Source organism: Scyliorhinus canicula, chromosome 7 (assembly GCF_902713615.1).
Source record: "Scyliorhinus canicula chromosome 7, sScyCan1.1, whole genome shotgun sequence".
NCBI lineage: Eukaryota > Metazoa > Chordata > Chondrichthyes > Carcharhiniformes > Scyliorhinidae > Scyliorhinus > Scyliorhinus canicula.
The window spans coordinates 194773536-194845624 of NC_052152.1; positions in this window are offsets into that span (position 1 = coordinate 194773536).

Sequence of the window (72089 nt, forward strand, 5' to 3'; positions counted from 1 at the left end):
GGGGAGGTTGGTGTCATTGAATATATTCCTGAGTTACACAGATTTTTTATTGACAAAGGAGTTAAGGGTCAGGGGCGGGGGGAGTGGGGAGTGTTGCACAGACAGGAAAGCAAAGTTGAGACCACAACTGATCAGCCATGTTCTTATAGAATGGCGGAGAGGGCTTGAGGTGCCCCCTCCTGCTCCTTATTCTTATGGTCTTGCAGAAGGCAGGGAATGCGAACAGTGATTTCAGCATGAGCTGGACTCCAGGCTCTCTCTGAAATAATCCTACACTGAATCCCAGGAGGCACAGTGGTTAGCATTGTTGCTTCACAGTGCCAGGGACCTGGCTTCAATTACTGGCTTGGGTCATTGTCTGTGCAGAGTCTGCACATTCTCCCCATGTCTGCTTGGGTTTCCTCCGGGTGCTCCGGTTTCTTCCCACAAGTCCCGAAAGACGTGATTGTTAGGTGAATTGGACATTCTGAATTCTCCCTCCGTGTACCCAAACAGTGTGGCAACTAGGGGATTTTCACAGCAACTTCATTGCAGTGTGAATGTAAGCCTACTTGTAACACTAATAAAGATTGTTATTATAATGTCAGGTCAGATAGGTGGGAGCTCACACAGGAGAGAGAAGGCCAAGGCTGGGTAGGCCCAAGGGCCTACATGCAGATCCTGCTGGAGAACATTCTTGCTCTTCCTGGCCCACAAGATTTCTTCACAAAACTTTCCTGGCTTCTTCTGGTCAGTTCGCTAGCTTTTTACATCATGCATGCCTCCCGCTCTTGTTAAACTCAACTCGCGGCACTAATGATCAGGCCATGACGAGCGAATTTAAAGTAGGTGTCTGCCTGCAATTGTGGGAGCTTTGGCCAACATAAGAGTAGGCAAAGCCAGGAATGGAACAAACTCAGGTTGCTAACTCCACTTGGCCTGATCTTAAACCCCTCACAAGCACCACTCTCACTGGACAAGGAAGGTTAAATGCACGGCCCAAGTTTCTGACTCAGAAATTGTAGACCTCAAAGCAATGAGTGAGAAACCCAACAATGAAAGAGGTTTGTTTTTAATTACAGCAGCATATTGATTAATTGGATCATGCTTTTCATTTCTGACGTACCTAAAAGGAAGCAGAACTGTCTTAGCATCTTGTCAAATCTCTCAGGAGCATCTCAAATCGTTTCACATACCATGAATGACATTTTGGAGCTAAATAACTGCTGTTCTGTAAACCCAGCAGCTATTGTTCACCCCCAACATCACACCAACATCTAGGAATTGATCAGTTAGTCTGCCTCTTGGCAAGGTAATAGTTAGGAGGAGTAGTGGCCACAACACCAGGAAAGCACGGCTTTAGAAAGAAGCGTTGATAAATTATTTTTCACATCCTCCGGATGCCCCCAAAGCATTTATGTAGCTAATTAATCATGGGAATGGAAATAAAGCAGCCAGTTTTCACACAGCAAGATCAAATGAACAACAATTAGATGAACAAGCATTTAATCACTTTTGGGGAAGTCGGATGGGATCTTCCATGGTTACAGAACAGCTAGTCGGGTCTCAGTAATATCTCTGCTGACTACCTCTTACAGTGTAATATCTCTTACAACTCAACACCCCTTCAGCACGTCATAGATTTGTCAATCTAATTTACGCACTCCGTTATGGGCCTCGAACGTACAACCTGCAGACTCAAAAAGGTGAGGGTTTGCAATTGGCCAAGGTGGTAAACACATAATAGGACAACAAGTGTCAACTTTTATGTGTGTTGGAATTGCAGTGAGTTGCGATATACCCTCCAAATAACTGCGTCACGTTGAATCCTAAATCTTCCATTGTACAGGATTACCTTTCCTGTAGGTCATTACATTTTCCTTTGTGAGCGTCACTCCATCTGAGGACAAACCAACACTCAGGTATGGATTCTTTTTTATGCAGGTTACTTTTATAGGCTATTACGTAAAGTTTTCACCGCCACTTCTTAGATTCACACCTAATCATTTGCATCTACTTCATCATTGAATTTTTGAGTTCTTTGATCATGTACATCACCCCACGTTCAGATGACAATCACAGAGATTTCACATTCTGCCGCAGTACTGTGTTAAAGTACTTGAATCAAAGTAAAATACACTCAAGAGATTAGCTGCAGTCATTAAACTCCTTACAACAAGCTGCCATCTGCAAGGCTTGTGAAATAAAGTAGGAAAGACAAAAGCTTCAGGAGACGCAAGAAGGTGATTCAATCATAGGTTTATTTTCTGGTCACAAAAAAAAGGCTGCAACGGGACGTAAGCACATAGGTCCCAGGCGGGAATACCGATCATGCCGGTCCCAATCCGGGCCGGCTTTTAAGGATTGATTTCACAAGTCCCAGCTGATAGGCCTTCTCTCCTCAGTGGGGGGAGCTCATATCCCACGAGCCCCGCGGGGAGAGCAATTGGGTCATCCCCGTGGGTCACCTGAGGGTGATTACAATGAGGATCATAATCAAACCGGATGAAACCATTGCCTCTTAGAAGCTAGCTACACCTACCAAACCTTTGCCAACACTGTCTGAAGGCTACATCTATTCTCAAAGGTAAACACAAAAGTCCAATATGATTTTAAGGTTCTACATTTGGACATATTACTCCAAAGTGAGAGAAGGCAGGCTCAAGTCATTCTTAGTACGAGTTCAGCTCATTGTGGTTTGATCTCCTTTGCTAACTGCAGAAATAAAATCTGTAACAAAGATTTTTAATAATAATAAGCTTTAATAATAATCTTTGTTGAAATAAAAAAGGAAAGAAGACAAAAAAAGCAAAAAAAAGTAAGGATAAAGAAAAAATAATCTTTATTGTCACAAGTAGGCTTACACTGCAGTGAAGTTACTGTGAAAAGCCCCTAGTCACCACATTCCAGCACCTGTTCACACAGGGGGAGAATTTGGAGTGTCCAAATTACTTAACAGACTTGTGGGAGGAAACCGAAGCACCAGGAGGAAACCCACACAGGCACAGAGAAAACGTGCAAATTCCGCACAGACAGTGACCCAAGTCAGGAATCGAACGTGGGACCCTGGCGCTGTGAAGCAACAGTGCTAGCCACTGTGCTACTGTGCCGCCCACCGTAGTGGTCCTGTAGCCTTATGAGTTTTATAAAAGACAACTATCTCAATACAAATACAAAGCTTGCTTCAGCTGCCACTCAGGCACTCCAGTTCAAAGATTTAGATAGATAGAGCGATAGAATTTACAGTGCAGAAGGAGGCCATTCGGCCCATCGAGTCTGCACTGGCTCTTGGAAAGAGACCCTACCCAAGCCCACACCACCCTATCCCCATAACCCAGTAACCCCACTCAACCAACACTAAGGGCAATTTTGGACACTAAGGGCAATTTAGCGTGGCCAATCCACCTAAGCTGCACATCTTTGGACAGTGGGAGGAAACCGGAGCGCCCGGAGGAACCCCACGCACACACGGGGAGAACGTGCAGACTCCGCACAGACAGTGACCCCAAGCCGGGAATCGAACCTGGGACCCTGGAGCTGTGAAGCAGTTGTGCTAACCACTATGCTACCATGCTGCCCCATATTCTGTCACCTGACTGGACACAAAAAGGTTAACACAACTATCTCTCTGCAGCAAAGCTCATAGACTGTGTGCTTTCTGTCTAAAACATGTCAAATGGGTTTGAAAGGCAACTCCAACCCAATTTTCCTATTAGGAGGTAAACACTGAATAAAGAATGATGAATTTCAGCATTGTTCTCCTACTGCCTACACAGTGTCCCAAATTCCTCTGTGTGGGATTGATTCTATTAAATGCTGTGTTCCTGTCTGATTCAAACTGAATATATTGCATTCTTAGCTGCCCACATCTCCAACTGAAGGAATTCTGTATTAGTTTATATTTATTTACATCTGCCTTGAAGTAAATCAGTTTAAGAAGACATTCTCACCAAATAGATGGAGATCTTGGATTGGATTTGTTTATTGTCACGTGTACCGAGGTACAATGAAAGTATTTTTCTGCAAGCAGCTCAACAGATCACTCAGTACATGGAAGAAAAGGGAATTAAACAAAATTCAAGAAAATACATGAGAATACATAATAGGGCAACACAAGATACACAATGTAACTACATAAGCATTGGCATCGGTTGAAGCATACAGGGTGTAGTGTTAATGAGGTCAGTCAATAAGAGGGTCATTTAGAAGTCTGGTGATCTTATTTATTGTTATTATTTTTACTATTCATTTATATATTTATTTTCTGCTTTAATTCTCCACCATCGTGTGGAAGAGCAAAACTTCGAAAAGTTGATACATTTGTCTATGATAAATATTTAGCAAAATCTAGACAGGAAGGATCAGCTGGACAGTTTTGCAATGGGCGGAGGCTGCATTTTAATATCTCGATCCTATTTAAGAATTAATTGACTCATTTATATATAGATTTGCCTGACACCTTTTTTATTACTGAATTGGATTAGAGCCCATATCCTTGAAATGACAATATTCTAACTAAATCTGTTGCTCAGTCTCACCTGTAAGGGAACCATCTATTCTCTCTGGAGACGAGTTTGGAGTGCCGGTGACATAGCAGTATCTAGCATCCTTTAACCCTTGTTCCCTTCAAGGAGACCTTCCGCCTCTTTGTCTGGACTGGATAAGCAACTACAATATTAAGATGATAGCACTCCAACTCAGAAGTTCACAACCTTTTGACTTCTGAAGACCCCCCCCCCCCCCCACTTCCTGAGTTATAAAAATTCCATGGACCCTATACTATATTGAAAATTTAATTGTGTATTTTGTCCACTTAAGGCTACCATACACATATATACCAGCAGAAGGAGTCGAGGAGGGGGAAAACAATCCATGTTCCAACAGCATGTGCAATTCTGATCCTGAACCCTTCTTGTTGAATATCTTACTGTTTCTTCCCAGGAATGTCACATACCTCCATAATGCAACTAATTTTGAGAGTGGTTCTGGTCAACTGCTAAACATCAGTAGAAAATTAGCACACAGCAAGATCACACAGCAAAATATCTGAGGGTGTCCATAAGCTCCAGGCTCTCTTTACAGTTTAAAAGAAAACAATTATCATGATTGCCGCACATCCCATGAGAGGTGCTTTCAGTCCCTGACCTTGGTCTGTGAGCCATCGGTCGCCCATGCCACATTTGACTCTGCCAGTAGCCACAACAGGCAAGCAGTAGTCAGTTAAATAAAGAGGTCAAGTCAGCCGAATGCACTGTGGTAGTATGACTAGAGGTACTACGGTACCCGGGAGTGTGAGCTGCTATTGGTGGAGAAGGCTCACTGCCCATTGGCCCAAGTGTTGTCTTCCCATTGGTCGAGATGAAGGTAGCTCTGCCCACGAGGCGGAGTATAAGAACCCATGTTTCCCAGCAGCCATCGTTCTTTCTGTACTCAAGATGCTGGGCACACTTCTTGTAGATTAAAGCCTTCGATTCGGACTACTCCTTCGTTTCTGTGTTCATTGATCGCGCATCATGCACATTGACACTCTTTGGTTAATTCTCAGCTCACTTATCCCACAATACGGACATCCAGCTACACTAACCTGTTAATCTGTGTACCAGATTTAAACGTTGTGGCAGGAGAGTGTGTGCCCCACAGCGCCAACTATCACTAAGGCATCATGGAGGAGAACGGACAGTATTTACTTTCCTCTTAACACCACTGACTTTGGCACCACTTCAGCCCGAACTTGCGTCAGTGAACCAAATCAAGTTCTTAATTTGGAGGTGGACAAATCATGTACAGATGCTATTAAAGTCACATTCTTAGCAATAAACCACTGTCGGTCATCAGTTTCGCTCTTAATTCTTGTTGACCTGGCTCACAGAAAGAGATTTTCAAAAAGATTTTATTCTTAAAAGATGCAGGTTTCTCACCCCTTCTTGAAATCTTCCCCTGGACCCCTTGGAGAGTGCAGACCCCCAATTCAGGATCTTGCCGTAAATCACTCTCATCCAGTTGTCGTTACCACCTTTGTTTTTCCTCAGCGGTTCTTCCATTTGCTTTTCAGGGCCGATTTACACGACCTTACTAGAAGTGGCCAATTAAGAGTCCCAGGGTGCAATTCGCCTAGCCCCGCGACGGACCGGAGACTCGCCGCAACTGCGCCACGCCGCCCCGACTCCGGCACACGATTCTCCGAGGTGCAGAGAATCAGCGCCATTTGTACCGGCGCGTTTGGCGCGGCGCTGGTCGCGGGCCGCTGTCCGCGGCTGGGCCGCCGATTCTCCGGCCCGAATGGGCCGAGCAGCCGCGTGGAAATGGCAGAGTCCCACTGGCGCCGTTCACCCCTGGTCGCTGCTGGCGGGAACACTGCACGAAGGGTCGGGGGCGGTCTGTTGGTGGGGTGAGGGGGGGCTCGGTCCCCGGGGGCGGCCTCCGGTGGGGTCTGACCCACGATCGGTGCCCACCGATCGGCGGGCCGGCCTCTTCCCCCCCGGGCCTACTTTGCTGCGCGGCCGGCCCCTGAACTCCCACGCCATGTTGTGTAGGGCCCGGCGCGCTGAAGAAGTGCGTGGGTTGGCGCGGCCCAACTGCGCATGCGCGGGTTGGCGTGGCGGCCATTTGGCACCGGGAAGGGAGACTGGAGCGGCGTGAACCGCTCCTGCGCCATGCTGGCCACCTAAAGGGGCCAGAATTGGTTGTCCCCGCGTCCATTTCATACCGTTATGAAACGCGACGGCGTTCATGACGGTTCGACCACTTAGTCTCCATTTTGGAGAATCGCGCCCCCATCTGGGAACCCCATCCAATAAAGGACAGCAGGCCGGCTGCAGAGGTGGGAAGGTCCATGGGAGCAGCTGAGGCTCTGGGCAGCCAGTAGATCCCACCAGGAGAGGTGGGTGCTGTTGACATAGATGGGAGACAACAAAGGTGCCTCAAGATGGAGGCAGCCTCTGAAGACTGCAAAATATGCTCGAAATAAACTGTGGCCACTGCTGCTATGACGTCACTGTGGAAGGAGCTGGTTAGCTAAAGTCTTGATTTTAAAATTCTCATCGTTGTTTTAAAATCTCTCCATGCCTAATCCCTCTCTTTCCCTGTAACCTTCGGCCTCGGAACACAGGATATACATAAAGCCTGGAGTGGGCAAATGTTTAGTTTCTCAAGGAACCGAGGGATATGAAGAACGGGCGGAAATGTGGAGTTGAGGCAGAAGGTGAGCTATGATCATATTGAATGGCGGAGCAGACTTCCCGGTCCTTGTGGCCTACTCCTGCTCCTATTTCTTATCTTCTTACAAATGCGTTCATCAAATTCTGGCTTCTTGAGCATCTCCAATTTTGGGTGTTAGCCGTGTCTTCAGCTACCTGCATCCTAAACTCTGGATTCCCGCCTTAACTCTCTCCGCTTCCCCACCTCTCCTTTAAGATGCTCCTTAAAACTTACCACATTGGCCAAGCTTTTGGCCACCTATCGTCTTGTGTAGCTTGGTGCCAGATTTTGCTTTCTAACGCTCTGGTGATGTTGCTAGGATGTTTCGTTAAATTAAAGATGCCATATAAGTAAGAGTTAGTGTTCCCGTTACTATATAAGGTGGTTTAAAGCGATGCAGAAGTAGCGCTGGTGGAATACCCTCCCTGCTATGAACAATACCTTTGTTTGGTCATGGAACAAATATTCAAGTGCTTTAGCCCTATAGCAATGGCTCATACAGCATTTTATTGTCGACGACCCCCCCCCCCCCCCCCCCCCCCCCCCCCCCCACCCAACCGATTGCCAGATTACAAAACTCCTGGTTTATCATGAACACAGTTCACACTGAAAATGGGAAAACTGGACGGGGACAGATTTGAAACAAGGAATGCATGAGAAGCACAATAATTATTTTTGATTAATCGACCATCAAAATTTCAATTGACACCAGTGGTACAGTTCTCAATTACTGTTCGATTACTTAACTAAACATTCACCTATAACGGGTACTGCTGTCAATCTGTATTAAAGACTACATTATTTGGAAACATTTAGTGATTTAGTGGGAGGTTTAATTTCCCCTTTAAGATAAATTGGTCATTTATTGATCACCGCAGAACTGCTTGTTTTCTGCTTTGATGGTATTTATTACACTATACTTTCCTTGACACCTCCCACAGAGAAAACACTTAATATTTAACGAATACAACGGCTCACCACATTTTTCATCGTTGTTCTATTCCAGTCCACTTACTGTTCACTGGTAAACTGTCTGTTGCACTGCGCAATAGCCCCCTTGATATTGTTGTTGCCGAGGAATACTTCACGCATCTTTCCACAGATTTTCCCATTAGACTTTTACATTCGGAAACCGGCAAAATGTAAAGCAATTTTTTTAAAGATACATTGAGGTGGAAAGGCAAAGTTGCACAGGCGGTTAAAGTGTCCATATTGCACCTCCGTGGGAGTGAAAGCCATAATCCCAGTGACCTTCGACATTTTGACTTTGTCCATCAATCACACTTACCATCAACACTCAGCCAGCTTATCAGATGACTGGTCTCACCTTGGGGAAGTAGGGGAAACTGTTTAAGTCACTCTTAATTTTGAACAGCCAAAGAACAACATATTACATGGGGGAGGGGGAGGCAAACTGCTTGCCCCCCCCCCCCCTGCGCCCAGCCCCCCCTCCCTCCCCCTCCAGAAACAACGAGGGTGTGGAGCAGATTCACTGGACGCCAGACTACTCTGCATCCATTTTGCGCAGCACTGCGGAATTACCAGACGGCTAGTGGAACTTGAACCCCTCACCTTGGGGGAAACCCCCACCCATCAGGAGCTGCGGGCCAATCCGACTGGCCGGCAGCTCCATCAGTCCCAAGTGCGCATTAGTCCTGGGTGCGGCCAAGGCTAAGCAAGGAGGCCCACAAAGGAGGCTCATGGATCCCGGAGCAAGTTAGGTCCAGGGAGAGTTTGAGCAGTTTACGGAGAGAGGGCAGGGGTTGGTTAGGGTGGTGTGCTTTACAGGGCAGGCAGGTCAGAAGAAAGTGGAGGCGCTATCTTGGGGGGCTGACCCAGAAGCTTGCTGTGCATGCACCCCCTACCCCGGGTGAAAGATAGTACACTCCCTTCCGTTATGTCCCAACTGCCCAGGCCAACCATGTTATTGCATGGGCAACGTACTATTGGGAGACAAAGTATTGTCAGTGTCAACTGGATTTGTTAACAAGTTCAATTGACCCATGATTATTTATTTAAATGTGGCAGGCAGGCCTGCCAATTTCAGTGGGGGTGAGGTTTGGGGGTGGGCAGGAAGGTGGTGGGGTTGGGGTTCGTGCCCCCCCCCCCCCCCCACCAAAAACACACCCAGTGGGGGCACATTAAATCGAGCTTAAAGCATCTACTGTAATGGGTGACTTACTGCTGAGCATGGGAAGTAAAGCAGACCATTCATCCTCCTCACCCCCCACCTCCACAAGCCAAAGCCTCCATTCAATTGGACCATGACTGATCTATATCTCAATTGCATCCCCCTGCTTTGGTTCCATATCTCTTGATACGAATACCTCACAAATTCCTATTAATCTCTGAGGGAGTGCCAATGATAGCCGACTCACGGTACTCTTTCAGATATAGTCCCCTGGGTATCTAATGGCACCAAATACTTGGATATTTGTAGGTCTTCAGAGGTTTCATCAGGCCTTCATTTAAAATTAAACCTGCAGGGCTTTCTGTTTCAGAACGGTGGTGCAGTGGTTAGCACTGCTGCCTCACGGCACCCAGGACCCCGGTTCGATCCTGGTCCCGGGTCACTGTCCGTGTGGAGTTTGCACATTCTCCCCGTGTCTGTGTGGGTCTCACCCCAAAGCCCAAGGATGTGCAGGGTAGTTGGATTGGCCAAGCTAAATTGCCCCTTAATTGGAAAAACATCTTTTTTAAAGAATTAAAATTGAATTCGCAATCTCAAACATTGCAAACAGCATAACAGCCAGCTACATATTCCTGAAGTGCAGTCGCTGTTGTAATGTAGGAAACCCAGCAGCCAATTTCTACACAGCAAAATGTCCCACAGTCAGTAACATGATAGTGACCAGATAACCCATTTTTGTGATGTTGACTGAGGGAGCATGTGGGGGCTATAACCTCAAGAGGGATGGGCGCCCTCAAAACACGCAGTGAACCGCCCAACGGACGCATCCTCCCCTTTCCTTCCCGCCTTTTCACTGACTTTCCACACTTGCACACATTGCACTCTGTATTTCATGGCAGTGGAAGAGGACTGAAGGCCTCAAGTGGGCAATAATTGACCATTTGAGGACCTTCTAGGCCTGAGGATGGGTGGGCTAGTGGTCACTTTACAAGGACCGGGGTCATGGATGGGCAGCAATGTGGTGGGCCTGCCACCCAACATATTTTATATGGCCTGCCCCACCCCCCCCTGCCAGAAATACACTTGGTAGGGGGCCATAAAATCCAGCCCCTACCCTACAATAGTAGTCACGTTTCAAAGGTCTTATTATGCATTTCCAGACTTTTCAACTGATGTTGCTTATTTGCCTAATGGGTACGGGTACGTGGTAATCAGCAGTGTTATCACTCAATCAGCATGTTATAATGGGACAGCACGGTAGCATAGTGGTGAGCATAGTTGCTTCACAGCTCCAGGGTCCCAGGTTCGATTTCCGGCTTGGGTCACTGTCTGTGCGGAGTCTGCACGTTCTCCCCGTGTCTGCGTGGATTTCCTCCGGGTGCTCCGGTTTCCTCCCACAATCCAAAGATGTGCGGGTTAGGTGGATTGGCCATGCTAAATTGCCCTTCGTGCACAAAAAAGGATAAGTGGGGGTTATGGGGATAGGGTAGATACGTGGGCTTGAGTAGGGTGCTCTTTGTAAGGGCTGGTGCAAACACGATGGGCTGAATGGCCTCCTTCTGCACTGTAAATTCTATGGTCTATAATCATGGAATGAAAGTCCTATTTAAAAAAATAAACATACATGTAAACATCCAAACACGGGCTCGCTCTCGAGGTTGAAAAAACATACAAAATAAGTGCAGCATGGTGGCGCAGTGGGTTAGCCCTGCAGCCTCATGGCACCGAGGTCCCAGGTTCGATCCCAGCTCTGGGTCACTGTCCGTGTGGAGTTTGCGCAATCACCCCGTGTTTGCGTGGGTTTCGCCCCCACAACCCAAAAGATGTGCAGGCTAGGTGGATTGGCCGCACTAAAATTGGCCCTTAATTGGAAAAAATTAATTGGGTACTCAAAATTTATTAAAAAAACATACAAAATAGAGCAGAAGGAAGCCGTTCAGCCCCTCGAGCCTCCTCCAGTATTCAATAAGGTCATGGCTGATTAGTTTGTGTTTCGACTCCCACGTTCAAATCAAACTCACAGCAACGATTTTGAAATTGCGAGCACAGCGTTTGATGACGCGTGAAACCATTTTTAAATAATAGCATTAGCCAAATGGATCTTGAGGAGTCCAGGTTCGTATCCTGCTCCAGCCTCTGTGTAACTTTTTTCCCCTCTCTTGTTGATGCTATCCTGAGTTAAAATGGATTTGTTCAGCTAGCTGTTGACAGGCTGCTATTTCACACCCTCCCGTCTCATTCTGTGTGCTGGAGAAGACAGTGGGGCCGTGGCAGCTCTGCCTCTCATTCTTTCTCACTGTCTCCTGCTCCCATCTGACATCTTCATTAAGGCAGCAGAGATTTCAATGGAGAGTTACTGGCCCCTGGATACAAACAGAGCTGAGTGCTGCAGCCAGTTTATACAGCAGCTGGTTGTTTATATCAATTTGATTTGAATCGTACAATCACCTGACCTTTTTTGCCATGAGTCGAGATCTTTCTTTTGAAGGTTCTTTTGGAGTCACCGCACATTTATACCGGTGCCAGCTCTGATCTCTGCCACACCTTCTGAAGAATGAACTTCCCCTGTTTCGCCTGTTGCATTGCTACCCTGGCTGCTCACTAATACGTTAAAGGAATGCACGGGTGTCACGTAATTGATCCATTCCTCGTTAGACATGTCAAATGTAATCACTGCTGAGCGGCCACGCCTGGAACATTCCTCCATTCACGTCGCCAATAAAAAGAGTGGAAAAGACCCAAATAGGAAAAAAAAATGAAATGAAAATCGCTTATTGTCACAAGTAGGCTTCAAATAAAGTTACTGTGAAAAGCCCCGAGTCGCCACATTCCAGCGCCTGTTCGGAATGAAGGGGAAACCTTGTTATGGTGGCAACGTTTTTTAATGTCGTAAAAGTACAGTGTCAGACATTGCCGCACATTGTTATACAGTGCTGCGTAATACAGTGTACTGACCAAACTCCACATTTATATAGTGCCTTTCATGGTTTCAGGAAACCCTTTTCCATGCAAAGTGCGATAGAAATTTAGAACTTTCTTCCAAAAAAGCAATTGGTGTTAGATCAATTGTTAATATTAAATCTTGCAATTGATAACATTTTGTCAACCAAAAATATTATGGGATATTGGGCTCCATGGTATCTGGAGTTTGGTCGTCAATAAGCTCGAGGGGCTCCTATATCTGTGTTCCACTGCTTTTTCTATTTTTGTGATACTGGTTGAGTGAGAAATTGATTAATTCAAGCAAGCTAACATTCCTTAAGATGAAGTTCATTCTGGGAATAATGCAAGACAATTGATAGAAAACTGGACGGTGTCCCAACAGGTTTACAAATTTCCAATTACCCTTTCATTCCCACGACTGCCCGAGACTGATTTCTGCTCCAAATTCTTCCAGCATTCACATGGCTCCAATGGTCACTGTCGTGTTAGGTACACTGGTCCATCACTGGCTGCAACTGGATGCAGCTTAGATCAGAAAGATACTCCAGACCTTGAAGTTAGTTCAATCAGGTTTATTGAACTAATAGCACAGTTCTCTGTGAGTTCGCCTCTCTGCTAACTTAAGTGTGGTTACTCTGTCTGACTGACTGAATCAGCCTAGCTCTTAGCCACGTGGTGGAGGTGTGAGATTGTAACAACACCCTTGACGGACTCTCTAGGTGTTCATCAGTGGAAAGAGCGGAGTGTGAGTGCCTCGTGTCTTTTATAGTCAGATCCCACCCCTGAGTGTCCTGCCTGCTTATTGGTCGTGTCCTGTTCTCTGTGTCCATTAGCTGCTTGTCTGTATATCATTATGCGTGTGTGTGTGCCTGCATATCATGGCCGTCACCAACATATACTGCCTTATAGGCCCAAAGCCCCAACATTGGTAGGCCAAATGCCCCACTTGTCCTCCTGCTTCTTGCAGGGCTCAGGCAGAAGCAGCTATTGCACGGAGAAATGCCTCATGAAGTCTAAATGGCGGGTGCTGATTCTGCACAGAGAGACTTGGGGAATTTGTAAACACCTACAAAGGGGACAAGGCCTCCCTCTGACTTGTTAGTCAGGTGACACTTTCTAAACAATTGATGTCCAGCTGAATTTGAACTTCGCAGGCCAGAGCTCCAGGTGACGACTCATGTCAGGGGGAAGGTACCACAGGCAGCAGACGTACAATGTGAAGCTTAAAAATGTCAGTCCAGCCCAATTCTGCCCTAAATCCCTCAAAAAAGAGTGGAAATACAGTAGGAACATTTCTGGATTAGAACTTCGTTTGGAGCATTGTGTGGCAATGATTAAGGTACCTAATGGGTTCATTCATTGAAATACTTTTTTTGGCTGTGTGAATTGAAGACAATTAGTCAATGAAAATGCTAGAACTGCAATCATGAGTTTTTCTTAGGAATGTCTCATAGCGCAAATAAATCAATTCTCACTAAGTAATGGTGAATGCGCTCCATTTTACAGCTTACACTCAGACATTATTGCCAGCTATAATCCCCATTTTAGCTATTAGCCCAGCGCACACCCTGAAGGGCAAAGGTCGCAGCTAAAGACTAATCGATCTCATTTGCTTGTCTAATTAATCTTTACTACAGGGATGGAGACACAGTAAAACTGTTAGCAAGCCTTTCTGATCAGGAAACAAGGGCCATTCATCAGGTTACAGCACTGTACTACGTGTCACTGGAGACAGAGTGGAAGAAAAATCACCCACGGATGATACTGCGCTGTGCGGAGAGTCCCTCTAGACCATGATAAGTCTTTAAGGGCTTGGCTCGCATTTCAACAAATACCTGTTAAACTTTAACAACTGGGTAGGAAGTGTTATTATGAAGTGTTGAGCTCGGGACTGAATGAAGCTCCTGCTGAAATGCCATTGAAGCAAGCGACAGCCATTCAGATGAGCAAATCGGCGGCAAATGAAAAGAGGGACAATAAGCGAAACAAGCTTGTTACGCAAAATCAAACAGCCGTCAGGTCTCATTGACGCTGTTAGCAGGGGGCTGCGGGACAGGTTTTGTCCAGTCACAGAGATAACTCATTATTCAAAGTTTCTCCCTGACATTGAAATTTCACCCCCAAATCAATGTTACAATTGCAGGATTCTTTAACCTCTGCTATGCTGAATAATCAGAAATAAATACACAATAAATAGACGAGCGGGGTGTTTTAATCTTTCCCCTGCTGCAGGAACAAGAACTCCACAAGCCTCGATAAACAATAAATCCGCACAGTAACAGGACCCTCACCCAACTGAATGTACAGGAAGACATAGCCCTTAACATGTTAGATAATACTCAGTTACACAGTGGATAATAATAATGTCACAAGTAGGCTTACATTAACACTGCAATGAATTTAGAGTACTGAAGAAAATAAAAGGCTTAATTTTACCTCAGGACTCCAGTTCGGTGCAGAATGAGGGGCCACATGATAAGTCCATTCCAGTCACACCAGCAAAAGACCCGGGGTCATTTTAACCTACGAGACTGATCATTATATTCCACATTGGACTCCGTCCGGTCTGAAGCTAATGGAAACAACATGATGGTCAGGGAACAGGAGTGGAAAATCACAGAGCACTGCCAGCAAGGCAATTAAGAAAATGATCCCCGTGACTGGTAAGTGATGGTGGAGGTTATGAGGGGGAGATGAACCAAAATATTGCAGTCTGGGGGAAGGAAAGTGAGAGCCAGGGAATGGCCAAGGTTCCTGGATGGGGCCTGGAGCAATCCTCCTTATCCTCCTTTTGTCTGTAAACTTCAGACACTTCTGTGGTGATATGCATCACTATAAATACACAAGGGGTTAATGTAAATACATGTAAACTAGCTAGACACTAGAGGGAGCACCAGAGACATGAAACACAGACACTCAACCAATAGGTCAGTAAGATAGGACACAACCAATGGGCATTCACGATACACACAGAGGTGACAGCACAGGTGGGCATTACACCAACCCACATATAAAGGACACAACGCACATGATCTTCCTCTTTCCAGTGGAGACACTCAGTGAGTAGAGACACAGGGTTGACTCAATATCACACCCACCACGTGGATTGTAGCAGACTGGTTCATCAGTCTGAGTAGCTATAGAAGGATTAACAGTAGTGGCGAACCTAAGTAATAGAATTGTAAATAGTTTAATAAACATGTTGAAGTTATCTCCACGTCTGAACCTTCCTTTGTCAGAGTGAACATCAAGGAAGCTGCTTATGCTACGCCAAGAGCATAACAAGACAACTTCGACCAGTTTACTATATCTATGAGTTGATATATCTACAGATATCTATGAGTTTATTATTCAAACGTTTTACCCAGGTGCCCTAATTTGCGAGATGAACAAAGGACAAATACAAGTTTATGATTCAAACAAATTTATATTAATCACAATAAAAACCGTTAAATCCCCTTATGTTAACCCAACAACAATAATCCCAAGATTCTTATTGCTACCCGTGCCGATGAACTCAGTCAAGCTGCACGTCCAATTCTCTGAGTCTTAGTTGTCTCAGAGCCTCCATCCGTGAACAGAGATACATAGAAGATAGGAGCAGGAGGAGGCCTTTTGGCCCTTCGATCCTGCTCCGCCATTCATCACGATCATGGCTGACCATCCAACTCAGTAGCCTAATCCTGCTTTCTCCCCATAGCCTTTGATCCCATTCTCCCCAAGTGCTATATCCAGCCGCCTCTTGAATATATTCAAAGTTTTAGCATCAACTACTTCCTGTGGTAATGAATTCCACAGGCTCACGACTCTTTGTGTGAAGAAGTGTCTCCTTATCTCTGTCCGAAATGGTTTACCCTGAATCTCCAGACTGTGACCCCTGGTTCTGGACACACCTATCATTGGTAACATCTTCCCTGCATCTACCCTGTCTAGTCCTGTTAGAATTTTATAAGTCTCTATGAGATCACCCCTCATTCTTCTGAACTCCAGCGAGAACAATCCCAACATAGTCAATCTCTCCTCATATGACAGTCCTACCATCCCTAGAATCAGTCTGGTAAACCTTCGATGCACTCCCTTGAGAGCAAGAACATCCTTCCTCAAAGAAGGAGACCAAAACTGCACACAATACTCTAAGTGTGGCCTCACCAAGGCACTGTACAATTGCAGCAACACATCCCTGCTTCTATACTGGAAACCTCTTGTAATGAAGGCCAACATCTCATTAGCCTTCTTTACCGCCTGCTGCACCTGCATGCTTACCTTCAGCGAATGGTGCACAAGGACACCCAGGTCCCGCTACACACTCCCCTCTCCCAATTTACAACCATTAACGTAGTATCTGCCTTCCTGTTTTTGTTTCCAAAATGAATGACCTCACACTTATCCAAATTATACTGCATCTGCCATTGGTTTGCCCTCTCGCCCAACCTGTCCAGATCTTGCTGTAGGATCCCTGCATCCTCGTCACAATTCACCCTCCCACCTAATTTGGTATCATCTGCAAACTTTGAGATGTTACATTTTGCTACCTCATCCAAATCATTAATATATATTGTGAATAGCTGGGGTCCCAGCACCGATCCCTGTGGTACCCCACTAGTTACTGCCTGCCAATTTGAAAAGGACCCATTAATCCCTAATCTTTGTTTCCTCTCCGCCAACCAGTTTTCTATCTACCTCAATATATTTCCCCCAATCCCATGCGCTTTAATTTTGCACAATAATTTCTTATGCGGGACTTTGTCAAACGCCTTCTGAAAGTCCAAATATACCACATCGACTGTACTGGTTACCTCTTAAAGAATTCCATCAGATTTGTCAAGCATGAATCCATGCTGACTCTGACTGATCCTCAGGGCCGGCTCAAGGCACCGGCAACTCGGGCAGTCGCCCGGGGCGCCATGTGCTAGGGGGCGCCAGAGACTCGGGTTCCGCGCATGCGCAGTTGGGCCGGTGCCAACCAGCGCATGCGCGGTGGCCGCCCTCCCCCAGGGTGCCCCCCCCTCGGTCCGCCTCCCCCTCGGTCCGCCCCCCCCCGCTCGGTCCGCCCCCCCCCCCCCCCCGCTCGGTCCCCCCCCCCTCCCGGCTCGGTCCGCCCCCCCCCCGCTTGGTCCGCTCCCCCCGCTCGGTCCGCTCCCCCCCGCCCCCCCCCTCGGTCCCGCCCCCCCGGCCCCGCTCCGCCCCCTCCGCCCCGCCCCCCCTCGCCCCCCCCGGCCCCGCCCCCCCCTCGGCCCTGGGGATTTATCCGCCTTCAATCCCATCAGTTTTCCCAACACCATTTCTCCACTAATGTTGATCTCCCTCAGTTCCTCCCTCTCACTAAACCCTTCATTCTCCAACATTTATGGGATCTGATTTGTGTCCTCATTTGTGAAGAAAGTATGTATCTAATTGCTCAGCCATTTCTTTGCTCCTTATTATGCATTCCCCTGTTTCTGTCTGCAGTGGGCCTACATTCCTCTTTACCAATTTCTTTCTCTTCACATATCTGTAGAAACTCTTAGTGTCAGTCTTTATGTTCCCTGCAAGCTTCCTTTTGTACTGTACTTTCCCCTTTTTAATCAATCCCTTTGTCCTTATTTGCTGAATTCTAAACTGCCCCCAATCCTCAGACCTATTATTTTTCTTGGCCAATCTGTACGCTTCTTCCTTGTATCGGCTACTATTTCTAATTTCCTTTGTAAGCCATGGATTGGCCCTCTTAGACCCTTTGCTTTTGTGCCAGACAGATATGAACAGTTGCTGTAGTTCCTCCATGCGTTCCTTGGATTTTTGCCATTGTCTATCCACTTTAAATAACACATCCCTTTAAGTAACTCTCACTGATCTATTAAGGCCAACTCACGCCTCATATCCTCATAGTTCCCTTTATTAAGATTCAGCACCCTAGTCTCCAAATCAACTGTTTCACTTTCCATATGTTATGGTCGCTCATCCCCAAGGGGTCTCGTACAGCCAGATTGGCAATGATTCCCTTCTCATTACACAGTACCCAATCTAAGATGGCCAGCTCTCTAGTTGGTTCCTCCACATATTGGTTAAGAAATCCATCCCATATCCGCTCCAGGAATTCCTCCTCTAAGGCATTGTGGCTAATTTGATTTGCCCAATCTATGTGAAGATTAAAATCACCCATGATCACCGATATTCCTTTGTTATATGCATCATTAATTTCTTGTTTAATGTCATTCCCAACCTCACCAGTGCAGTTTGGGGGTCTATATATGACACCCACTAATGTTTTTTGTCCCTCGGTATTTCTCAACTCTACCCATACATATTCCACATTGTCAGAGCTAATGTCCTTTCTCACTATTGTGTTAATTTCCTCTTTAACCAGCAGTGCCATGCCACCACCTTTTCTTTTCTGCCTGTCTTTCCTAAATACTGAGAACCCTGGGACATTCCGTTCCCATCCCTGTTCTCCCTGCAGCCATGTCTCCCAATTTAAGCACATTAAGGCACAGAGCCTTTAAGTTTGTCTTTTTCACAATGCTTGTCTTGCTCCCAATATTTTTCTCTCCTGCCCTGTTTGAATTTTGTCCTTGGTTTCTCCACCTATCACTTTTCTTATTCACTTTTCTACCTTTTGCTTTTGTCCTTGCTCCCTCTTTCTCTGACTTCTTGCGTAGGTTCCCATCCCCCTGCCATTTTAGTTTAAACCCTCCCCAACCGCTCTAGCAAATAGCCCCCCCCCCCCTCGGACATCAGTTCCAGTCCTGCCCAGGTGTAACCCGTCCAGTTTGTACAGGTCCCACCTCCCCCAGAACGGGTATTGTATTGCTGCTTCCTTCCATCCTCTGGTCCATTGTCGAATCGCCTCAGTTACCTCTGTGCCGAGTCTTCGTTGGGGAGGCTCCTGGTGTTCGATTCTTATCCTCCTCTTTGCACTATTCCAGAAAGTTTGTTGGCCCTCAGGGTGGGGGTCGCAACACCCAATGGAGTTGTCGATTGCAACTCTTCAGGACACTAGGAACCCACCCCCAGAGGTCCATCTCCAGGTGTATTGTTCGCACGTAACCTTATTCCATATATGGTGACAGCCGGAAAACTGGTTGCCAGAAAGTCTAGCTTTATCTGGATAATCCACAACAATCGATCCATTTGAATGGGACCGATTATCTCCTGATGTCCTGTTTATAGGCAGGCCCAGCTACCTGTCTCTGCTCAGTGGATTTGAACTTGGCTGGTTGAATTCCCATCAGGACTGACCGGAGCTGACTGTGGTTTAATTTAACATGTCCAATTCTTAATTTCAAGTGTCCAATTTTATATCGGACCTAAAATTCAGGCCGTTGTCCATTTTACCACATTTCCAAGCTACAAGGGTATCTTTAAGCAATATAAATTTAATAACAATAATCTTTATTAGTGTCACAAGTAGGCTTATATTAACACTGCAATGAAGTTATTCTGAAAATCCCCTAGTCGCCACACTCCGGCGCCTGTTCGGAGAGGGAGAATTCAGAATGTCCAACTCCCCGAACAGTACATCTTTCAGGACTTGAGGGAGGAAACCGGAGCACCCGGAGGAAACCCACTCAGACACGGAGAACATGCTGACTCTGCACAGACAGTGACCCAAGCCAGGAATCAATCTCGAGTCCCTGACGCTGTGAAGCAAAGGTGCTAACCACTGTGCTACCGTGTACCTTACCTGAGCCTCTCGCCGTTTTCCAATCCCTGCAGCTTTCCTGAGCACTGTTTGTGAATTACCAGAGTCCAATTCATCTCATCCTCTGAGTGACCTCTTTGGACCCCAATTTTCACATAATTATTCGTCTGTTACATGCCTGTGATGAAGGCCTCACACAAGGTACTGTGTCAATCATAGCTCAGTTTGTAACACTTTAATCTCTGAGTCGAAGGGTTATGAGTTCAGGTCCCTCTCCAGGACTTGAACTGAAAAATCTAGGCTGGCACTCCAGTGGAGTACACAGCGAGTGCTGCACTGTTGGAGGTGTGCCTTTCGGATGAAACATTTTAATCAAAACCCCACTTGGTTTGTCAGGTCGATGCAAAGGATCCAATGGAACTATTTCAAAGAAAAGCAGTGAAATTATCAACGGTGTCCCGGCCAATATTTATCCTTCAATCAGCATCACAAGAACAGATTATTTGGTTATGATCAGCTTTCTGTGCACAAATTGGCTGCTGTGTTTCCTACATAATAACAGTGAGTAAACTTTAAAAGGACCTTATTGACAATAAGTTTTTTAGGGATACCCTGAGGACATGAAAGGCACGATATAAATGGAAGTCTTTCTTTCATTTTTTGTAACCTGAGACTAAAAAAGCCTGTTTTGATCAAAACTTTTGCTTTTCGTTATGAGGAGTGAGGTTGACCCAACCAAATGACTAAAGCAACAAATCAGTGTTGGTTCAAATCGCACTCACCAGAGCCTAATCGTGCATGAGAAAGAGAAAAAGAGGCGGTGAAGGAAGAAAGTTAACAATTTCTAAAGCACAACACAGGTTGAACACAGGCCAGAAAACAGAGCTCACCCTGCAGCACTTGCAGATTTATGTCAAACTTAAAATCGGTGGCGGGCACCGTAAATGTGGCGGCAGGGAAATGATGGGGGTGACACAGCACTCAGCCTCTCTGCTTCACAGGCTGCTCATGTAGCAATGGTGCTGAATGAGGTTAGAGCAATAAGGATGGCATGCTTGCCCTCCAGCGCACTCTCCATACCAGACAACACTCCCAGAAGGAGTGCAGGAAAAATGACTTTCGGACTCTAACTTTCCAGTGCCTGTGAGATGCATATTGCACAGCTACGCACCTTGCTACCTGTTGACCCGGTATCAATGTCCAATTGTCTGCAGCTGGCACTGCCAGCAACTTCCCAAAGCGTTTTGCCAACCAATGAAGTACTTTGGAAATGTAGGGTGAAATCTTAAAGAACCGAAGAGGTGGATTTGGAAACGGGGCCAGGAGGAGGAACTGAAAAGTTACTGTCAGGTCAGCAGACCAGCACATTCCTGCTTCTGGAGGATCTTGTTGGAGGAAGCTGAGGAACGGAAGAGCTACTTGCTTGGCAGCGGCGGGCAGCCTGTTCATTGTTATTAACTGACCACTTGGAGCCAGAATGAGGATGCCACCAGAATTGTACTGGTGGGGGACTGGCACTGACACCCTCCCTCTCTCCGTGCCCTTCTGAAGGATGTTGGAGGCAGCCTCCCAGCAGCACACCAGAGGACCGGGGCAAAATCTCCTTTATTTACCCACCCACCTTTGCAGAGCCACTTCTGAGCCATAGCTGAGGTCTGTGGCTGCCTGCAGGACATTGCTGGAGGCCCTCGTATTGGGCCAGCCAGGTGCTTGTTCCACCACTCCACTTTATTGACGTCACTGCCTGAGGCAGCCGCTGAATTGGTTGTCTCTTGTAAGATCCTGCGAGTGGGTGGCGGGGCATGACCAGGGGCACGTGAGCCACTTTTGGTCCTGACCTCAGGAAACCTTCAAAGGCAGTAAGACCTGCCCTTCACCTCTGTCGCAATGTAGGCAACAGCAATGTGATGATGGTCAGATGGTCAGCTTTCATTGGTGATGTTATGTTGAAAGGTAAAAATATAAGCAACCTTTCTGCCAAGGGATCCTTTACATCCACCTGGGGTTTCATATTTCATCAAGAAAATCAGCACTCCCAGCCTTCCATCAGGACTGGGAAGAGGAGTGTGAGCTTTCCTTTATGCTGGGTCTTGAAAGTATGACCATCTGATTTAGAAGAGAAAGTCAAAACTGAGGCAAGGCTGGCATCATAAATTTTAAAAAACAAATAAAAAAGATTCTGACGAGGACACCAATTTCCTAATATCTGAGATGTACAAATGCAACAACAAGGGCTTCTTCGAAAGCATTTTTGTAAATATGATAACCTAAGAACCCAGTATATTTTGTGTAAAGGTTATTCTGAATTAAATGCTCTGAAATTGTCTGGACATCTCATTGACAAAATTATAACCTAATTTTTATATGTATCGGGACAAACTGGCAGACACTTTAGTCATGAAATTGCCTCTTTATTTTTGAAAAATGGTTTTAAAAAATCTCTCAACTGACTGGAAATTCGGTACTTTAAGAACGAGAAAGAAAACTATTTTAAAATGCAGGTCACCTTCCAAGATGAAGGTGAGAAAAGCAAACAAGCATTTTCTCTGAAAGGAAGTGTGAAGTGGGACACATTTTAGGGCGGTAAAGTGGCGCAGCGGTTAGCGCTGCTGCCTCACGGCACCGAGGACCCGGGCTCGATCCTCACCCTGGGTCATAGCCCGTTTGGAGTTGGCACGCTCTCCTTATGTTTGCATGGGTCTCACCCCCACAACCCAAAGATATGAAAGGTAGGTGGATTGGCCACGGTAAGTTGCCTCTTAATTGGAAAAAAAGAATTGAGTACTCTAAATTTATTTTTTAAAAAGAGAGAAGAATTTCAAACAAAACCTAGAGATATTAAACCCCAAAACTCTAATGAAGGAAGAGATTGAAACTGCTAAATGCTGAATTTTAATCAACTGTAAAGGTAACGGGAACTGCTAACAAGATAGACACACCCAATAGACACTTCAACCCCCCTATGGAGGTTGGAATAACCCCGTCTCCTGTTAGTTTCTACCATCTTGAAATGTGTCAGAGGTTTATGAGATGAAAGATAAAAATGTGATTATTTTTTCTACACCAATGACTGCAAGACTCAAATTCCTTTTTGGGAATATACGGATAGCAGGTTTTTCAGAACTGGTTTTGCCAAGCCAGCACAGATGGAAGTCATCAAAGTAATCTGGGAAAATTATGGAAGGGAGCAGTAAAGAATATCTCGCTCTCTCTCTCTTAAGAAAAGCCCTAGGGCAGCACGGTGGCACAGTGGTTAGCATTGCTGCCTACGGCACTGAGGACCCGGGTTCAAATCCCGGCCCTGGGTCACTGTCCATGTGGAGTTTGCATGTTCTCCCCGTGTCTGCGTGGGTTTCACCCCCACAACCCAAAGATGTGCAGGTTAGGTGAATTGGCCATGATAAATTGTCCCTTAATTGGAAAAAGTAATTGGGTACTCTAAATTTATAAAAAAAAAGAAAAGCCCTGTCTCAACAGTACAAAAATCCAAACCAAGAGATTGTGACTGTCCAGCTTAAAGAACATTAGCAGAAGCCCATTTATTTCTGGGAGACGGATAGTAGAAATAAAAGGGTGGAAACTCTCCAGCAAAGTGCAGTTACCAGGACTTCAGTTCAACTCCAGGATTTTAAATGGCACCAGCTAACCTAAAATGGGCACAACAGTCAATAATCCACATGTCAATCACAAGAAAAGGATTTAATTGTATATTATTTTAACTCTTATTTGGACTTATAGCTGCGCAGGTGTGTGTGTGTGTAAATACATTTTGAATCCTTTGTTGCGACCAGCCAAGAAGGCTAATTAAAGGAGAGCAAGTCCATCCCTACTCACCCAATTGTAATACCTCACACACTGGTACAAAAACCCAACAGGAGATTTGGAATGGGACAGTAAATGGGCAGACAACAGGCTTCAAGAATCAATGCCCATTATTCCAATTAGTCAAAACCACTTTATTCCCATTCATCTGACATATCTTATCAGGAAATCTGCCCTATAAATTTCCAAGAACTTTGAGGTAAGGATTCGGTGTCTCTGGGACAATGGTAGAGGCATGGGGAGAGGATTTGACTTGCCACAAGCGGATGTCTGTCAGGCTACGCTACAGGCTGCTTGTTATTGGATCTACACTTTGATTGGTTTTTTTTTCCACCTGATTTGGGAAAGTCTGATAAACTCACAAACCGAACCTCAGCACAGACCTCCGTTTGTAATAGAACAGATCAATCAGCATGTTGCAGTGAGGAATTTTACGTTCAATCAGAATATAAGGCAGAGCTATTAGCATTTAATCCCCTCAGACTTCACTGATGTATGATGTATGCAAAATCTGTCAAGAGTTTTACTGCATTTCCTCTGTAGCAGCCAATTTCCTAATTGAACTTTATTACTGTTTTTAATCCCATGAATAATTTTAATGTGTATATTTAAAAATCTTTTATTTTGTTCCTCCATGGCCAGGGCAAGGGGGGTGGGACTGATGGATAAGATTTAAGACCCCCAGGTTGTTTGATCATGAAGCTGTAATAAAGAACAGTGGTCTGTCCATCAAGTATGTGGCGACCGATTGTGATCTTGTATCTAACCCTCATTACAAAGTACAGGAATAGCGCAACAGCCATGTGCCTCATTAATAAAATCTCTGTTAACACAAGCACCTTCTTAATGGTTCTCTGCTGAATGAGGAGGTTTATTATTTTTGGTAAACCCTAATCTACCAAGGGACGTTTTGAAGTGACAGAAGGCTGGGTTACTAGAGGATATGGATTGAAGCAAATCTAGGTAAAAGAACCAGGTGGCGGCATGAAAAAGGATCCAGCAGGTTGTGATCAGGAATGCGCTGCCTAAAAATAGAGTGAAGCTGGCTCATTTGTAACTTTCAAAGGAGACTGGATAAACAAATCTGAAAGGGAATGTTTTCCTGGCTCACATTCTACGTCAAGGCCTCCACCGATCAGAGTCCACTGGCCAATCAATCAGCACTGTTTTCTCATGCAGTATAAATTGTTGTTCCCTTTACAGTTGGTATTCGTGCATCAGTCCTGGTGAGTGCAAGATGAAAAGCTTTGGCAGCACGTCTCCTTTTTTTCAGCAATACTCAGTTCTGTACTGCCAAAGATGCGCGACGCTCGAGATGATTCGTGAGATTCAATTGGCACAAGCGAGATCCAGATCAGCTTATTTAAGTTAGCCATTAGGTTCATTTAGATATGCACACACAAGTTTCTCCTGCCGCCCAGGAACTAAGGGCCTTGACTAGGAAATGTTTAGTACTGGTGCACACAAATTTGGACACGGTGTAACAGCACCTATGGGTGCCCCAGGCCATTGGACACCCCTGGGTGGTTGGGGACAGGGAATGGTAGCACCCTGGCTCTCCCTCTGGCACTTAGGCACCTTGACACTGGCACCTTGGCACTGCCACCCTGGCACGACCAAGGTGCGTTGGTGGCACTGCATGCTTGGAAGGGGAACTTCCAGGGTGCCTGAGTGTAAGCGCAAGTGTGCCCGGGTGCCAGGGTGGCAATGTCAAGGGTCGGGGTCCGAAGGGGCCATGCCCATGGAAGGGGTGTTCGGAGGGATAGGAAGGTGGGCGGAAGGGTGGAAGGCAGATATGAAGGGGCCTCATGAATGTTGGTTGGTGTGAAGGGTGGGGATCCTGAAAGGGGGTGGCCCATAAGGAGAGATGGGGAGGCCTGAAAATGGGGGGCCCTCAGCAACCCCATACATCACTTGAATGCATCACAGCTGCAGACCTGTAAGTGCTTGTTCTGCTCAAAATAAAAGTGAAACTAAGACTGGATCACATGACCCCTTCTGGCGACCTCATGCTGATAGCTCTTAAAGGCACATTACAACAGACATGGTTCGCTTCATATCTTGTTGGTACTGAACATTGTGCATTCATCAGTGAACATCACCAATTCTGATGGAAGTAAGACCATTGATGAAGCAGTTGAAGATAGTTGGGCCGAGGATACTTCCCTGAGAATATCCTGCAGCGATGCCCTGGGACTGAAATGACTAACGTCCAACAACAGCAACCTTGCCTTGTGCTACGTATGACTGAAACCAGTGCAAAGGTTCTCCAAATTCCCATTGACTAATTGATGCCGCACTCAGTCAAATGCTGTGTTGATGTCAAAGGGCTGGTTTAGCACAGTGGACTAAACAGCTGGCTTGTAATGCAGAACAAAGCAGCAGCACGGGTTCAATTCCCATACCAGCCTTTCCGAACAGGCGCCAGAATATGGTGACTAGGGGCTTTTTACAGTAACTTCATTGAAGCCTACTTGTGACAATAGCGATTATTTTTTTTTACTCTCATCTCACTCCTTGCTTTTGGCTCTTTTGCCAATATTTGGACAAAGAGTGTAATGAGGTCAGAAGCAGAATAGCCCTGGCAGAACCCAAACTGAGCATCAGTGTTTTTAAAATGTTTTTTTTTTACCAATTAAGGGGCAATTTAGCATGGCCAATCCACCTACCCTGCACATCTTTGGGTTGTGGGGGTGAGACCCACACAGACATGGGGGGAATGTGCAAACTCTACACGGACAGCGACCCAGGACCAAGATCAAACCCAAGTCCTCGGTGGCATGAGGCAGCAGTGCTAACCACTGCACCACTGTGCCGTCCTCAAGCTGAGCATCAGTGAGCAGGTTATTGTTGTGTAAGTCACAAATGAAAGCACTGTCAACAATACTTTCCATCATTTTGCTGATGGTCAAGAACTGTTATTGAGCATGTGTGATGCGTTCTACTTTTTTTTAAAGCCAATTAAAGACCCTATTAAGGCATATCTGCTAATGCTAAATGGTATTTCCAATGATTCCATCACCAAAGTCATAAAACCGCAGTTGGGATACCCATCGTATCAATAGCCTCATCACTGGTTCAGATAGTTTCTGACAGACTCCCATCATTTCAGGTATCCAGTAATAATATAAAATACTCCCAGGTCAGCATACTATTAACTCAACTAAAACTTGAAACTGAGGTCTAACTGAGCCAGTGTATCATTATATTTCTCTGAGATCTAACCGAGCCAGTGTATCATTATATTTCTCTGAGGTCTAACCGCGCAAGTGTATCATTATATTTCTCTGAGATCTAACCGAGCCAGTGTATCATTATATTTCCCTGAGGTCTATCTGAGCCAGTGTATCATTATATGTCTCTGAGGTCTAACTGAGCCAGTGTATCGTTATATTTCCCTGAGGTCTATCTGAGCCAGTGTATCATTATATTTCCCTGAGGTCTAACTGAGCCAGTGTATCGTTATATTTCTCTGGCATCTAATTGAGCCAGTGTATCATTATATTTCTCTGAGATCTAACCGAGCCAGTGTATCATTATATTTCTCTGCGGTCTAACCGAGCCAGTGTATCATTATATTTCCCTGAGGTCTAACTGAGCCAGTGTATCGTTATATTTCCCTGAGGTCTATCTGAGCCAGTGTATCATTATATTTCTCTGAGGTCTATCTGAGCCAGTGTATCATTATATTTCTCTGAGGTCTAACTGAGCCAGTGTATGATTATATTTCTCTGAGGTCTAACTGAGCCAGTGTATCATTATATTTCTCTGAGGTCTAACCGAGCCAGTGTATCATTATATTTCTCTGAGGTCTAACTGAGCCAGTGTATCGTTATATTTCTCTGAGGTCTATCTGAGCCAGTGTATCATTATATTTCTCTGAGGTCTAACTGAGCCAGTGTATCATTATATTTCTCTGGCATCTAATTGAGCCAGTGTATCATTATATTTCTCTGAGATCTAACTGAGCCAGTGTATCATTATATTTCTCTGCGGTCTAACCGAGCCAGTGTATCATTATATTTCCCTGAGGTCTAACTGAGCCAGTGTATCGTTATATTTCCCTGAGGTATATCTGAGCCAGTGTATCATTATATTTCTCTGAGGTCTATCTGAGCCAGTGTATCATTATATTTCTCTGAGGTCTAACTGAGCCAGTGTATGATTATATTTCTCTGAGGTCTAACTGAGCCAGTGTATCATTATATTTCTCTGAGGTCTAACCGAGCCAGTGTATCATTATATTTCTCTGAGGTCTAACTGAGCCAGTGTATCGTTATATTTCTCTGAGGTCTATCTGAGCCAGTGTATCATTATATTTCTCTGAGGTCTAACTGAGCCAGTGTATCATTATATTTCTCTGAGGTCTAACTGAGCCAGTGTATCATTATATTTCTCTGAGGTCTAACCGAGCCAGTGTATCATTATATTTCTCTGAGGTCTAACTGAGCCAGTGTATCATTATATTTCTCTGAGGTCTAACCGAGCCAGTGTATCATTATATTTCTCTGAGGTCTAACTGAGCCAGTGTATCATTATATTTCTCTGAGGTCTAACCGAGCCAGTGTATCATTATATTTCTCTGAGATCTAACCGAGCCAGTGTATCATTATATTTCTCTGAGGTCTATCTGAGCCAGTGTATCATTATATTTCTCTGGCATCTAACTGAGCCAGTGTATCGTTATATTTCCCTGAGGTCTAACTGAGCCAGTGTATCATTATATTTCTCTGAGGTCTAACCGAGCCAGTGTATCGTTATATTTCCCTGAGGTCTAACTGAGCCAGTGTATCATTATATTTCCCTGAGGTCTAACTGAGCCAGTGTATCATTATATTTCTCTGAGGTCTAACCGAGCCAGTGTATCATTATATTTCTCTGAGGTCTAACTGAGCCAGTGTATCATTATATTTCTCTGAGGTCTAACCGAGCCAGTGTATCATTATATTTCTCTGAGGTCTAACTGAGCCAGTGTATCATTATATTTCTCTGAGGTCTAACCGAGCCAGTGTATCATTATATTTCTCTGCGCAGTCTAACTGGGCCAGTGTATCATTATATGTCTCTGAGATCTAACCGAGCCAGTGTATCATTATATTTCTCTGAGGTCTATCTGAGCCAGTGTATCGTTATATTTCTCTGGCATCTAACTGAGCCAGTGTATCATTATATTTCTCTGAGGTCTAACTGAGCCAGTGTATCGTTATATTTCTCTGAGGTCTATCTGAGCCAGTATATCATTATATTTCTCTGAGATCTAACTGAGCCAGTGTATCATTATATTTCTCTGAGGTCTAACTGAGCCAGTGTATCATTATATTTCTCTGCGGTCTAACCGAGCCAGTGTATCATTATATTTCTCTGGCATCTAACTGAGCCAGTGTATCATTATATTTCTCTGAGGTCTAACTGAGCCAGTGTATCATTATATTTCTCTGCGGTCTAACCGAGCCAGTGTATCATTATATTTCTCTGAGATCTAACTGAGCCAGTGTATCATTATATTTCTCTGCGGTCTAACCGAGCCAGTGTATCATTATATTTCTCTGTGGTCTAACTGAGCCAGTGTATCATTATATTTCTCTGGCATCTAACCGAGTCAGTATATCATTATATTTCTCTGAGATCTAACTGAGCCAGTGTATCATTATATTTCTCTGCGGTCTAACTGAGCCAGTGTATCATTATATTTCACTGAGATCTAACTGAGCCAGTGTATCATTATATTTCTCTGAGGTCTAACTGAGCCAGTGTATCGTTATATTTCTCTCGCATCTAACTGAGCCAGTGTATCGTTATATTTTTCTGAGGTCTAACTGAGCCAGTGTATCATTATATTTCCCTGACATCTAACTGAGCCAGTGTATTGTTATATTTCTCTGAGGGGTAACTGAGCCACTGTATCATTATATTTCCCTGACATCTAACTGAACCACTGTATCATTATATTTCCCTGACATCTAACTGAACCAGTGTATCGTTATATTTCTCTGAAGTCTAACTGAGCCAGTGTATCGTTATATTTCTCTGCGCAGTCTAACTGAGCCAGTGTATCGTTATATTCCTCTGAGGTCGAACTGAGCCAGTGTATCGTTAAATTTCTCTGACATCTAACCGAGCCAGTGTATCGTTATATTTCTCTGAGGTCTAACTGAGCCAGTGTATCGTTATATTTCTCTGACATCTAACTGAGCCAGTTTATCATTGTATTTCTCTGAGGTCTAACCGAGCCAGTGTATCATTATATTTCTCTGAGGTCTAACTGAGCCAGTGTATCACTATATTTCTCTGAGGTCTAACTGAGCCAGTGTATCGTTATATTTCTCTGAGGTCTAACTGAGCCAGTGTATCGTTATATTTCTCGTAACTATCACGCTGTGTTGTCCGAATGAACGGAACAATTTTATTCTGTGAGCCAAAGGAGTGCCCTCTTTCTCAGTTGGTGTTGGTGATTTGAACTACCTTTACACCAGTCTCAACAAGCCACAGGCCCACCAACACTTATTGGTTACCTCTGACAATGGCAGCTGGTACAATATTTGTAAGTTCATCGGTTCCCAGCTGCATAGCACAACTTCCTTCAGAGAGCTGCATGCTACTAGATCGCTTCTTTCTCCACAGGCTCCTTGACCTGCTCCACTTTCATCTTCTGTTCTGTCAGCCAGGGCGAATGGTTTGTGGTGAATCACAGTAGGGTAATTCACACTGTATTACTATGTCTCTGTCAGCTCGGCACACGAGCAGTTGTGCTGCTCTGCCACTAGGGGGAGATGCACTGGGAGTGTACGGGAGTTTGTACTGGGCTCCACCCTTGGCTCCACCCACGGCGCCTCCCCCCTAACCGGAAGCATAAAGGTTGATGCTGAGAGCCAGCCTGCAGTTCATCTGGAGTTCATCGTGTCACAGGCAGGCTCTGTTGTAAGACGATTAAAACCACTGTTCACTTCTAACCACGTGTCACGTGAATTGATGGTCTCATCAATTTAATCGTCTTAAGAAACAGTAAGGAATGACCATGGAATCAGCCCTCAAGCCTAACCGACTGGAACTCGAACCGCAGGATGCAGAGGCGAAATAAATCTTTTCGCATTGGCTCCGATGTTTTAAGGCCTACCTGGCTGAAGCAAGCACCCCAGAAATGACGGAGGAGCAGAAACTCAGTCTACACCGTGTGAGGGTGAGCCATCGTATATCTACTCAGCTAAACTGTACCAGCTCATATACAGAGGCCCTAGCCCTACTCGATAGAATGTATGTGAGGTCTACCAATGAGGTCTACGCGCGCCACATTTTTACTACTCGCTGCCAGCGCCCTACAGAATCGCGAGAAGAATTCCTTAGAGACTTGAAAGCCTTATCCCGGGACTGTAATTATCAGGCTGTAACTGCTACAGGGCACAGAGAACTTGCTGTCCGCGATGCCTTTGTTGCAGGCCTTAGATCGAATTATGTGCGCCAGCGAAGGCTGGAGAAGGGGGCCCTAAATTTAGAAGATACCGTTGAACTCGCTACAACCATGGAGGTCTCATTTCGTAGCCTCACCTCGTTTCCTGCTGACTGCGCAATCTCGTCATGGGCCCCCGACCAGCGACTCCCCCAGGCCTGCGCCCCATGGCCACCCAGCCACCATGCTGCCCCAGCCTGCCACTTTTGTGTCCAGCCCCAGCATCCACGGCAGCACTGCCCGGCCCGCAATGCGACCTGCAGCAGCTGCGGGCAAAAAGGCCACTACGCCAGAGTGTGCCTGGCAAGGAAGGCCCCAGCCCCTAAAACTCCAACTGCACAGAGTAATCGCTCTCCGCAATCGCAGGCCCGTAGGCCCCGGAACGCAGCGGCCTATGCCCCGACTCCGCCCCCACCCGCCATATGCGATCCATGGGGGCCGCCACCTTGGACGCTATCTTCCTCGCCGCCCACCACGTGCAATCCACGGGGGCGGCCATCTTGGGCCCCATCCTCTCCACACTCAGAAAACTCGATTGAAGACTGCGACCTCATCGCAGGGCCATCCCAGCGCAGCCGATCGAGCTGCCGACCACCCGCAACTCAACGCTGTCACACTGGACCAATCGCGCCCAAAGCATCTCAACAACTCTATGACAACGGTCAAAATCAACGGGTACAGTACACCGTGCCTTTTCGACTCCGGGAGCACTGAGAGCTTTGTATACCTAGATCTGGTAAGACGCTGTTCGCTCCCCGTTTTCCCTGCACGGCAAACTATCTCCCTCGCTTCGGGTTCCCACTCTGTCCATATCCAAGGGCGCACCGTCGCATCTCTAACAATCCAAGGCGCTAGCTACTCTAAATTCCAACTATACGTCCTGCCCGAACTCTGCGCCTCACTCTTATTGGGACTCGACTTTCAATGCAATCTCAAGCGTCTCACCCTCAGCTTCAGCGGACCCCTACACCCACTCACTATCTGCAGCCTAGCCACGCTGCGAATCTCCCCCCCTCCTCTCTTTGCCAACCTCACTCCTTCTGTAAACCCATAGCCACTCGCAGCAGGCGGTACAGCCTACAGGACAGGGTGTTCATTCGATCCGAGTTTCGGAGGCTTTTACGTGAGGGGATCATAGAGACCAGTAACAGCCCCTGGAGAGCTCAGGTGGTAGGGAAATTCCGCATGGTCATAGACTATAGTCAGACTATTAATCGGTGTACGCTCCTCGACGCGTACCCCCTCCCCAGGATTGCAGACATGGTGAATCAGATCGCCCAGTATCGGATTTTTTCCATGGTGGATCTGAAGTCTGCATACCACCAACTCCCAATCCGCCCGGAGGAAAGCCACTTCATGGCGTTTGAGGCCGATGGCCGCCCCTTCCACTTCCTCCGGGTCCCCTTTGGGGTCTCGGTGTTCCAACGAGCAATGGACCCAATGGTGGACCAGTACGGGCTGCGGGCCACGTTTCCGTACTTGGATAACGTCACCATCTGCGGCTATGACCAGCAGGACCACGATGCCAACCTCAACCGATTTCTCCAGATGGCCCAGAAGCTTAACCTCACATATAACAAGGAGAAATGCGTTTTCCGCATAACCAGGCTAGCCATCCTCGCCTATGTCGTGGAAAACGGAGTCCTGGGTCCCGACCCGGACCGTATGCGCCCCCTCTCAGAACTCCCTCTCCCTCATTGTCCCAAGGCCCTCAAACGGTGCCTGGGCTTCTTCTCGTATTATGCCCGGTGGGTCCCTCAATATACGGACAAAGCCCGCCCACTCTTTAAGGCCACACATTTCCCCTGTCAGCTGAAGCTCGCCGGGCCTCCAGCTGCATCAAGGAGGACATCGCCAAGGCGGCCATGCGGGTGGTGGATGAATCCCTCCCCTTTCAGGTTGAGAGCGACGCCTCAGAGATCGCTCTTGCAGCCACGTTAAATCAGGCAGGGAGACCAGTCACATTTTTCTCCCGAACCCTCTCCGCTTCGGAACTTCGACACTCTTCAGTCAAAAAGGAAGCACAAGCCATTGTGGAGGCTATTTGTCACTGGAGACTCTACCTCACAGGTAGAAGGTTCACCCTCATCACCGACCAAAGACCGGTTGCCTTCATGTTTGACAACTCGCAAAGGGGCAAAATTAAAAATGACAAAATTCTGAGGTGGAGGATCGAACTCTCCACCTACAGTTACGATATCAAATATCGACCCGGGAAGCTCAACGAGCCCCCAGATGCCCTGTCCCGCGGGACGTGTGCCAGCGCACAGAGCGACCGCTTAAGAACCATCCACAATGACCTCTGCCACCCGGGAGTCACCCGGCTCGCCCACTACATTAAAGCCCGAAATCTGCCTTTCTCCACCGAGGAGGTAAAAGCCATCACCAGGGATGGCCTGATCTGTGCGGAGTGCAAACCGCACTTCTACAGACCAGACAGGGCCCACCTGGTCAAGGCTTCTAGGCCCTTTGAACACCTCGCTATCGATTTCAAAGGGCCACTCCCCTTGACTAACAGGAATGTGTACTTCCTGAACATCATAGACGAGTTCTCCCGTTTTCCCTTTGCACTCCCGTGCCCCGATATGACCTCCCACACAGTCATTAGAGCCCTGCATAGTATCTTCACCCTGTTTGGTTTCCCCAGCTATGTACACAGCGACCGGGGTTCGTCCTTTATGAGCGACGAGCTGCGTCAGTACCTGCTCGGCAAGGGCATCGCCTCGAGCAAGACTACCAGCTATAACCCCAGGGGGAACGGGCAAGTGGAGAGGGAGAATGCGACGGTCTGGAAGACCGTTCTACTGACCCTCCGGTCCAGGAATCTCCTGATCTCCCATTGGCAAGAAATCCTCCCCGACGCACTCCACGCTATTAGGTCCCTCTTATGTACCGCTACCAACAAGACCCCTCACGAGCGGCTCTTTATTTTTTCCAGGGACACTACCACGGGGGTTTCGCTCCCGGCATGGTTGAAGACACTGGGCCCAGTACTCCTCCGGAAGCACGTCAGGGTGCACAAAACTGACCCACTCGTAGAGAAAGTGCTCCTACTGCATTCAAACCCCCAGTACGCCTTCGTAGAGTTCCCTGACGGCCGTCAGGACACTGTATCCCTCCGGGACCTAGCACCTGCAGGATCCAGCCCCCCCCCCACTATCACTGCCGAGGTACCCCTCACACTACATCCCACCCAACTCGCCCCCCACGCCCCCGCACATACCAGTTCGCTACATTTTTTTCGCACGCCCGCGCCTGCTAGCTCCCAGCGCCCCCAGTCCCCAGTCGAACCAGACGGGTATGAAGCTCGGGCGGAATCGCCCCCGGAGTCCGCCATCGTACCCCAACCGACGGTGCTCATCCAGCCACCAGAAGGGGCTGCAACCCCGGTGCTCCGATCACAGCGGACAACTCGGCCATCGGACAGACTCAATCTGTAAGCCACCACCCCCGCCGGACTTGATTTTTTTACAGGGGTGAATGTGGTGAATCACAGTAGCGTAATTCACACTATATTACTATCTCTCTGTAAGCTCGGCACATGAGCAGTTGCGCTGCTCTGCCACTAGGGGGAGATGCACTGGGAGTGTATGGGAGTTTGTACTGGGCTCCACCCTTGGCTCCACCCAGGGCTCCTCCCCCCTAACCGGAAGTATAAAGGTTGTGCTGAGAGCCTGCCTGCAGTTCATCTGGAGTTCATCATGTCACAGGTAGGCTCTGTTGTAAGACGATTAAAACCACTGTTCACTTCTAACCACGTGTCGCGTGAATTGATGGTCTCATCATGGTTGCCACCCATCCGCCCATTCCTTCAAATCCTGATGCACTGCCTGAGCCACAGGCCTTCCACAGCTCCAGTGTTACGGACCATGTGGTCAACTGTGCAAACTCCGCGGCCAACAATGTGTCCCCTGTTCCGGTGCCAATCATTGACTTATGATGGAACCCTAACCTGCTTTTGATGCAGAGAAGCTGATGTCCGGTACAGAGCCAAGATCTTTATCACCAAGTCTTGTGTTACAGTACCCATTGCAGGCCCCTGATTTCTTACAATCATCATCGGTCTTGCAACCCCCAGCCCAAATCCCAGAGCCGCATAACAGGGGCTTTTAACCTAACCAGCTATCTACATGTAGCACCAGCCCTGTATCCTCGGTGCCTGCCTAGGGACCCTGAAGAGAAACCTCCCAAAATATCTAACAGATTTTATACTTCAGGATTAATGCTCATATTTTGGAGGTGAAGAAATCCAAATGGCTGGAGTGTAGTCCTGTTTACCACTTGTTGTCCTATTCCTATGCATTTGTTTGGATTGATTTTCACAAAGGCATTTTTGTTCCTTACAATTATGGTATTGCATTCCTGGGCACTTACGTTTGTTTGAGATTTCATTTCGACATGAAGAAGGTGGTTGCGTATGTTCAGCTCACTAATTCTTTTGACTTTGTTAGTTAATGCATGTAGAGGGGGAGAGAAAGAAATTGGTATTATTATATTTCATTGCCCTCTGGTGGCTGGGAGCCCTGTTCCTATGTATTCACAACCATTTTGTATTGCCTATTGTACAGCTCAATTTTATGGTGCCCTCAACGTTTTACCTGTTGACGCTGTGATCCAGTTTATGTGCCGACTTGAAGGCAAAACACTGTCTACCGGCCATAATATCTCTGCAGATAGAAGGGAAGCACGTTAAGGACCTCGAATACCTCATGTGTTTCAATAAATATCACAAACACAATTAATTGTGGACTTGGATAGATAAAGTGCTCGAGAAAAAAAGCAGCAGCTTTGAGAGCTTTATCGAGTGAAGAATCTTTTAATGAGAAATCCAGAAGTTATTTCCTCAGTGGGAATTTAATAAACTTGAGCCAGCCAGCAGCCCCAGGCCAGGATGCTGAAGACGGCTGGAGCGAGAGTGGGAGGACGAAGCACTCATGTGCAGCACGATGGGGAGGAAGAGTGTGGTAATTATTTCTAACATTGTTTGTTGATAATATCCTCTCATAAGAATCTCATCTCAGTATATTGAGAAGTTAGCCTTGTAAGAAAGTCCAACAACATTTTGGGTGGGTAAAATGTGTAACTCATTATCACAATGAGTGGTTGAGGCATGTATCTTAGGTCTCCTGTAACAAAAGCAAAATGCTGCAGATGCTAGCAATCTGAAATAAAAACAGGTGCTGCAAATACTCAATTGGTCTGGCAGCACCTGTGAAGAGAGAAACAGAGTTTAGGAGGGAATTTTGTGGAGCCTTCAGGAGTGGGAAACATGGCGCGTGGGGTGACTTAGTTAGGCAGGATTCAAAATACCCAATTCCCCGATGGCAAATTGAGGTGTAGAGATAAATTCAGCAGAGTATCTGCCGGGGGGTTGCAAGTTTGTCGGCTTCCAGCTGCATCGCACCACTTTTCAGAAATCTGAATGATGCAAGATCCCTTCATTCTGAACTGGCACTGTGAACTGCTCCACTATCATCTATGGTTCGTTCAGCCAGGATGAGTGGTTCCCACTCTTCTGCCCATTCCTGCAAATGCTGACATACCACCTGAGCTATAAGCCTTCCATAGCTCCAGTTTTATTGACCATGTGATCAACTATGCAAACTCCACAGCCAACGATGGGACTCCTATCTCAGTTCCAATCACTGACTTTGCGACAGATCCCTAAGCTGCCCCCAATGTGGAAACGCTGATGTCTGATCCAGAATCAAGATCTTTTGTCACCTAGTGCTGAAAAATTGTAACCTGTGGCGAGTTTCTTGGAGAAATACGTTTTTGAGCCAACCAGGGAGCAGGTTATTCTAGACCTGGCAATGCGGTAGAATTAATCAATAAACTAATGGTAAAGGAGCGTCTAGGCAACAGCAATCATAACATGATAGAATTTCACATTCTGTTTGAAGGGGAGAAATGTTGTTCTAAGACCAATGTTTTGAACCTAAATAAAGGTGATTATAAGACAGAGTATTATAATTTAGTATTTTATAATACTAAAATGAACTAGGAAATGAGGTGAAAGGGAGCGGCAGTAGAAATGTAGTGGCAGGCATTTTAAGGAGATATATAATAACTCCACAAAGATTTACCCCAGTGAGAATGAAAGACTCTTTGAGAAGGATACTCATCCATGGCTAAATAAGGAAGTTAAGAATAGTATCAAATTTAAACCTGAAAATATTGGTGATAGGTCAGAAGTTTGGACAGATTTTAAGAAATAGCAAAAAATGTCGAAAATAAAAATAAAAAGACAAAATAGAGTTTGAGAAAAAGATAGCCAGTAATTATAAACAGATAGTGACAGTTTCTAAAAGTGTTCAAATAAGAAAAATATAACTAAAGTTCATGCTGGTCCTCGAGGGAATGAACCTGAGGAATTGACAATAGAAAACAAGGAAATTATGGAAGCATTGAACAGGTATTTTGGATCTGTCTTCACTGCAGAAGACTTAGAAAACTTCCCAAATATACGTGAATATCAAGAGTTGAAAAGAAGGGAGGAACATCAAACAATCACCACCACCAGGGGAAAAGGTCTTAAAATAAATGGCTGCAGAGATAGTAGCGGTATTGATTGTCATCTTCCCAAATTCCTTCAATTCTGGAAGGATCCGAATGAATTGGGAAGTAGCTATTGTATAATCTTTATTCATGAAAGGAGAGAGACAGAGAGCAGGAAACTATAGGTCAGTTACTCTAACATCTGTCATACGGAAATTGCTGGAATCCATTAATAAAGAGCTTACAGCAATATACTGAGATAATCATAATGGGATCAGGCAGAGGCAAGATGGTTTTGTGAAAGAGAATTCATGTTTAACTAATTTTTAGAGTTCTTGGATTTCCAAATAGTGTTTCACATCAAAGTTATTACACAAGATAAGAACACAAAGCACAGGGGATAAAATATTAACATGGATAAAGAATTGGTTATTTAATAGGAATCAATCAGAGAGGAGGGATAAATGTTTTTTTGAGAGGTTGGCAAGTTGTAACAATGGTGGTGCCTGAGGAATCAGTGCTGGGTCCTCAACTCTTTACAATGAATATTGGGATAGCACAGGTGGTACAGTGTTTAGCACTGCTACCTCACTGCTCCAGAGACCCGGGTTCAGTTCCAGCCTCAGATGACAGTCTGTGTGGAGTTTGCATTTGCTCCCCGTGTCTGCGTGGGTTTCCTCTGGGTGCTCCGGTTTCCTCCCACAGTCCAAAGAAGTGCAGGTTAGGTGGATTGGCCATGCTAAATTGCCCCTTCATGTCCAAAAGATTAGAATCCTTACAGTGCAGAAGGAGACCATTCAACCCATCAAGTCTACACCGACCAGCACGGTAGCATTGTGGTTAGCACAATTGCTTCACAGTTCCAGGCTCCCAGGGTCCCAGGTTCGATTCCCGGCTTGGGTCACTGTCTGTGTGGAGTCTGCACGTTCTCCCCGTGTCTGCGTGGGTTTCCTCCGGGTGCTCCGGTTTCCTCCCACAGTCCAAAGATGTGCAGGTTAAGTGGACTGGCCATGCTAAATTGCCCTTAGTGTCCAAAATTGCCCTCAGTCTTGGGTGGGGTTATGGGGTTATGGGGATAGGGTGGATGTGTGGACCTTGGGTGGGGTGCTCTTCCAAGAGCCAGTGCAGACTCGATGGGCCAAATGGCCTCCTTCTGCACTGTAAATTTTATGACCCCCCCAAAAGTGTACCCCACCCAGGCACAGCCCCCCCCCCCCTCCCCATCTCCGTGATCCCATAACCCCACCTAACCAGGTGTCGCCAGGTATCAAATGATACCGCAACAAGGTTCAACTGGGTATAGATCAAAGAGCCAAACAACTAGTTAGTTAGTTCAAGATTAATGGTACTTTATTTACACACAAGATTAACTTACACATGCAACATAGGCTTTGCGAATGTTTCTTGTTGTAACTGGCCATCCCAGATGGCTACAGGGGGGACCTAGAATGAGGAGGAACTATTGAAAATAAGGGGCCTCCCATTGAAAATGGAAATGAGGAGAAAATCAAAAGTCATTGGAACTTTCTTCCACGGTTAACAGTGGAGGCTGGGTCACTGATATATTGAAGTCTGTGTTGGACAAGGGAATGAAGGGCAGGCAGGGAAGTGGAGGTAAGGTTCAATCAAACCAGTTATGAATGGCAGAGCAGGCTTGGTGGGATGAATGGCCTATTCCTGCTCCTATTTCTTTTGACCTTACAATCTTTTGAACTATGTCTGATAATCGGCATCATTATATTCAGTCCAAAATTGTAATCAGGTTATGGTAATATGGCTGGACATAATAATAGACTCACAGTGGCATCTTGTCTAGCAACTATATCACCACATTCTGAAAGATGAGGGTTCAGTCCTGTAATAAATCTGTCTGTTAGCGTGAGATAGCAACTTTTACATGAATAATAACGAATACCTGAGATGGCATGATCATAGGCTGTAACATAATTGAAGGGTTTGGATGATTTATATGCAGAATAATGGATGCATGAGCAAGTGTTAAGGAATGTAGTCTCAGTGTGAGAATCAGATATAGTTTGGTGGGAGTTTGTTTATAGAACATAGAACAGTACAGCACAGTACAGACCCTTCAGCCCACGATGCTATGCCAACCATTTATCCTAATCTAAGATCAACCTAACCTACACCCCTTCAATTTACTGCTGTCCATGTGCTTGTCTAAGTGTCGCTTAAATGTCCCTAATGACTCTGACTCCACCACCTTTGCTGGCAGTGCATTCCACACACCCACCACTCTCTGTGTAAAGAACCGACCTCTGACATCTCCCCTATACCTTCCTCAAATCAATTTAAAATTATGTCCCCTCATGGCAGCCATTTCCACCCTGGGGAAAAGTCTCTGGCTATCCACTCTATCCATGCCTCTCATCACCTTGTACATCTCTATCCAGTCACCTCTCTGCCTTCTTCGCTCTAGTGAGAAAAGCCCTCACTCCCTCAACTTATCTTCATAAGACATGCCCTCCAGTCCAGGCAGCATCCTGGTAAATCTCCTCTGTACCCTCTCCAAAGCATCCACATCCTTCCTATAGTGAGGCGACCAGATCTGGACACAATATTCCAAGTGCGGTCTAACTAGGGTTTTATAAAGCTGCAGCTAAACCTCGCGGCTCTTAAACTCAATCCCCCTGTTAATGAAAGCCACCACACCATATGCCTTCTTAACAACCCTATCAACGTGGGTGGCAACTTTGAGGAATCTATGTACGCGGACCCAAAGATCCCTCTGTTCCTCCACACTTCCATGAATCCTGCCTTTAACCCTGTATTCAGCATTCAAATTCGACCTTCCAAAATGAATCACATCACATTTATCAAGGTTGAACTCCATCCACCACTTCTCAGCCCAGCTCTGCATCCTGTCAATGTCCTGTTGTAACCTGAAACAACCCTCAACACTATCTACAACTCCACCAACCTTCGCGTCATCGGCAAACTTACTAACCCACCCTTCCACTTCCTCATCCAAGTCATTTATAAAAACCACAAAGAGCAGAGGTCCCAGAACAGATCCTTGCGGGACACCACTGGTCACCAACCTCCAGGCGGAATACTTTCCGTCCACGACCACTCGCTGTCTTCTTTCGGCCAGCCAATTCTGCATCCAGACAGCCAAATTTCCCTGTATCCCATGCCCCCTAACTTTCTGAATGAGCCTACCATGGGGAACCTTATTAAATGAAAGCTTTAAGACATTAAGAGGTGGCATTACTTTAAATATAAATTAATGGATGCCTGTAAACATTTGGCTGGTTGTAATATATTGAGGAGCTTCAGGTGACTGTTTGATCTCCGATCATTCACTGACATTATGAGGTATAGCACCCTTTCTGGTTTATGCGTGGGAGAAGAGAGCTTTATTCTGTTTTCGGTCAGGTTGATTACCAAGTGGAGTCGTTATCAGCACAGACATCAATCATCAGCATCCTCTTTGCATAATGCAACTAAGTTATTGGCTCTGACCTCATTGGTATAAGGTATTTGAGTAAAAGCTGATGATTTTATCGAAATATTCTGTGCAACATGTAAGAACCATTCTGCACAATGACAACCAATCCTCCCAGTTTTTGAGATTCCATCTGAAAATCTAATGGCAAACTAATTCATCATACCTGAGATTTTGAGCTGATGGCGTTAAAAATATTCTTGTAACTTTCAATATTGGAGCGTAAGTCAGGAGGGTCACGTCAATAAATGTTGGTCTAAAGTTCCAATAGACTATAAAAGAGATGATTGACTGATTGGCTAGTCGTCGAGATGGACCAAAGCTAGTGTGAGCTGTGTTGGATGCACATTTAAGCAAAGCATGTTGATCCCTGGCCATTGTAAATCATGAACATTGCTGTGATAGCAGAACAGTTTCTATTTGTTGCAAAAGTTATAATATTTAACAAATAAAATAGCATTTGGCAAAATCTCATGGTAGCTAAAGAAAGAGGGGCCAGAGAATTGCTGGACCATTATTAATTTGTTTAGCCCCATCGTGCAATGTCAACAAGATTATTGCGTACTTACAAACAACAAATAAACAGTGACCAGATGGTCAGCTTTTAGGTATTGGGTGAGGGATAAATGTTGGCCAGGACACTGAGGAAATCTCCCCTGATCTTCTTCTGGGACAGAGGTCCCACTTCCTGGCCATCTGAATGGCCACTTGAGGGCTCAAATGGGGCAAGGTAAGGAGGGCTGCCATCGGCCTCGTCCACCCACCTTGGAGAATCACTGCCAGGTGAGGGGAGGGTAGGAAAATCACCCAAACTTTTACAGGGAATGCTGCTGGCCAGGGATCAGAATATTCTACCCCCGTGTTCAGATGCAAGAAACCGAAAATTTTGTTGCAAAGTTTAGTACAATTGTGTTTGAATCATGGAAGCTTAAAGCCTAAAAGGAAGTTGTTTGACCATTGTACCTGTGCCAGTATTGAGATGTATAAATAATGCAATGAAGGTATCAATGCTTGATACATATGTTCTCCAGTTATCCCACAACAATTCACTGGGATTGCTGCTATGACATTGATCATCAACTTCAACTGGGTTGCGCTGTCAGGGAGCATTTGTAGTCAGGAAGAGAAGGTAGGAAGACAGATAAGGTGGGACATGAGCCAACAGCCTATGAGAAATGTAAGGACTCCAAGGAGGATTCTGCACTCTGAACAGCCAAACACCATCTGGATATCTTTGAAATTGATGGTATAACCAAAGAATATCTTCATTGATTTGATTTTCCCCCAGATTTGTATTGTTAATTTTAATTTTAGTTATGGTCCATGAAATGGTTTTATCGAGTTAATTTTTTCTGACTTACAGTTTCTGAAAACACTTACCCTGTTTTTTATTTACTAACTTTAATCAGTCATTAAAAAAAATAACATTTCAATATAATAATATTTTTTATTGTCACATGTAGGCTTACATTAATACTGCAATGAAGTTACTGTGAAAAGCCGCTTGTCACCACGTTCCGGCAACTGTTCAGGTATACACAGGAGAATTCAGAATGTCCAAATTACCGAACAGCACGTCTTTCAGGACTTGTGGGAGGAAACCGGAGCACCCGGAGGAAACCCACGCAGACACAGGGAGAACGTGCAGACTCCGCACAGACAGTGACCCAAGCCGGGAATCGACCTGTCGCTGTGGAGCGATCTAAGATCAGCAGCTGTAGAAATAACGTTTTCTTTATCCATGCATCAGAGAAATTCCTCGAATCACCTCCGATTCAGCTCGTGATATTTTATCAGATGCGTAAGTTGAGGAACTTTCCAGTTACAAATTTGGGTTGCACAATGCTCAGTGCCATTCACAATTCCCCAGAGACTGAAACATCTGTTTCTGCATGCAACAAAACATGGGACTATATTCAGGATTAAATGATCAGCAGCAAGCAGTATTTGCGCCACACAAGTGGCAGACAATGGTGATCTCCAACTAAAGAGAATTTTAACCATCTCCCCTTGATGTTAAATAGCATTATTATTGCTGCATCCCCCACTATCAACATTGAGGGATACTATTGACCAGAAACTGAACCGGACCAGCAATAAAACAGTGGCCATAAGACCAAGTTAAAAGTTGGACGTTCTGCGGCAAGTAACTCACCTCCTGACTCCCCATCGACCATCTACAAGGCATTAGGCAGGTGTGTGATGGAATACCCTCCATTTGCCTGAATGAGTGCAGCTCCAACTCAAGGAGATCCACACAACCCAGGACAGAGCAGACTGCTTAATCGGCACCCCATCCACCACCTTAAATATTCACCCCCTCCACCACCAAGGCGCAAGAGCAGCAGTCTATACCAACTGCAAAATGCCATGCCACAAGCCGTCAAGGATACCGCGATAGCACTTTCAAAAACCGTGACCTCTACCACCTAGGAGGACAAGGGCAGCAGATGCATGGGAATCCCGCCAACTGTACGTTCCCCCTCAAGTCACACACCAGCCTGATATCATCGGCCAGCAGGAGGACATCCCCCGATTAAGTGGCGGGGAGGAGAGGCTGGTGCGGGATTCCTGGCTACTGCTGGCGGGATGCCAGTTAGGTCTACAAATTAACACCCTTTATCCCTGGAGTTGTTTCAATGTAATGGGGCCTCAAGAATTTCAAGGGAAGCACACAACTTCCCCGTGCTCTCGGAAGGATATCCAGCAAACCTTGCAGCTTCCCCGCGGGGGCGGTGGGGGATGGGGGGTCACATAATCAGGCACTGTATGCCCAGCTGAGGGAATCTGGTAATTACTGTATTCGCCAACCAGCCACTTGGAAAGCTGTAAGAAGCACACCTGGTAAAGCTCTGGCATTTTGAGGCTAAACGTTGTGATTATTTCAAACTTCTAAAATCTGGAAGACATAAGCTACTATTCCCCCCTAAGATGTGCAGGTGAGCAGCAGGCTGGAAGGCAGGAGTCAGGCCTTCTGCCCTGAGAAGCATTGCACTTGCACAGCTAGGCAGAAACATTTAAACGGGACCGTGCTCTGAAATAACTGGCTACGCCCAAAAGCTACTTTTTAACGAGAGCATTGGGGACAACCGAATGTAAGGTCGAAGCGGTGAGGATGGAGGAGAGGGTGGTGGAAAGACATTCATGGAGGAATCAGAGTTCGGGACCGCAGCAGTCGGGGAAATGCCTGCCTGTGTAAGGAAATTGAAATTGTACAAGTGTCAGGATCAGAGGAACAGAGTGGACTGGAGGAGGCTACAAACTTAGAGAGGGTAAAGATTTCAACATGGGTGCATGCGACTTTAAATCTGAGTTAATGGATTGCGGTAGTCACCACTAACTGTATTAGATGTATATTGAATGTAGTATGGTAAGACCCCTGTACTAGAGGTACATGGGTAAATCCCTGCCTGCTGGCTCCGCCTAGTATGTGGCGTATAAATGTGCGTGCTCGCCAGAGCTGCTCCCATTCTGGTAGCAGCTACAGGAGGCCACACAATTTGCTCAATAAAGCCTCGGTTATTCACTAATATCACCTTTGTAGCCATGATGTGGAGATGCCGGCATTGGACTGGCGTGAGCGCAGTAAGAAGTCTTACAACACCAGGTTAAAGTCCAACATGTTTGTTTCAAACACTAGCTTTCGGAGCACTGCTCCTTCCTCAGGTGAATTACCTGAGGAAGGAGCAGTGCTCCGAAAGCTAGTGTTTGAAACATGTTGGACTTTTAACCTGGTGTTGTAAGACTTCTTACTGCACTCGTCTTTGTCGTAATTGAGAGTGCATCATGGATGACTCAGGGGTTAATGCAGGTCATCAAGAACATGAGTGACAGAGGGCAGCATGGTGGCGCAGTGGTTAGCATTGCTGCTTCACGACGCCGAGGTCCCGGGTTCGATCGCAGCTCTGGGTCATTGTCCGTGTGGAGTTTGCACATTCTCCCCGTGTTTGCGTGGGTTTGACCCCCACAACCCAAACATGTGCAGGGTAGGTGAATTGGCCATGTTATATTGCCCCTTAATTGAAAAAAAAGACGTGGGTACTCTAATTTTTTTTTAAAAGAACATGAGTGACAGATAAGGGGATTTGCTGCAACATTGGAGAAGGGCAGCAGAGTTTTGAAAGAGCTCCTGATTGGCAGGTGGAAAATGGGAGGTTGGCCAGGAGAGCTTTAGGACACATGAGTCTGGAATTGAAAGGGCATGGCTGTGGGTATGAGCAGCAGATAGACTGAAGTAGGAGTGGCAGGTACAGAGATGAAAGGAAGCAGCCTTCAAGATGGAGTGCCTGAGGCTTGATTAGGATGGTCAGGATGTTGCTGGTCTGGTTTAACCTGAGACAGTGGCCAGTTTGTTTAGTGATGTTGACTTGCTTCTGACAGTAATGTCGGAAACGTGGGAGTCAGGTTAATGATAAAAGGTAGGTGGGGGGGGGGGGAGGGGCGCGGCACAATGGCACAGTGGTTAGCACTGCTGCTTCACGGCACCGAGTGCCCGGGTTCGATCCCGGCCCCAGGTCACTGTCCGTGTAGAGTTTGCACATTCTCGCCGTGTCTGCGTGGGTCTCACCCCACGTGGATTGTCCAAGCTAAATTGCCCATTCAAAAAAGAATTGGATACTCTAAATTTATATTTTAAAAATGATAAAAGGTGGGAAATTGCAGGAGGGCATTATAAAACATTAAAGATTAAACTCTGGTAACATTCCTTTTGTTTTAAAATGCCATAAACGAATATTGCAAGATATTTCAAAAATTATAAAAGGATACATAAAAATCTTGGAAGGGTTAATTTTTTGAAAATTACAACAAAATTGATCTCGACACTGAAAACGGAGAAGCCGTTCCCTAGACTTGTTCCAGCTTCTGTATTCTGCTGACGGCATAACCTTAAATAACCCTAAATCCCTCAGTCATCCCAGGGGTTCTGTGCATCTTCAAATAAAATTTTTGTAATGTCATTTATGTATATCCAGAATTCTGAATTATCGGTGAGGTCTCGTTTGGAGAAGATTGATGTTGACAGTTGATGAATACTTAGTTTTGTGGAAGGAGACAGGGCCTAAAATAACTGGCTCTATATGTCAAATGAATAAAAATTAATACATTATTAACTTCCGCGATGCTAATCTAATAAAGCAATTCAGTCCACAGGCACATGTCAGCACTTACAAGTTAGCAGGAGCGGGAGATGGTAGAGAGAGTGGACATATGGGTTTGCGCAAGTATGTGTGTTAGCTTGTTTGGGTATCTTTTGTGCATGAAGGTACACATGTGTATGCAGTGGATGTCTCTACTTTGACTGATCCATGTTAAACATCACTCAGCTATTATCTGATTTAAGTTCCAGTTGGTGAGTGGTTCCGACCAGAGTATGTTTTTATTCACTGGAAGATTACACTCCACAGTGCTGTCACTGTTGGATAAACCCTAGGTGAGAGACCTTTGGCCGTAAAGCAAATACATGCCAACAACATAACCCTGGCTAAACGTGGCAAACGGCATCTGTCGCACGAGCTGTAGTAGACAGCCAAGTGGCACTTGGGTTTACTCAACATTATGCCCTGCCTTTCTCTTCCTCTCTCTGCCCCTCTTTCATCCTTTCTCCCTATCATTTTGTCCCTACAGGACAGCAAGGCCGTGAACCTGATTACCATCCATTTGAATACATTTAAATACAGCATGGCACCATATTTTCCAACGGCGTCATATGTTCCTCCCTGTCAGAGTGAGCAGGAATCATTACTGCTCTCCAGCAGCTGAGATTGTTATGGGCCAGAGCTTAGAAACTCCAAAGTGTATTATGAAGCTCACCTGACCTATAACTTTTATGTTGAATTTGGCTAGGATGAGCACAAGAGCCTTCAGTTCAGGTGTGATTCGTCAGACTTCCTAGGCGCTTTTATCAAAATAAAGTTTATTATAAGAATGTAGTTAACATATAGGAAACAGTTATCAAGAATTTACCATCAATTACAAACATGAAAAACCACACAACAGCTACAGTAATCTATGTATATAACTCTTAATGAATCTCCCTTAACTGTTCCAATTCAATACAAAATCCAATAAATCAAAACCCCTTTCGAGGGTGTGGCCCAGCACACTGTAATCTCACTTGAGTGGGACTGGTTCTTTCCCTGAGGTTCTGACCAGTTCCAACCAGTAGATTCAAATTTCCTTCCGGGAAGCAACTCTATCTTCACCAAGGCAGTTTGCCACACCCAAGGTGCTTTCAGTTCACTGGAAGATTTAAAATAAAAATAGAGAAAAACAGGGAAACACTGCTTCTTTCTTCTGCAGTCCAAAGCAACAAACCAAAACTGAAACCCAAACACGAAACCCCCCCCCCCCTCCCACCTAACAGCCACAGCCCAGCTCCACCCACAAATGACATCACTGAAGCTGTCCTACAAGCCATGTGGTGAGACAAAACCTTTCTTAAAGGGACACTCACATGATAAGATGGCCATGCCGGGGGCGCAGAGGCCACTGTAGCCCCCGGGTGGTCAGGGACATGGCAAGGCACTGTCCCCGGCACCCTGTCAGCGAAACCTGGCTCGCCTGGTTGGCACTGTTAGGGGGCGAGGCCATGGGGCAGGGCTAGGGACAGTGTCAGAAGGTCTGGAGAGAAAATGTGCTGTTTCCCCAGGGAGAAGGATGCCGGTTTTCAATCAGATCCTGAGACTTGGCCATTTTTGGGGATCATTCCGCCCTTTGAGATATATTTTAGGAACTACAAGCTTACTGTACAAAGATATCAAAATTATTCTTCTGCTATTTTGGTTTACTTGTTTTAAAGAGATGAGTTAATCCCTCTGTTAAAAGAGCAGAGAAATTGGATACGTACATGTTCAGTGTCTGAACAACTTTAGCCACAGTCATTTAAGGGCTTCTATCTGAGTATTACTTTAAAAAGACACATGCTGTTGAAGCTTTTTGTCTTGCGCACATCACACCAATTCGCAAGAATACCAAATGTAAAGGGTGCAACAATTTATACTGCATGAGAAGAGAGTGCTGATTAGTTGATAGAGACATAGAAATGGGGAATGCATCATGATGCATTCTCCATGGCAATGCCTGTACCAATCAGAGTCTACCTGCCAACTTAATCAGTGTTCTCTTCTCATGTAGGGCGGCATTCTTCAGACGCCGACGCTGAAATCACATTCACCGATCGACAGGAGAATCCCCATCTGTGTCAAAATCGTGGGCGTCGCTGCTTTTGTGATGCTCCGGTGCCTCAAAAACAGCCTACTCAGGGAGTACGGCGCACGTTGTATGGACAATTCAGGACGTCACCTGAGGCCCTCCCCCCCATGCTCCGCCACCGATGGCCCGAGTTCCCGACGGTGCAGAATGCATATGGTATTTTTTTTGTGGACCACAGTCTGGGGGGAGCCATGCCGCTGGCCGGGGGGAGCTTCGGCGAGGGCGGGGGGGGGGGGGGGGGGGGGGGGGGGGTCCGAGGGTGGCGAGAGGGTTTACTGGGAGACATTATTTCCCGTATTCCCGTAACAGCCTCCCCGAACAGGCGCCGGAATGTGGCGACTAGGGTCTTTTCACAGTAACTTCATTTGAAGCCTACTCGTGACAATAAGCAATTTTCATTCATTTCATTTTCATTATTTTGCAGGTGGTGTCCTTGTGCATTCTCCCGATGACTGCAAGATGATATGCCTCAACAACATGGGTCTTTTTTCAGCAATACTCAAGTCCTGTAATACTAAATGTCCACTTGCTTAGATCTGTAATGTCTGGACTCAAGCCATGAATAATGATGGAAAGTAAATTGTACAAATTCAGAAGTACATTGGGCAGGATTCCCTGACCCCCCCCCCCCCCACCGGTCGGAGACTCCCCGGAGTGGCATGGATCCCGCCCTGCCGCCCCAACATCGGCTGCCATATTCTCCAGCGTATTTTTCGGGCAGGGGTGGGATTCCAGCCACGCCGGATGGGGGCAGTTGGCAGCAGCCCCCCCGCGGCAATTCTCCGGGCCCCGATGGGCCGAGCGGCAGTCCCACTGGCGTGAATCACTCAACTCATGCACCGATGGGACCTGACAGGTGAGTATGCGTGGGCAGCCCTCGGGGGGGGCCCGGGGGGATCTGACCCCAGGGAAGCCCCCCCCATGGTGGCCTGGCCCGCGATTGGAGCCCACCGTTCTGCGGGCGGGCTTGTTCCGTGGGGGCACTTCTTTCTTCCACGCCAGCCCCTGCAGAATGGCCAGCGCGGAGAAGAGAACCCCCCGCGCATGCGCCAAAATACGCCAAATGGACTGCGCATGCGCAAGATCACGCCGGCCCTTCAGCGCATGCGCAAACCCGCGGCATCCCTTCGGCGCCGGCTTCTGCGCATGCACAGAATCACGCCGGCCATTCCACGCATGCACGAGATCACGCCGGCCTTTTGGAAAATGTGCAAATTCGCGCCATCCCTTCGGCACCGGCTGGAGCGGCGCCAACCCCTCTGGCGTCCACATCGTCCCCGAAAATGCAGAGAATTCCGCACTTTCAGGGGCAGTTGACGCCAGAGAGGTTGGCGCCAGTTTGCCTGCCAGCGTGGGGACTTAGACCCCATAAGGGAGAATCCATGCTAATCTTCCTAATTTTAATGAAAGAGGCTGAACTTAGATTCCTTCAGCCATTGGCATCTTTAATGAAAGTGGAGCCTACACGTACCTGAAATTTATTCATAAAAAGCTGTGAAAACCAAAAACATTGATCAAATGATTTGAAGTCTCTCGGTGTGTCTCTGTTTTCCACAAAGGTTATTAATTTACATTAGCTCTGTTTCTCTCCGCACAGAGGCTGCCTGGCCTGCGGAGCCTGTTTTTCGTTTCCGATTTCCAGCATCTGCAGCATTTTGCTTTTACATGATTATTTGGCAATATTTGCATCTCACGCCAACATATACCTTTTGAAGTGCAGTCACTGGAGTTTTGTAAGCAAATGGGGCAAACAATTTGCATATTGACAAGGTTCATGGACATCAGATGAAGCAAGTGAGCAGTTAATCTATTTTAGCAGAAGGATTGAGAACTAGAAGTTCAGACAAGTGGTAAAGGAAGCAACAGCAACATCGGGGGGAAAATGAGTATTCTTTCACAGGACGTGTGCTTCACTGGCTAGGCCAGCATGTATAGTGCCCATTCTTCATTGCTCTTGAGAAAATGGTGGTGAGCTGCTTTCTTGCACTGCTACAGCCCACCTGGCGTAGGTACACCTCCAGTACTCTTAGGGAGGCAGTTCCAGAATGATGATCCTGTGACAGTGAAGGAACGACAATTTCCAAGTCAAGGTGGTGTATGGTTTGGATGGGAACTTCCAGATGTTGGTCCTCTCATGCATCTGCTGCCCTTGTCCTAGGTGGTTGAAGTCGCGGATTTGGAAAGTGCTGTTCAAGGAGCCATGGTAAATTGCTGCAGTACATCTTGCAGATGACACACACTGCTGCCACTGTGTATCGGTGATGGAGGAATGGATGTTGGAGGTTGTGGATGGAGTGGCAGTGAGCCATGTTGCTTTGTCCTGGATGGTGTCAAGCTTCCTGACTGCTGTTGGAGTTGTACCTATCCAGGCAAGTGAAGAGTGTTCCATCGCACTTCTGAAAATGAAAAAAATGAAAATCGCTTATTGTCACGAGTAGGCTTCAATGAAGTTACTGTGAAAAGCCCCTAGTCGCCACATTCCGCCGCCTGTCCGGGGAGGCTGGTACGGGAATTGAACCGTACTGCTGGCCTGCTTGGTCTGCTTTAAAAGCCAGCGATTTAGCCCAGTGAGCTAAACCAGCCCCTTCTGATTTGTGCCTTGTAGATTGGGAGCAGGCTTTGAGGAGTCAGAAGATGAGTGACTCGCTGCAGTATTTGCAGCCTTTGACCTGCTCTTGTAGCCACAGTATTTATATGGCTAGTCCAGTTCAGTTTCTGATTTACGGTAACCCACCAGGATGTTGATAGTGGGAGGTTCAGTGACGGCGACGCCATTGAACGTCAACAGGAAATGGCTAGATCCTCTTTTCTCAGAATCACAGTACTGTTACGGCACAGAAAGAAACCATTTGGCCCATCACTTCCGCGTTAGCTCTCCAGGCGAGCAACATGATTCTGCCTGCCTTTTGTCTTCTTTTACCCAGCAAGTTGTTAGGATCTGGAAAGCACTGCCTGACATTGATGGTATGAGACATGCATTGGCTGGGATAAGCTGGCAAAGGATATTTAAAGAGTTGACGGTGGATAGGCAATGACAGACATTTAAAGAACACATGGATGAACTTCAACAATTGTACATCCTTGTCTGACGCAAGAGTAAGATGGGGAAGGTGGCTAAACCACGGCTAACAAGGGAAATCAGGGATAGTGGAAAAGCCAAAGAGGAGGCATATAAATTGGTCAGACAAAACAGCAAGCCTCAGGACTGGGAGAAATACATTTTTAAACTCAACAGAGGAGGATAAAGGGTTTCATTCGAAAGGAGAAAATAGAATACGAGAGTAAACTTGCAGAAAACATAAAAACTGACTGCAAAATCTTGTGTAGATAGATGAAGAGAAAGAGACTGGTGAAGACAAAAAAGATAGAATCAGGTGAATTCATAATGGGCTACAAAGCTATGGCAGACCAGTTGAACTTTGTATCTGTCTTCACTAAAGAGGTCACAAATAACCTTCCAGAAATATTAGGGGACAGAGGGTCTAGCGTGAAGGAGGAACTGAAGGAAATCCTTATTAGTCAGGAAATTGAAGGGATTGAAAACTGATAAGTCCACAGGGACTGATGCCCTGTATCGCTGAGTATTTAAGGAAGTGGTCTTAGAAATAGTGGACACATTGGTGATCATTTTCCTGCATTCTATTGAGTCTGGATGAGTTCCAATGGATTGGAGGGTAGCTAATGGAACCTCACTTTTTTTAAAAAGGAGGGAGAGTAAATGGGAATTATATTCGGGCAGCACGGTAGCACAAGTGGATAGCACTGTGGCTTCACAGCGCCAGGGTCCCAGGTTCGATTCCCTGCTGGGTCACTGTCTGTATGGAGTCTGCATGTTCTCCCCGTGTGTGCGTGGGTTTCCTCCGGGTGCTCCGGTTTCCTCCCACAGTCCAAAGACGTGCAGGTTAGGTGGATTGGCCATGCTAAATTGCCCTTAGTGACCAAAAAGGTAAGGAGGGGTTATTGGGTTACGGGGAGAGGGTGGAAGTGAGGGTTTAATGTGGGTCGGTGCAGACTCGATGGGCCGAATAGCCACCTTCTGCACTGTATGTTCTACAGTCTATGTTCTATAGACCAGTTAGCCTGACATCCATGGTGTGGAAAATGCTGGAATCAATTATTAAGGATGAAATAACTGAGCATTTGGAAAGTGAGGACAGGATTGTTCCAAGTCAGCATAGTTTCACTAAGGGGAAATCATGCTTGACCAGTCTTCTGGAATTTTCTGAGGATGTGACCAGTAGAGTGGACAAGGGTGAACCAGTAGATGTTGTGCATCTGATCTTTCAAAAGGCTTTTGACAAGGTCCCACACAAGGGATTAGTGAGCAAAATTAAAGCTCATGGTATTGGGGGTAATGTATTGACGTGGATAGAAAACGAGACCTGGGTGTCATGGTGGAGCAGTCACTGAAGAAAGCTAATGGCATGCTGACCTTCATAGCAAGAGGATTTAAGTATAGGAGTAGGGATGACTTGCAGCAGTTGTACAGTGCCTTGGTCAGGACACACCTTGAGTATTGTGTGCAGTTTTGGTCTCCTACTTTGAGGAAGGACATTCTTGATATTGAGGGTGTCCAGCGAAGGTTCACCAGACTAATTCCCGGGATGGCAGGGCTAACACATGAAGAAAGACTGGATCAACTGAGCTTGTACTTATTGGAATTTAGAGAAATGAGAGAGGATCTCTTAGAAACATGATGGGCGCAATTCTCCGAGCCCCGCGCCGGGCTGGAGAATTGCCGCAACCACGCCACGACGCCCCGACGCCAGCGCGCGATTCTCCGAGGTGCGGAGAATCGGCACCATTTGCGCCGACGTGTTTGACGCGGGCCGCTGGAATGGGCGGGGCCGCCGATTCTCCGAACTGGATGGGCCGAGCAGCCCTGCGGATACGACAGAGTCCCGCCGGCGCCGTTCACCCCTGGTCGCTGCCGGCGGGAACTCTGCGCGAAGGAGTGGAGGGGGGGCGGCTTGTGGGGCGGCCTCCGATGGGGTCTGGCCTGCGATCGGGGCCCACCAAGCGGCGAGTCGGCCTCTACCCCCCGGGCCTACTTTATGCGCGGCCGGCCCCTGAACTTCGCCGCCATGTTGAGTCGGGTCCGGTGCGCTGAAGAAGTCCCCCGTGCATGCGCAGGTTGGCGCGGCCCAAGTGCGCACGCTGGGTTGGTGCGGCGCCCATTTGGCGCCGGGAAGGGAGGCTGGAGCGGCGTGAACTGCTCCAGCGCCGTGCTGGCCCCCTGTGGGGGACAGAATCGGTCTTCCCTGTGCCCGTTTTGCGCCATCATGAAACGTGATGGCGTTCACGACGGCGCGAACACTTTGTCTCCATTTTGAAGAATCGCCCAATCCTGATGAGACTGAACAGGCTAAATGCGGGAAGAACGTTCCTGATGTTGGGGACCTCCAGGACTAGGGGTCTCAGCTGAAGAATAAGGAGTAAGCCATTCAGGATTGAGATGAGGAAAAACCTCTTCTCTCAGTGAGTTGTGAACTTGTGGAATTCTGGACCACAGAAAGCTGTTGGGGCCAGTTCGTTGGATATACTCAAGAGAGAGCTGGACATGGCCCTTGCAGCTAAAGGGATCAAGGGGTTTGGAAAGAAAGCGGGAGTTGGATAGTAAATTAGCATGATCAGCCATGATCGTATTGAATAGTGGTGCTGGCTCAAAGGGCCGAATGGCCTACTCCTGCACTTATTTTCTATGTTTCGGAGAGTGTGGTGGAAGCTGATTCAATCAAAGCCTTCAAAAGAGGATTGCATAATTATCTGGAGAGAATAAAGATTGCACGGCTGTGGGAAAAGGACAGGTGAGGGAGAGTCGCTGGGTAGGTCATGCAGGGAGCAGACAAGGTCATGGCAACCAAATGGTTTTGTTCTGTGCTGTAGCCATTCTATGATCCTATCGTTCAATGATGAAATTGTCAGAAAGAAAAGCCTGGAATGAATAACTTAAGACGGTTGTATCACATTGGCTGGCATTGGGAATGGCTGCCGTTTGGTGCTATAGAATTGATTCACATGCCAATGACCCACAACTTAATGGGTAATAGTGCTATGAGGAGAGAATTGGTGTCATTATAATTCTTAGTATCTGCATTTTCTATGCATGACACACATTTCAGAAAGGCCAACTGGTAGGCGTAGGAAGTTCCTACCTTAAAAATGACAGCAGCTTGCAACACATTTAATAATGATGGGGAAGTGACTCAACAATTTGTGAATATTTTAGAAATGACAATTCAGGATCAAGTTGCCTTCACATCTTCCCAAAGGTGCGGTGCCAGAGCTGGACACAGTACTTCATTTGAGATCAACCAATGTTTCATACAGGTTTTGAAATAACTCCTTTGCATTTGTACTCTATGCCCCTATTTCTAAAGTCCAGGATTCCATATATTTTATTAACTGCATTCTCATTCTCAACCTGTTTTTTGCTACCTTCAGTAATTTGAAATGAAATGAAAATCGCTTATTGTCACGAGTAGGCTTCAATGAAGTTACTGTGAAAAGCCCCTAGTCGCCACATTCCGGCGCCTGTCCGGGGAGGCTGGTATGCACTGGTCCCCCAGTTGTCTCTGCTCCTGCAACCACTTTAGAATTGTACCATTTATTTTGCATCACCCCACCTTGTTGTTCCTATTATAAGGTATCTCTTCACCCTTCCTGGCGTTAATTTCCATCTGCCATCTGTCCACCTATTCAACCAGCTTGATGTCTATCACTGTCCTCCTCAACCGGGACCTTGGATTCATGCCTCACTACATTTAATCCCAGCATCTGGCCTGGGCTTGCAAATCCTACCAACTGTCCTGGCTTGAGACAATTCACACCTCTTTAACCTGAGATTATCCCTCTCTCCAGTCACACTATCTGGACCTGTAAAGACTTAATTACCTGCAAAGACCCACATTCAAAGTATCATCTTGCATCATTGACTTTGTCTATATATGTGTTTGTGGAACCCACTTCTTCATCATCTGATGAAGGAGCTGCGCTCCGAAAGCTAGTGATTCTAAATAAACCTGTTGGACTTTAACCTGGTGTTGTGAAACTTCTTCCTGTGTCCTATCCAGTCCAACGCTGGCATCTCCACATCATATCCTCCTCACAGTTCACAATGCTTTGAAGTTTTGTGTCATCTGGAAATGTTAAAATTATGCCCTGTACGCCCAAGTCTAGGTCATTAATATAGATCAAGAAAAGCAGGGTTCCTAACATCAATTCTGGGGAACCCCTCTATATACCGTCCTCGCCTGATAACCACCACTCCCTGTTTCCTGTCACTCGGCCAGTTTCACATCCATGCTGTTCCTGTCCCTTTTACTCCATGGTTAGCTCTGCTGACAAACCTGCTAAGTGGCAATTTATCAAATGCCCTTTGAAAGTCTATGTACACTACATCAACCGCATTACCCTCATCAACCTTCCCCGTTACCGCATCAAAAATCTCAAGCATGTTAGACAAACATCACTTGCACTCAACAAATCCTTGCTGGCTTTCCTTAATTAATGTACATTAGTTTAAGTGACTGTTAATTTAGTTATGAATTGTCATTTCTAAAGCTTGTGTAAAATTCTAAGACTTTAAAATATTTTACAGGTGAAAAGGTTTTTAATCCAATTTGAGGCAAATCAATCATGTTAAACTGTTTAATTTTGCAGCTATTCTTCCCGCTACATGTTAAGAATCTTCAGTGGTTCGGGATAATTTATTTTGCTTCCCATTTTGTCATTTTGAATTCTGCTTGGGAATTATTATTTTTTAAATAAAGTCGGCTGGATTCTCCGCATCCCGACGCCAAAATTGCAGCCGGTGCCGATGAGGAGAATCCATTTCCCCACATGGAACCGGGACCGCCGCCAGTTCCCCGATTCTGTGGGCCACGAAAAGCAATGAACTCGGAGAGTACGCCGTGCCGCACATCACCTACCTGCGGCCATTGCTGGAAGCCCACTCCGCCATTCTCTGCCCCCGACCTGCCGACATCCCGACAGTGTGGACCACCCATGGTCCTGCCAGTCAGGAAACTAGCATGGCGGCTGTGGACTCAGTCCACTGCTGCCCTGGTCGGGGGGCGGCCAATCGGAGGGCGGGGTGTGCCTTATACGCGACCGGGCAATGTTTGGGTAGACGATCAGGGTGGGGCACGCGCCCGATCGGGGGAGTTTATGTTTAATGTCCAGTTCCGCGGTCTGAGTCCACCTCGGTGTATGGCGTGGAACTGGAGGCCCCCACCGTACCCATGTGCGGCCTCCGACCCGAAAGTGCGGGGCCCCATATCTGCAGCAAAAGCTGCCAGATTTACGCCTGGTCGCTGCTCGCCCCCTGTAGGGCGAGGAATATGTGGCTCTTTCACACTAGTTTTTCTGGCGTGGAAGTCCACAGTTCTTGTGACAGCGTGGGGACATAGTCCCAAAAACAGAGAATCCAGCCCAGTGTACTTAAACATTGTAAGTTTCCATTTTTTTTTAAACTTCCCTTGCAGTTTCAGTGTGTGGGAGGAGCTGAACAGGAGCGGTAAGTTTCCATTTTTTTTTTAAACTTCCCTTGCAGTTTCAGTGCGTGGGAGGAGCTGAACAGGAGCGGCCGAATTGCGCTCTGGGAAGGTGAAGAGACTTCATAAAAGAGCGGAGAGACAGGCGCGAGACTTCATTTCAGGAGCGCGGAGTGAGCTTTCTTTTTTTCAGCGAGAGCAGTAACTAGGGGGCTGTTTACAGTTTCAGTGCGTGGGAGGAGCTGAGTGGGAGCGGCCGAATTGCGCTCTGGGAAGGTGAGTGAACTAAAATATTTGGGCAGGGGCTAAACCCAAGACACGACACGTGTAGTGTCTCCCACCCGCCCTCCTCCTCTAACCAAAAAAAAAGACTGTTGATAAGGAGCAGCGGACTTCAGATTCTCGGCGGGAGCAGTGGTGAGGGGTCGTTGGGAAGGTAAGTTTACCTCTTTAAAACTTTAAAAACTTACCTGGAAGGGTGACATCACAGCAAAGCAGTGACCTGATTGGCTGGTAAGGAAAGTGCTCCAGTTAGCAGTAGCTACAAGAAATTTAACTCTTCCTGTGTTGGTGAGTATTGTGATTGGTAAGTAAAGTCTTTTTTTCCTGTCACTTATTAATTATTTGATAGTTTGTAATCAGTTAAGATGAAGGCTAAAAATGGCAGGAGATCCCAGACCCGTGTTATGCTACTCGTGCTCAATGTGGGGGTTCAGGGACGCGGCCGATGCCTCTGACCTCTTCATGTGCGGGAAGTGTGTCCAACTGCAGCTCCTGTTCGACCGCATGATGGCTCTGGAGCTGCGGATGGACTCACTTTGGAGCATCCGCGATGCTGAGGAGGTCGTGGATAGCATGTTTAGTGAGTTGGTCACACCGCAGGTTAGGATTGCTGAGGGAGATAGGGAATGGGTGACCAAAAGGCAGAGAAAGAGCAGGAAGGCAGTGCAGGTGTACCCTGCGGTCATCTCCCTCCAAAACAGGTATACCGTTTTGGATACTGTTGGGGGAGATGACTCATCAGGGGAAGGCAGTAGTAGCCAGGTTCATGGCACCGTGGCTGGCTCTGCTGCACAGAAGGGCGAGAAAAAGACTGGCAGGGCTATAGTCATAGGGGATTCAATTGTAAGGGGAGTAGACAGGCGTTTCTGTGGTCGAAAACGAGACTCCCGAATGGTATGTTGCCTCCCGGGTGCTCGGGCTAGGGATGTCTCCGATCGGCTGCAGGACATACTGTAGGGGGAGGGTGAACAGCCAGTTGTCATGGTGCTTATAGGCACCAACGATATAGGTAAAAAAAAAAAGGGATGAGGTCCTACAATCAGAATTTAGGGAGTTAGGAGATAAGTTAAAAAGTAGGACCTCAAAGGTAGTAATCTCAGGATTTCTACCAGTGCCACGGGACAGTCAGAGTAGAAACTCAAGAATAGACATAATGAATACATGGCTTGAGAGATGGTGCAGGAGGGAGGGGTTCAGATTTGTGGGATATTGGAACCGGTTCTGGGGGTGGTGGGACCATTACAAACCAGATGGTCTACACCTGGGCAGGACTGGAACCAATGTCCTAGGGGGTGCTTTTGCTAACACTGTTGGGGAGGTTTTAAACTAATGTGGCAGGGGGATGGGAACCAGATTAGGAAATTAGAGGTCAGTAAAGAGGCAGCAACTAACGCCAGTAAGGTATGAGATAATAAACTCAATGTGACTAAGGGGAAGAGTAGACTGGGAAGAGTTGATGAACGCAAAGGGACAGGTGGTCTGAGGTGTATTTGTTTTAATGCGACAAGTGTAGCAGGTAAGGCAGATGAACTTAGGGCTTGGATCAGTACCTGGGAATATGATGTTATTGGTATTACTGAGACTTGGTTGAGGGAAGGGCAGGACTGGCAACTGAATATCCCAGGGTATAGATGCTTCAGGTGGGATAGAGAGGGAGGTAGAAGGGGGGGGAGGAGTTGCATTACTCATCAGAGATGATATCACAGCTGTGATTAAGGAGGGCTAGGATTAGGTGATTAGGATTCGAGCACTGAGGCAATATGGGTGGAGCTAAGAAATAGGAAGGGTGCATTAACATTGTTGGGACTTTACTACAGGCCTCCCAAAAGCAAGCATGAAGTAGAGGTACAAATATGCAGACAGATTATAGAAAAATGTCGGAGCAATAGGGTGGTTGTGATGAGAGACTTTAACTTCCCCAACATTGAATGGGATTCGTGTAGTGTCGGAGGCGTAGATGGAGCAGAATTTGTAAGGAGCATCCAGGAGAGTTTTTTAGAGCAGTATGTAAATAGCCAACTCGGGAGGGGGCCATACTGGACCTGGTATCGGGGAATGATCCCAGCCAGGTGGTTGATGTTTCAGTCGGTGATTACTTTGGGAATAGCGATCACAATTCCGTAAGTTTTAGAATACTCATGGACAAGGACAAGAGTGGTCCGAAAGGAAGAGTGCTAAATTGGGGAAAGGCAGAGTATAACAAAATTCGGCAGGAGCTAGGGAATGTGGATTGGGAACAGCTGTTTAAGGGTAAATCCACATTTGAAATGTGGGAGTCTTTTAAGGAAAGGTTGATTACAGTGTAGGACAGACATGTCCCTGTGATAATGAGAGATAGAAATGGCAAGATTAGGGAACCATGGATGAAGGGTGAAATTGTGAGACTAGCTAAGATGAAAAAGGAAGCATTCATAAGATCGAGGCAACTCAAAACTGATGAAGCTTTGGTGGAATATCGGGAAAGTAGGACAAATCTCAAATGCGCAATAAAGAGGGCTAAAAGGGGTCATGAAATATCTTTGGCTAACAGGGTTAAGGAAAATCCCAAAGCCTTTTATTCGTATGTAAGGAGCAATAGGGTAACTAGAGAAAGGATTGGCCCACTCAAAGACAAAAGAGGGAATTTATGCATGGACTCAGAGGAAATGGGTGAGATTCTTAATGAGTACTTTCCATCAGTACTGTATTCACAAAGGAGAGGGACAAGACGGATGTTGAGGCTAGGGATGGATGTTTAAATACTCTAGGTCAAGTTGTCATATGGAAGGGGGAAATTTTGGATATTCTAAAAGACAGTAAGGTGGACAAGTCCCCAGGACCGGATGGGATCTATCCCAGGTTACTGAGGGAAGCGAGGGTCGAAATAGCTGGGGCCTTAACATATATCTTTACAGCATCCTTGAGCATGGGTGAGGTCCCGGAGGACTGGAGAATTGCTAATGTTGTCCCTTTGTTTAAGAAGGGTAGCAGGGAAAATCCAGGGAATTATAGACCTGTGAGCTTGACGTCAGTGGTAGGCAAACTGTTGGAGAAGATACTGAGGGATAGGATCTATTCACATATGGAAGAAAATAGACTTATCAGTGACAGGCAGCATGGTTTTGTGCAGGGAAGGTCATGCCTTACAAACCTAATAGAATTCTTTGAGGAAGTGACAAAGTTAATTGATGAGGGAAGGGCTGTAGATGTCATATACATGGACTTCAGTAAGGCGTTTGATAAGGTTTCCCATGGCAGGTTGGTGGAAAAAGTGAAGTTGTATGGGGTTCAGGGTGCACTAGCTAGATGGATAAAGAACTGGCTGGGTAACAGGAGACAGGGAGTAGTGGTGGAAGGGAGTGTCTCAAAATGGAGAAGGGTGACTAGTGGTGTTCCACAGGGATCCGTGCTCGGACCACTGCTGTTTGTGATCTACATAAATGACCTGGAGGAAGGTATAGGTGGTCTGATTAGCAGGTTTGCAGATGATACTAAGATTGGTGGAGTTGCAGATAGCGAGGAGGACTGTCAGAGAATACAGCAAAATATAGATAGATTGGAGAGTAGGGAAGAGAAATGGCAGATGGAGTTCAATCCAGGCAAATGCGAGGTGATGCATTTTGGAAGATCAAATTCAAGAGCGGACTATATGGTCAATGGAAGGGTCCTGGGGAAAATTGATGTACAGAGAGATCTGGGAGTTCAGGTCCATTGTACCCTGAAGGTGGCAACGCAGGTTGACAGAGTGGTCAAAAAGGCATACAGAATGCTTGCCTTCATCGGACGGGGTATTGAGGACAAGAGTTGGCAGGTCATGTTACAGTTGGATAGGACTTTGGTTCGGCCACATTTGGAATACTGCGTGCAGTTCTGGTCGCCACATCACCAAAAGGATGTGGATGCTTTGGAGAGGGTGCAGAGGAGGTTCACCAGGATGTTGCCTGGTATGGAGGGGGCTAGCTATGAAGAAAGGTTGAGTAGATTAGGATTGTTTTCATTGGAAAGACGGAGGTTGAGGGGGGACCTGATTGAGGTCTACAAAATTATGAGAGGTATGGACAGGGTGGATAGCAACAGGCTTTTCCCAAGAGTGGGGGTGTCAGTTACAAGGGGTCACGATTTCAAAGTGAGAGGGGGAAAGTTTAAGGGAGATGTGCGTGGAAAGTTTTTTACGCAGAGGGTGGTGGGTGCCTGGAACGCTTTACCAGCGAAGGTGGTAGAGGCGGGCACGATAGCATCATTTAAGAGGCATCTAGACGGGTATATGAACGGGCGGGAACAGAGGGAAGTGGACCTTGGAAAATAGGAGACAGGTTTAGATAAAGGATCTGGATCGGCGCAGGCTGGGAGGGCCGAAGGGCCTGTTCCTGTGCTGTAATTTTCTTTGTTCTCTTTGTCTATTTAAAGGAACAATTCACAAAGTCTGGTGAACGTAGCCAATGCTCAGATAACCATCCAGATTTCTGCCTGACAAGTCTCATGTGTAAGTCAATTCTAAATAGGAAAGAATAGAATAGAATCCCTACAGTGCAGAAGGAGGCCATTCGGTCCATCGAGTCTGCACCGACCCTTCGAATGAGCACTCTGCCCATTCACGAGTGTCCGCCTCACCCTATCCCCGTAATCCCATAACCTAACCCACACATCCCTGGACATTAAAGGGGCAATTTAGCATGGCCAATCCACCTAACCCGCTCAACTTTGGATTGTGGGAGGAACCGAAGCACCCGGAGGAAACCCATGCAGACACGGGGAGAACGTGCAGACTCCACACAGACAGTCACCCGAGGCTGGAATTGAACTTTTGTTCATCTCGCGAGAAAGGTAGATAGCAATGGCACCCAAATGTCCTGGGTCAGACTATTTCTATAATGATTCACATATCCAGGGTTCGACAGGTATGCGGGAGAAAAAAATTGGAAACTGTGTTGGGATTTAAAATGATTTGGCCAACTGTTGAGAAGTGTTCCGATGGGGGTGACAACAATTCTGAAAGCCTTTCAAATGGCTGAATTATCATCTCAAACATCTGTCAGCTGGAACCAAGGTTAGGGAGGAGGAGAGAGAATTAAGGCACAACAGATATTCAATGCAACTTGCATTGATAGAGAACCCAATGCAACCCTGTTCAGAGAGGATTCACGGGAATGATTCCGAGGATCAATGAGGAACTTCAATTACATGGATAGGTTGGAGAAGCAAGGATCCCCCCCCATTCCAGGGAAAACCCCCCGCCCCGATCCAAACCTCCCTAAGGGAAGCTGTGCTCAGCTGTGCTTCCTGGCAGAGCTAAGGGGCAGTGCCCCTTGGTAGTGCCAGGGGTACTGTCTGGGTGTGGCTCTCTTCCCCCTGGGGGCTGTGCTTACCTGTGTGCCCCCGGGGTGTTCTGTTTACCAGTTTCCTGTTTTTCAAAACCTGCTCCAAACCCAACCAATATGATGACATGCCACCGGGAGGGGGTGGAGGTGGGATTCCCTGCATGTAGGGGATGATACAGCGGGGAGACCCGCTAAGTATAGGTTAAGGTATTATAATAATGTTCCCATCATTGTATGGCAGGAACAGTGTCACATCACTGGTTGGGGGGGAGGGGGGGCAGGGAAAGGGTCTGGGGCAATCAAGCGGGGAAATCCCAGCATGGTAGCACAGTGGTTTGCACTGTTGCTTCACAGCTCCAGGGTCCCAGGTTCGAATCCCGGCTTGGGTCACTATCTGTGCGGAGTCTGCACGTTCTTCCCACGTCTGCATGGGTTTCCTCCAGGTGCTCCGGTTTCCTCCCACAAGTCCTGAAAGCCGTGCAGGTTAGGTGAATTGGCAATGCTAAAATTGCCCTTAGTGTCCTAAAAAAAAGCTTAGGTGGGGTTACTGGGTTGCAGCAATAGGGTGAAGGTATGGGCTTAAGTAGGGTGCTGTTTCCGAGGGCCGGTACAAACGTTATGGGCCAAATGGCCTCCTTCTGCACTGTAAATTCTATGATCCCGACAGTGTCTTTGCCATTTTAGGAGTCCCCTAGATTCTGTCCCTGCTGTCATTGCCGCCTGCCCAAAAACGGGGGGGGGGGGGGGGGGGGGGGGGACATTCCCCCTGTGAGACTGCATTGCCTCAGAGTGCAGTGGAGGCAGATTCATTCGAGGCCATCAAAAAGGTTTTGGACAATTATCTGGAGAGAAATATTTTGCAGGGCAACGGGGAAAGGACAGGTAAGTGAGACTAGCTGAGTTGCTCTTGCAGAGAGTTGACATGGACGCTTCAAACCAACCGGCCTCCTCCCACGCTTGAGGCATTGAGTGAACCTATCATTCTATGATAACATTGTCTGAAAGAAAAGCAATAGAATTCATAATTTTATGCATTGTGTACATTGAATGTGGGGATTGAATTGCACAGGATTGGGGTGGGCTGGGTTGCACTGGATTTCAGTTTTGTTGGAGCAAAGCAGTAAGATAGACTGACATGCTCATGCCCACAGATTCATGAGGAACAATGAAATGAAAAGACAGCTCCTAATCCTTAATGTTTGCATTTTTACACTTGGCTCACATTTCTGCCAGGCAAACTGATGGGCGTGGAAGTGCCAACCTTAAAAATTGCACGATCTTGCAACACACATTTTAATGATGTGGAAGCGAGCCAATATCATTATGGGATCTTGCAAGGAACAATTTGCCTGCCATGGGTCCTACATTACATTTCTAAAGTATCTATTTCACTCTAAAGTTCCCTGTGATCACTGAAGGCACCATATAAATGCAAGTCTTTTTTTTGCATTATGCGTACTCTTATGTTGTGTATGCACAATATACCTGTGAAGAGTTGTTATTATAACAAGAAACCTAACACGGGAAGTGTTGTGGTGTAGTGGTGGAGTCCTTGGCCAGAATTCTCCTGTGGTCACGATTCATATTTCCTGCCGACAGTGCACCCCGCCCACATGCTTCCCAGCGATGTGCAGTGGCTTCAATGGGAATTCCCAATGACGAGTGGCAGGAGTATATAAAGAACAAAGAAAAGTACAGCACAGGCACAGGCCCTTCGGCCCTCCAAGCCTGCGCTGTCCATGCTGCCCGTCAAAACTAAAATCTTCTGCACTTCTGGGGTCCGTATCCCTCTATTCCCATCCTATTCATGTCAAGATGCCCCTTAAACGCCACTATCGTCCCTGCTTCCACCACCTCCTCCGGCAGCGAGTTCCAGGCACCCACTACCCTCTGTGTAAAAAACTTGCCTCGTACATCTCCTCTAAACCTTGCCCCTTGCACCTTAAACCTATGTCACCTAGTAATTGACCACTCAACCCTGGGAAAAGGTTTCTGACTATCCGCTCTGTCTATGCCCCTCATAATTTTGTAGGCCTCTATCAGGTCGCCCCTCAACCTCCGTCATTCCAGTGAGAACATACCAAGTTTATTCAACCTCTCCTCATAGCTAATGCCCTCCATACCAGGCAACATCCTGGTAAATCTCTTCTGAACCCTCTCTAAATTCTTCACATCCTTCTGGAAGTGTTCCGACCAGAATTGAACACTATACTCCAAGTGTGGCCTAACTAAGGTTCTATACAGCTGCAACATGACTTGCCAATTTTTATACTCAATGCCTTGGCCAATGAAGGCAAGCATGCCGTATACCTTCTTAACTACCTTCTCCACCTGTGTTGCTCATTTCAGTGACCTGTGGACTTGTACACCTAGAACTCTCTGACTGTCAATACTCTTGAGGGTTCTACCATTCACTGTATATTCCCTACCGTATTAGACCTTCCAAAATGCATTACCTCACATTTGTCCGGATTAACTCCATCTGCCATCTTTCCGCCCAAGTCTCCAAACGATCTAAATCCTGCTGTATCCTCTGACAGTCATCACCGCTATCTGCATAGAATCCTACCGCCAGTGGGCAGCACGCTGAAGAGAAACAGGAGGCTGGTGGACGGGCAAATCCAGCCCCCTACATCCGAGCCAGACATTCCATGTTCGGGTCCAACACCCGGACCTGTTGGCTCGAATGTGTGTCATAACATGGCCATACAGATTGAATATTAAATCTTGCTGATACATCTAAGGCAGACAAAAAGAGCAGGAGAATTTCCTGATCAGCCGTAAGGCAACGTCAATCCATTGCAGTACCTGCTCAAGCATAACCATGTACCAAAACAAATGTCCATACTCTCCAATTCCCTTTCAGGCCATGGTACCTGAAGTATGTGAAGGAATCTATATATTTATAAAGTGACACAAGTCAAAACACAAGCCACATTGATTTGTAGTCAATGACAGAGGGCTGGATTCTCAGTTTCAGTACATGCTGACACCAGTGGAGCATGTGTGGTCCTTTATGACCAAAAAATCTGCGTAAAACCCTCACCGATTCCGGGACCGGTGAGGGGTTAGCACCAGCGCCGAGTGAAACTTCTACCTCCCATTCCGTAAATGGGCGGAGAATGGCCAGGTCCCTAGCGATGCATGCGCACAGCTGACGACCTGCAACTGTCATGCCGTACAACATGGTGCCGGGCGTGCGCGGGCCAGACTCGCCACCCGCGACCCCACAGCCCACCCCCTGGCCACCCACCACCAGTCCCCCCAGCCCTCGAAGGAGATCCCCACCCCCGGCCAGCGGCACAGGTACCGGCTGAGTCCGGTGGTGCTGGACACAACCCACAGCCGCCACACCGTGTTCCCGCACGGCTGAGACCACACGTGTCCCGCACCTTTGGGAACTCAGCCCATCGAGGCGGAGAATCGCGGGATGGCCGGCCGTTGACATGCCAACAGCGTTGCAATGGCGCACGGCGCGATGACGCCATTTCGGAGATGGCAGAGCATGACTGACCGGCGTCAAACCAGCGCCGGCCCCGATTTCAGCGTCGGAGTTGATTCTCCGCCCGATCGCCGATTACGATATCGGCGCCGGGCAACGGAGAATCCCACCCAGAATCTGTGAAAGCAATAGGGTCAGGTGATTCCAGAAGCTGTTCAGGACTCTCCTTCTGTACACGCCTGTGCGTAATGAAAAACGATATGACACAAGAAGAGTTACGGCATTTTTTAAAAAGTGGATGATACAATTTGTTCTGACTCCAAGGGTTTTGAGTTGGAAGAATTATTTGTGAAGATACATGTGCCAGGTTTCCTCACAATGGTAATTGGGTTGCGCAAAAACCAAATAGCTGAGTCACAATAAGAGTTTGCGATAATATAAAACACTGAAAAGGCAAACAGAAATCATTATCAGGCAAGAGAGGTATGCTTGAAAGGACTTTTATTAAATTATCATAATATGTACTTGTACAATTAATGCTAATAATCTAATTTCCAAAGAAACAAAATATCAGGTGGCAATACAATGGAGTCAAAAGCAACGTCAATCTTATCACCTTATAATGGGAATGATGTACTATTTACCTGCTGCACAAAACAAAACTTTGGCTTGACACAGCAATGTGTTCATTTGTAATGCACCGTGTGAATTTATTTCTGTCAAGTGCTGAATCTTTCAAATATTTGAGGTCCCCTGAGGATTTGATTGGCCTTTTAGGAAACATTGTTCCATTCGTTGACAATGATCCTTCATTTGGGTGGATCCCTCCACCCAAAGATGTGTAGGCTAGGTGGATTGGCCACGCTAAATTGCCCCTTAATTGGAAAAATGAATTGGGTACACTAAATTTTTTTTAAAAAGAAGCCAAAAGCCATCCAGGGCAAAGCTTTGACAGAGTCATCGGACTCGAAACGTTAGCTCTTTTCTGTCCCTACAGATGCTGCCAGACCTGCTGAGATTTTCCGGCATTTTCTCTATCGTTCTCCATCCTTCATTTGCTTGTCTGAGCCACAGCTAATGTGCTGGGTTCTCCGCTGGCGGGAATCTCCCGTTGCACCGGCAGCACACCCACACCCGGGGATTTCCCGCCGGCGTGGGGCTGCCCACAATGGGAAACCCCATTGGCCAGCTGGCGGGACAGAGATATATTCTCTTTATTTGTAAACTGTACACATTCCAAACAGCGACAGAGAATTTTGGCATTCCGGCTTGTTTCTCCAGTTCATTGCTCGTGTACAGTTAAGGCAGCAATTATCAGCAAGAGTTGAATTCTTGTCCTCCCCGACTTAAGTGTCAAATAACATTCCAGATAACAAGTTCCAGGCAATGACCGTCTCCAACAAGAAAGGAAGATATTCGCTGAAACCCTCACGATCAACATCGTGGAGGTCACTATTGATTAGAAACTGAACTGAACTAGCCATTTAAATGCTGTGGCTACAAGAACATGTCAGAGATTTGGGAACTCTGCAGCAAACAGCTCCTGATTCCCGAAAGCCTGTCCATCAGCTGCAAGACACAGGTCAGGAGCGTGATGGAATATTCTCCACTTGCCTGGATAACTGCAACTCCAACAACACCCAAGAAGCCAAAAACCAGGCAGCACAGTGACACAGTGCTTAGCACTGCTGCCTCACAGCACTGAGGACCCCGGGTTCGATCCCGGCCCCGGGTCACTGTCCGTGTGGAGTTTGCACATTCTCCCCGTGTCTGCTTGGGTTTCGCCCCCACAACCCAAAGATTTGCCACGCTAAATTGCTCCTTAATTGGAAAAATGAATTTGGTACTCTAAATTTAAAAAAGAAAGAAGCCAAAAACCACCCCGGACAAAGCAGCCCATTTAATTTGCACCCCTTCCACACCGTAAACATTTACTCCCTCCACTACTGACACATAGCGACAGCAATATATATATAATTTACAAGATGCACTGTAGCAATTGAGCAAGTTTTTTCAACAGCGCCTTTCAAACTGGCACCATCTATCATCTGGAAGAACATGGGCAGCAGATGCATGGGAACCCACTACTTTCAAGTTCTCTTCCTAGTCACACACCATCCTGACTTGCAACTAAATTCCTTTTCCATCATCGCCGGGCCAAAATTCTGGAGCTGCCTCCCTAAGAGTCAGCACTGTGGGTGCACCTGCAACACGCAGGCTGCGGAGTTCAAGAAGGTGGCCCTCCACTCACCTTGCCAAGGGCAATTAGGAATGGGCAATAAATGCCGGCTTGATTCTGAGATGCGCATTCCAAAAATGAATTTTAAAAAGCAATGTTAGTTTTCCCCTGATAAATGTCCTGAAGACCATTGACCTCTTGCTGGGCAAAAGGTGCACAAGTGATGCGCTCCTTGCGCCGCTTTCCCAAGGGGCCATTGTTACGTCTGATGTTTCTCAATGCTTTCTCCACTAATGATAGTTGGGTCGACAGAAAATATTCACCAAAATTTCTGCTCCACCACCCCCTCAAAAGTATGGCGAATTAATCAAAAACGAGCCTGGGCCTGTAAGCTGGAAGCAAAGCCCCTGACATACTCAACAGCGTACGCGTGTCTAAGCTACCGTATAGCAGTGGGAGAGAGATACTGGTACCTGATTGGCTGAAGCGGGATCTTTCAGTGACTGTGAAGAATGAGGTTGTGCACTGATTTTAAAATGAATTCCAAAAAATCGCCTTGAACTTTGTGAGCTGCCACAGACTGCAGAAAACAGGGCTTGTCAAGAACGAGTTGAAAAATGGCTCACGGAGGATGGATGGTAGTGGTTATTTTTTTTTACTCTTTACTGAAAGTGAGGAGTACAAACAACATGGCAGCTATAACAGATGAACTGCCGAGGCCCCAAAAGCTGCCTTTTTTTGCTTTCTCATTTCTCGCTGAGCATGAGTTGAGTGCTCAGCAATGGAGCGGGACAGTAAATGAAGTCATTTTTTTCCCCTGGTGCCTCAGCAGGCTGTTCCTGCTCAGTTTGTTTTGAATCACTCATCCTGATTGAGTTGGCAGTCTAGCCTGAATAGGGGACGAGGAGGGCTCTTCTGTAATATTTCCCTGACAGGCAGTGCACAAGCCTCCAGAACTCTTTGACTATGTTGGCATTTAAACATGGGATAACAAGAAGCGATGTTGTAGAACAAAGAGCGGCACTTTTCAATACGACCATTCATGTAGTTTTGACAGGGGCAATTCATCATCACTTTGAATGAAGCCATGTTTCCTCCACTAAAAAGCAGGCTGGTTAAATTTTTACCTGCCTACATGAATGCCGCTATCAAAGCTGAAAGGGATTACGCGACCAGCCAAGACAGCCCAAGTGCCGGCATTAGTGATTGCTTTTGAGAGAAGCCACATTCAAAAGCAGCTCGGAGCCATCTGTTAGGCGGAAACAAGTGAAATGACTGCATTAAGGGATGAAGACTAATGGCATATCCTGGTGTCTGGAGCAGCAATGCTATTCTGTGGGAAGAACTTGGAATGTGATTGATGGTGCTCCATATTCCTGCTTGGCTTTGGGATTCCCAGCAGGGACTGGTTTGGCTGGGATGGGGGTGGGGAGGGATGATGGCACTGTGTACAACACAAATAGTATCTCATTAAGCACCTCTGTCTCAATTTAATCTCTCTCAATATTTAAGAGGAAATAGACCTTTCAGGCCAAATTTAACTGAGTGTTAATTGCATTTTTATCATGTCTGGGGCTCTGGAATAGCCACTTGGGTGAGGAGGTACAGAGCTGTGAACGCTCTTGAAACCTGAACTGAGCAGGAGTTGGTGGAGGTCATTTTAACTTTCAGTGAATTGCACGGATCCACAAATGGAACCTGACGAGTTCCAGAAAGGGAACAAACTACGATATAATCAAGTCCAAAACTTCCTATGCAAGGAAACAACGACATTTCCCCAGATACCGGGAGCTACACTACTGGACAGGCTACTAACTGTGGACGAATTGGGGGGGGGGGGAACTGTGCGGACGTGTACAGCTGACTGCTGCAGGAGGTGCGCTCACCCTGGACGAGACAAGAAGGAAGTGGGAGGAAGAACTAAGCAGTGAGATAGGGAGAGGATTCTGGATCGAAGCACTGCGCAGGGCAAACTTCTCTTCCACATGCGCAGGGCTGAGCCTAACGCAGCTAAAGATGGTGCACCGGGTGCACCTAACCAGGATGAGAATGAACAGGTTCTTCCTGGAGGTGGAGGACACGTGTGAACGGTGCCAAGGAGGTCCAGCCAACCACACTCTCATGTTCTGGGCCTGCCCCAGACTTGTCAGGGACTGGATGTCCAGGGTTGTGGGGGGGGGGGGGGGGTGAGGGTGGAGCTATGTCCTCTAGTGGCTGTCTTTGGCGTATCAGAATAGCCAGAGCTCTTCACGGGGAGAGGGACGGATGCCCTGGCCTTTGCCTCCATGATGGCCTGCTCAGCTGGTGACCAGCAGCACCACCCAAGACTGCAGACTGGCTGTCCAATTTGCAAAATTCCTCAGGCTAGAGAAGATATCAGAGGATGGGAGCAAGGCTTCCACAACAGGTGGAGGCTGTTGACCAACTTGCTCCCAGATCTGTTTGTAACCAGCACCCAGTAAAGCCAGGAGGGAGGGAGAGGAGGGGTTGGGGGGCACATAGGACAGGTCACAAAATGGAGAAGAGAAAGGGAGGGGAGAAGAGCAGGAGAGGGGGGGTGACAGGCAGGGGCGGGGGTAAAAGCACCAAGGGAGAACACAGGGCAAGTAGGAAAGGGGAGAACCACAAGGGACAAAGGGCAACATAAGAAAGAGCGCACCCAGCAGCTGCTCTCAACTGAAAGAATGGCTAAGTGCCGGGAGGCAACCAATGCGAGGGGTCGGCCACACAGGGACAATGGTGGATTACCGAAGGCTACTACACAGAGATCCTCCTGCTCCGTATCTGCGTGGAATCTACCCCCCCTCCACCCCGCCTTCAGGGGAGCCACAGCCAGCTATTGGCCCTCACATGACCAAGTGGATGTACTCTGGGTGATGATCTGGCCCAGCCAGGCTCAACAGCAATTTTTCTTTTTGCATCAGCCACTTCTTTCTGTATCTGTCTCGATCACCTTGCACCCTCTACCTCTGAACATTGTATGGCAGGCCCATCAGGTCGAGATGATACACCCTATGTATAATAGTTTAAACTACAGTGGTTGTGAAATTCTTGTAAATACACGTCTTGATCTTGTCTTGTTGTGTAAAGCATGCAATGAAATGTCAAAATTCTAATAAAAACATTTTAAAAACGACTTTTGGTGAATCGGCTTCCTGTTGAACTCCACACCCTAACCCCTCCCTTCCACGCCCCACCAGGTCGATTAAAGACAATGGAGAGATAATTCATAAAGGTATAGAATAGGCAGCTAATCCAATATCAGCCAAATTTATAATTACCCTCCCGCTGCCTGAGTCTCCAGAGCAGGATTTGTTTTTTTTTATATAAATTTAGAGTACCCAATTAATTTTTTCCAATTAAGGGGCAATTTAGCGTGGCCAATCCACCTACCCTGCATATCTTTGGATTGTGGGGGGCGAAACCCACGCGAGCACGGGGAGAATGTGCAAACTCCACACGGACAGTAACCCAGAGCCGGGATCGAACCTGGGACCTCGGCGCCGTGAGGCAGCAATGCTAACCACTGTGCCACCATGCTGCCCTCCAGAGCAGGATTGAGGGGGGTGTTTGAAGTCGGGTTACAGGGGAAGTGATAAGGAGGGTACGTTAAAATCCAATAATTTAAAATCAGAATAAAAATGGCTTGTGATGGTCCAGAAATATTTCTTCAATCAGTACCGCTTTAGTCCGGAGCATCCCTCAATACTTTAGCCTCTCCAGTGTCAATGGTTGAGGCGGTGACATTGTGACAATGTCGCTGTGCTGCCAAACCAGAGGCCCGGGCAACTGCTCTGAGATCCTGCCGCTGGTCAATGACAGGCAGCCTCTGCTTCCGCAAAGCACGCCGCGTGGGGGGGGGGGGGGGGGGTCCTGCTCTCGATTTGGGTTCTGCCAGGGCCACTTAGCTCCTGCTCTCATTATAGTCATGGCCCTAAACAAGGACAGAAGAGCTGAACTCAAGAGGTGAGATGGGAGTGACTTTCCCTTGATATCAAGGCAACACCTGGTTGATTGTGGCAACAAGAAACCCAAGCTAAACTGAAGTCAATGAGCACCAGGGGGAACAGGAACACAAAGGAAG